The following is a 60,948-nucleotide window of genomic DNA, read 5'->3' on the forward strand; positions in this document are numbered from 1 at the left end:
TGGGATATTAAGCAACAACAAGACTCTTACAAGTTTAATTTTAGGGATACCTGGAAGATAATTTGCAGTGAATATCTTACAGGTCATCCTCAACTTAAAAACAGTTCATTTAGTGACCGTCCAAAGTTACAACAGCACTGAAAAAAGTGATTTGTGACCGTTTTTCACACAACCATTGTAGCATCCCGTGTCACATGATCAGAATTCAGACATTTTGCAACAGGCATGTATTTATGATGGTTTCAGTGTTCTGGGATCATGTGATCACATTCTGCCACCTTCTGATAAGCAGAGTCAATGGAGAACCCGGATTCACTTACCCATATTACTAACGTAACAACTGCAGTGATTCACTTAACAACTGTGGCAACAAAGGTCGAAAGATGGGGCAAAATTCACTTAACTGTATTGCTTAGCAACAAAAATTTTGGGCTCAATTATGGCCGTAAGTGGAGGACTACCTGTACAGTGGTTACTCACCCTAATCATACCTATATAGTTGCCACCTATCTCAACTATTAACAATAACGCCATTCTGTCTTATTTAGTGTGCTTTATGGCTCCAATGTGGATCATTATATGTTATATTCCCCGATACTGCCAAGAGTATATCATACAGAAAGAGGTAGTGCTCAGGTTACAACTACTTTTTTACGACCATTCAAAGTCATGATAGGGTTGAATGAGGGTGCTTAGGAGTGGTTCCTAGTGTTGTGACTATTGCAGCACCCCACATGAACTTGATTCTGGAACTTGACAACTGGCTCAAAATTACAGTGATTGCGGGTTTTACCATTTGCAATCTTCCCTGCTGTCAGTCAGTGAGGAAGTTGACTGGAAGTCAACATCATCTTACTCCAGCTGCTTTCTGGCATGTCCATCTGTACCCCATAGTACTTGCCCTATGAGGAGTGTCCTTTTGGCACCTGCCCACATTCCATAGCATCCACCTGTGGCTTCTGCCTGCCCATAGCGCTCGTCTACTGGCCTGCTTGCCTGGATTCCTGCCTCTTCCCTCCATTGCTCACCTAACCCATGGGCACTTGCATAGTGTCGGGGCCTGCCAGGATTGCCATCACTAAGTAATATAGTCATGTGACATTACACTAAGTGACATTCTGATTCAAATTGCTTTTGTAATCTGAGGACTGCTTGTAGTCCTTACTTACCAACCACTGTTGGCACCAGTAGCTAAACAACATGGTTATAAAGTGAAATGTAGTGTGACCGTGACTTCTGACTTCTTGCACACACACACACCGCCATTGACTGGTTGTCAGAAGCCGGCTGTGAAGATCACAAATGGCGATTAAGTGATTGCAGGACACTGTGACTGTTGTGAATGCATGCCAGTTCTCAAGCATCCAAATCATGATTATGTCATCATAGGGAGGCTACGGCGGCCACAGTTTGAGGACCAATTGCAAGTTTTCTTTTTCAGTGTTGTCGTAACTTCAGTCACTGAATGAGTGCTCGGTAAGCTACCTGTAGCACAAATACAGAGCACTGATCTAAAGCATTTACAAAAGAATAAGGGATAATATTCTATGATACAGTCTTCTTTCCTGCAAATGATGCGGCATGGTTTGCATCTATGAAATCCTAATAAAATTCATTCACAAGATAATATGAACGCTGGATAGATTGGACACCCTGCCACCTTTAAGAATCGTGGGAAAATTCAAAATAGATAGCTTTCTTAAACCTCCATACTTCTCCCAATGAAACTGATATTACCTCACAAACTGGGATATAAACTACGGTATGTTGGTCAGAGACCATCAAATTCATTTATTGTCACTTCAGCCAGCTGAGATCTCAGAGACCTTAGTCAGGTTCTACCTAAGCACAAACATTAGAGATTGAACCTTCGCTGTTTATATGTAAATAGTACTACGCAGAACCCGTGACCTCTTGGTTCATCCTTTCACATAATTTCCTTAACTGAGCAACTTGTAACTTTCCCTGCAAGGTTTCCCCAGTGACTTTCTCCCTGCTAGCTTCCCAGGAAGGAAGTTGCAAGTCCAAGCATGCTGCCACATTCCCGCCATCAGTCATGGTTATGTGATCCTTACTTTTCTCCTTGCAAGCTGCTCAGGCTTCCCTATCGACTTGTGGGAAGGTGTCAGGGAACATTGCGCAGCTGTGGCACCAAACAGCAGCAGTGTGGGACACTGAAATGGCAAGAATTTTCCAAAATTTCATTCCCACAAGAATAATTTGAATAATTTGAATTTGAATTTTATTGAATAATGGATCTCAGCATTCTGTAAGTTAGCCCAGAGGTCCCCAACCTTTTGGGCACCAGGGACTGGTTCCATGGAGAGAGGTTTTTCCGTGGACCGGAGGGTGCGTTGTTTTGTGTGCTGCTTGCATTCCATGGATGGGGCTTTGCTTGTTTGTGTGGACTGGTTGCTGGCATGCCATGGCCCGGTACTGGTCCACGGACTGGGGGTTGGGGACCCCTGAGTTAGCCTATTTGAAGTACCTTGGCCTTATGATGCTCAGTTAAAGGTTAAAGACATGAGAATTTTAGTAATATATAGATAGGAAAAGAATTATTTCTGGTAAGAAAGCCTCTACTATGGCCCTTGGCCCTCGGAGCCAGGCAGAATTCTGTTCATATCCAGAATTGCTGGGACCTGTAGTTTGGTAATATCTGCTGTGTCACAATAATGATAGAAATGCTTGATAATTCACATTTATCTTATATAGGACAAGCTTGCATTGGGCATGCAAGCGTAACCAAACTCATATAGTTAAGTACCTGCTAGACCATGGAGCCAATAAGGGGATTTTTACAAAGAACAGAGACCTGGCAGCCCATCTGACTTCAAAAAAAGAAATCAGAAAACTTCTTGAAGGTATGCTTATTTTTTAAAAAAAATATTCAATGGATTTGTTCTTAAGAGCATAACTCTTACATTCTGAGGTAACAATGAAGTTCCTAATGGAGTAAGATAAGGAGAAAGAATTTATTTTATTGTTTTATGTTCAAGTAAAAGAGTTTGCTGATGTTATTGTTAAACTTCATTAAGACCCCTGTGATTCTATGATTCTTTTTTTTCCCTATGACTATTCCTCTTTTCAGTAAGATAGAAAGGTTGTAGACTAAATTACCAGCCTGGCATGTTTGGCCATTATTATTCCACAGGTGCAACCAAGTACTCCAAACATGCTTTTGACATTTTGTGCAAACTTGGAACTTTAATCTAGATATTACTTTGGAAGTTAACCTACCTTGAAAAGTGCTTTCATTTTCCCATTTATTTTATTTATTTGTACATGGCTCCCTGTCTCACTTCTGTGACTCTGGGTGGAAAACGTTAATTAAAGCCATAATAATCAACCCTTTCCCCTGAAGATAAAAATAACCACAAGAATATTAATACAATGATCAGAGGTTTTCAATGTAACATGCTTCAGTTTTATAATTGGTTCATTTAAAGCCTCAGCACAATGCCAGAGGGAATAACCAAAATATTTCTAAACACCAGCAGAAAAGGGATGGTGTTCCATAGGCCAGGCATTGTGACAGTAAAGACCTGCTTCCTGGATTGCATTATATGACATTTTATGTACATTTTGTGCCACTGGACTATTGTATGGTATACATGAGCATATTTCTCTACTTTATCTTCTGCTTCCAAATAAAATATAACTGTGCAAGATTCCTATTCTTAACCATTAGCCACTGTAGTTTCATGTGTGGGTCTGTATTTCTCTTCTACTTAAAACTGTTTGCCTGTTAAATCTGTTTGCTGTTCCTTTGCAGTTAAAAAGTGATTCCCAAAGTTGAGGTATAGTTATTTCTGCTGATTCTGAAATGCATGGGAGTAACTATTCTCATAGGAGAGAATGGCTAAAATATTCTAATTTTTATTTCATTTTCTCCTAATAGCTCCTGAAGTGGAAGGCGGTGATAATCAAGAAGTAAATAACTTAAAGCTGCTGAGTGGTATAGCAAACTGTCTCACCAATGAATCATTTCCAGGGACTTACCATCAAAAAGGGGATGGTGCTGCTCTTATGGGTGCTCCACCCAAAGAAAGTAATTCTGCCACACCTCATTTATCTGCTGGTGAAACTAGCCTTTGTTTATCAACAGTTCAAGCAGAAAACAATGATGTAGCGATTTCTTTGCACAAAGAAACAGAACTCTCTGGGAAACACCTTTGGGTTGAAGAACTCATTTCATCCGTGGTTGCAGAAGCATCCAAAGATACACAGTCTAGCGTTCAAAGCTCTAGTCCCTCATTTTTTTCATCTGCACATCACAACAGAGATCACTTGACTTCCTGTCCATCTAGACAACATATGACTAACCAAACAAATGGTGCCACAGTGGATGCAGAGTTCGCGTTACAGCCACTGCTTTTCAATAGAACTTTTCCAGGCAATATTGATGGTACTGAAAACCCTTCAAATGATGTTTCTTTATTTTTCTTGACAGGTTGTTTAGGTTTGCTCTTCATCCAATGGGCAAGCACCCATGATAAAGCGGGGGTGGGGGGGGGTTGGATGGGCACTACCGATAGGAGAGGCAGCAATAAACTCTAGGAGCCCAGGAAGCCTTTGGAGTTAAAGGTAGTCTTTGACTTACAACCACTTATTTAATGACTGTTTGAAGTTACAACAGCACTGACAAAAGTAACTTATGACTATTTTCCACACTTATGACCGTTGCAACATCCCCACAGTTACATGATCAAAATTCAGATACTTGGCAAGTGGCATGTATTTATGATGGTTGCAATGTCGTGAAGTCATGTGGTCACCTTTTGTGACCCTCTGACAAGGAAAATCAATTGTGAAGCCAGATTCAGTTAACAGCCATTTTACTAACATAACTATAGTGATTCACTTAACAACTGTGGAAAGAAAGATCATAAAATGGGACAAAATTCACTCAACTGTCTTGCTTAGTATTTTTATAGAAATTTTGGACTCGATTATGGTTGTAATTCAAGGACTACCTGTATAGATGGTGAATGCCTTTTTCCTTTGTCCGCAAACTTATTATCCGTTTGCAATAACCACTAGCACTGCATTTTGGTCTTCATTTTCCCATTACATCCTAAGGTAAAGTCTGTCTTAAGTCAAGTTTGACCCCCAATGATAGATGTGACCACTTGGCAAGAATACAGCAGTGATTTGCCATTTCCCTGTTTTGGGATGCCACACCCCAGTACCTCCAAATTCCTAATTTAGTCTACAGTTAATTTCTTCTAATAATCTTAATTGTCTGGAGCCATGTCTCTCCTTCTGTTAATGAAGGACATAGTTTAAAGAAAATTGATTTGGGGATTCCAGAGAATGTATCATTTTTGTTTCTGTTCTTGCTAATGAGCATTTATTTCATGTGAATATATATGTTCCCCCCATATAAATATATAGAATTGGTGCTTAAAGTAAGAGTTCAGAATCCTAAAGAATATGACTTCATTGAAGTTGAACTGGACAGAAAACAACTGAATTACCAGGATCTGCTCAAAGTGTGTTGCTGTGAGCTGGGAATTAATTCTGAACAAGTGGAAAAGATTAGAAAGTTACCTAATACGTTACTGAGAAAGGTAAACACAAAGATTTTCTTTTAAACATACATTTGGTGACATGAGCTGTTAAAAATGGCTCACTATCCAAAATAGTACATAAGAGACATGAAACTAGTATTTATTATTGTAACATACAATTGATAGGTAAAGGTAAAGGTAAAGGTTCCCCCGCACGTGCGTGCTAGTCGTTTCCGACTCTAGGGGCCGGTGCTCATCTCCGTTTCAAAGCCGAAGAGCCAGCGCTTGTCCGAGGACGTCTCCGTGGTCATGTGGCCGGCATGACTAGACGCCAAAGGCGCACGGAACGCTGTTACCTTCCCACCGTAGTGGTCCCTATTTTTCTACTTGCATTTTTACGTGCTTTCGAACTGCTAGGTTGGCAGAAGCTGGGACGAGTAACAGGCGCTCACTCTGCTACGCGGCACTCGGGATTTGACCCGCCAAACTGCCGACCATCTGATCGACAAGCTCAGCGTCCTAACCCACTGAGCCACCGCGTCCCTTATACAATTGATATTTTTTATTAATTAGTACAGAAAGAATTAACATCTTACATTTTAATGTGTTGCTTTCTAAAAAGGCTTTAGGATCAGTTCAGAATTCCTCATGCATGCCAACAACTACTGTGCAAGAACATTCCTTCCCAAGATAATAATAATACAAGAAACTCTGCAAACAACATCTAGAGATAGAATCTTTTGCTATATGTGCATGAGCATGTTTGTGAATCAGTGAAAAATATTTTGAATGTTCCTTCAACCTCTGCTTTTCAGCATGAAAGCCTTCGAAGTTCTCAGCAGAGAATAATTTAGTTTCAGGAAGTGAGCATAAATTGTAGCTTAAAATTAGTGCAATTCACAGAATCATGTAGCACAATTCTGGCTGGAGTGTCAGTCCAGAGACAGGCCAGCTAAGAGTTCCATACCATGGAGAACCTGGATGGTACTTAATTGTGACAAAAGCAAGAGCTGACCATTTAAATGTTGGTTTATATGGGCTTTTAAGATTTAAGCACTTGTTGCAGTTTACTGCCCTGAATACTGTTAGAGCTTCCCCCCCTGCTATTATTGTATGTAAAGTTTCTATAGAGCAGGGGTGTCAAACTGCCAGCCCACGGGCCGGACGCTTCACAAAGAAACTGTGCCTACCCCATTGCTGGCAATGGGGAAAAAGTTCCAATACGTCGCGCGATGCCATGTGACATCGCGAGTTTGACATGTCTGCTATAGAGGATTGAAACATGTAATGAATCAAGTTTTTGATAAGCATTGTACCAAATGCTTCTTGCTGTTGGCCAGCATAATGAGGAGTACAGGTTTATCCCTAATGAGCACCTCAAGAGTGTTCCACCAGTAAGTTGCTAGGAGCATAATCAGCATTTATTTAAAGCAATTGGCTGATCTGTATTAGCAAGGGCCAGGAAAAAAAACATCATTTTTTCATGCCAAAAAAGGGGGGAGGGGGGAAAGGCCTGTGTGTCATCTGCTGTTCACAGACCTTCTATTTGGTATGTACAAGTAGTAGTTGAGGTAAGATTCAGTTAAGGATTCTTGCAAAAACAATCATTTCTGAACAATTGGTTCATTGTTTTTAACATTATGGGTTTAATTAGTAGTTTGAAATTCATGTTGGAAAATATTTTGGTCACAGAGTTCAAAAAGTGTAACTAGCCAAAGTTTGAATCATAGAGTTTAAGATGAGCAAATCCCGTTGGTCTCCGTCTTTGAGATTCTGCCAATGCTCTTCTAATTCTACTATCCCGTGCTCCATCTTCAGTCACACTTCAGCTCTCAGAAAGTGTTAAGAGTAGTACTTTGTAACTATGTAGAGCAGGGGTGTGAAACTGGCGGCCCGCGAAGCAGATGAGTCATGTGCAGGCCACGCCCACCCTGGCTCCGCAAAGGCAAAAAAAAAAAGTGGTGATACATCGTATGATGTGATCAAGTTTTGACACCCGTGATGTAGAGCTTTGTAACTATAGGGGATGGAAAATCAAACTGCCTAAACAGAAACTGCTAGGCTTGTTTCAGCAGAGTGAAATGTGGGGAGCTGGTCTGCCTCTCCCCCTACCCTTATTATATCTCTGATCAGGAAAAGGACCTTTGCACCAGGATAATGTAGATTATTTGTCTGATCTTACAATGCCCTTAGCCCTTTTTCCTGTTGAAGCACTGTGGCAAAGTTTGACCTCCTCCTTAATCTACTGACAGGTCTGCAACCTTCTTATATCTACAGGATTGCATCGGTTTATATATATAAGGATACCCAAAATAAAATTGGGTGGCTCACGTCTTATATAATATGTATACCTAAATATTTTTGGTTACTTTTTATACTTAACTTAGTTAACTCATGCCATAAGCCAAGGAGCTAAACTATCGTTTTGTAAGATTTTATCTCCTCTTCCAAGGATTTGCAGACTCAATAAAAGTAAGAGTTGTATGCAAGCAAACTTCTCAAATAGGATTTCTTAATTCCTTATTTAAATGATACTAATAATTGGCTATGTTTCTGCATTGAGCTGATTTGCTTAAGCAGCATTGACTCAATTATCTAGGTTCATCTAGTATTGCAGTTAATAACTTATGAGTTGCCTGCATATTACCCTTCCCAAACCTGAAACTTACTATGAAACAAATCCGTTGAGATTTTTATGTGAAAATGCTCAAATGCTATAAAGATTTGAGACTTTCACAAAATTTGCTACCAGAGAATAGAAAGGTTGCCAAAATCTACATTTTTGGTCTCTGAATCAGAACCAAGTTCCTAGATGCTAAACTCAAAACTGAGCAAACTGCATAATTTATCAGTGCAGTGTGTGAGTCTTCAGTACTTCAGTAGTTTATATAAAAGGTAGCACATATAACTCTAGCCTTTAATGTTCCACTTCTAACAAAAAACTTACATTGGTTGACAAGGTGTAAACAAGCAATGACAAGTCTAGACAGATCCAGTGCTCTCAGAATAGCTGTGGTAACTGGGATATTCCATTGAGCTTAAGTACATTCAGATGAGAGCATTTTGCATCCCTCTGTAGACCTCCACACTAAACATATAATGGTTCCAAGGACGTGATGGGAAGGGGCTTCATAAAAGCTCTTTGGGTTTAGTCTGCAGTATGGATTAGTATAATAAATATGGAATGCTTGAACAGTTCCTGAAGCTTAAAAGAATTTTCATTAACTAAAATTCTTAAGGTAGTATTAAAGTAATCCATCATCTTAATGCAGTCTCTATTACCTGTTTTATTATTAGGTTTCACAGTTTGAAACTGCTTTAATTATTTTAAAAATACCATTTCCTTTCTCCTCCAAGGATGAAGATGTGGCCAGGCTTCAGAATTTTCAAGAGCTGGAGTTAGTTTTAGCAAGAAGCATCACATCTTCTCAGAGAAATGCTGCAGTAACAACTCTGGTAGAAAAAGCTTGCTACAACATCAAAGCAGCCAACCTTATATATTGAAGTTTAGGATTTACAGGAAGGATAGTGAATATTCTATTTTAAGCTATTATTAAAGCTAATGTTTAAAGTTTCATATCTTTTCAGTTGATGCAATTCTTTGTGTTGTACTTAATATTGTTGGAGTTGCCACCAAATTCCTAATCAGTGTAAGCACACCAGAAGTCTTATGTGTAATCTGTCCTAACTACTTCCTCATGTACAAACAAAAAAATCCTGCTTTATAATTAAAATCAGTTATTTAGCAGGTTCTTGTTCCCTTAGTCCAGGGGTGTCAAACTCAATTTCATTGAGGGCCGCATCAGCATTGCGGTTGCCCTCAAGGGGCCGGGTGGGTATGGCCAGGGTGGCCGTGGCCAGCTCTACATCGTTCTCATCAAGGGTGCCTATGGGGGCCTGGGCAGGAGTGGGACAGATCTGAGGGTCTCTGGCAGAAGGAGGGTCTCTGGGCCAGGGCCAAGGCAGTGGGGGCTGTTCCCTCACTGTTTCCATGATGGCTTCGCGGGCCACATGAAACCACTTCGCGGGCCGGATCTGGCCCCCGGGTCTTGTGTTTGACATGTCTGTGTTAGTCAATTACTCTGATCCTGTTGACATAAGTTGAATCCATTATATAGTAGTACCCCAGTAGTCATCATTACTTGGTTCTGGGTGGTGCGACGAATACTAAAAACAAGTATCAAACAAATCATATGACTAACATGGCATCATTTGTTTCGGGTGGAAAGGGTAGAGAGTCGCAAGGCAGCCAACACCAACACGTTCTAGCTTGTGCATCCAAAACCAAACATACGAGTACTGGGGCAAAATTTTCACATCAAAATGTGTTGAGAACCAAATTCCATGAGTTTCAAAGCAGTCAAGTACCGAGGTATGAATATACCCAGGAAAAGATCCATAGAAAATATATGTGTTCTTGCCATTATTAATCCTTTTTAACAATAGTCTAGTGTTAAAAAATAATTCTAGCGCATCTTTCAACCAACTCTGGGTAAGTCCAAATCAAAAGTTAACTTATAAAAATGTAAAAATTATAAAACTGTTAAAACATGAGAAGAAAAACTGGCACCAGCCCATCATGCAGATCAGCACTGGCCCTTCATCATGGGCCTTCCTTGCAATAGTCCTTGCTTTATGGAATATCCTCCCCTTGGAGATTAGAATGGCCCCAGCCCTGTTAGCCTTTAGTAAAGCTCTAAAAACCTGGCAGTGTTCTTGAACCTAGGGTTCTGAATGTGTTAAGGTCCCTGTTTTCTGGCTTTATTGGCCAAATATTTTGGCTATTTTATTTTGGATGTTTATTGTTTTAAAATGTTTTAATTGTACTGTGTGTATATGTACACACACAAAAATATATTTGGACTAATGAGGCATCAAGCTAGAAAGTAGGCAGTCCCACTTTAGCCATGAAAGCCAGGTGGGTGACCTTGGCCAGTCACTCACTCTCAGCCCAACCCATCTCACAGGGTGGTGGTTGTAAAGGAAAAAGGAGGAAAATGTGTTGTATTTGCTGCCTTATTTGTAAAAATTGAGCAATTGAGATGGGTGGCTATAGAAATAGAATAAATCAATCATCTAATCTCCCAACCTGCCAAACCTCATGGGGCAAGGTGTTCCATAGGGCAGGAACTGCCATGGAAAAGTCATGCTTCCTATTCCTTCTCAGATGACAATGCTTGGGAAAAGGGATTAAGCGTGCCTACCCTATCTATCTGGTAACTCAAATGATTCCACAGGTAGCCTGGCCCTGGGCCATATAGGCTTTAAAGGTGATGACTAGCACCTTGAATTGCATCCAGAAAGAAGTTGGAAGCCAGTGCAGTTTGTACAATAGGCGTTACATTGACAAAACTCAGGGCCCCTATTACTCTATGCATTGCTGCATTCTGTTTCTGGGTGGTCTTGAAGGGTATAGAATGTAATCCAGATGGAAGGTGACCAAGGCAGAGTCAAAGATGAAGAATCATCTGGTCCAGGACGTGCCAAAAACCCAACCCCACCCAACTTGCCAGGGATGAGCCAAAGCCAGTTCCTCCAGACGCAGACCCTTACAGCCTTCAGGCACTCAGCCACCATCGCAACTGCATCACTTATTTGGCTAGGGGTGGAAATATGTAATTATCATCAGCATACCAATGGTACATAATACATACCAATAGATGAATACTAAAAAGGATCAAGAGGACCGAGCACTCAGGCACCTCACTGCAGGTGAGGAAGAAGAAACACTGTAAACCAGTGTGTCCTACTGCCAACCCCTCAAAGCCAGTCCAAATGAACATTATTGTCAATGGTACCAAAAGCCAGAAAGGTTACACTGCTACCTCCATTTCAAGCCCTCCAAAGGTCATCAACAAGTGTGACCAATATGGTTTCAGAGTTGTGCCCTGGTCCGAATCCAGACTGAAAAGGGTCCAGATAATCCACTTCATCCAGGGCCCTCTGTAGCTACCTGCTAATATCCTTCAGTAAACTTTTGTATAAAGGGAAGATTGGAAACTAGATGAAGGTTATCCAATACTGTGGGTTCCAAAGATGGCCACAAGGGGACCACTGCCTCCTTCAGGGCAGGCAGTACCATCCCCTCCTGCACAGGCATTAATCACTGCTTGGATCCAACTATGTTACTTTCTGGGAGGTCTTAACCAGCCAGGAGGGGCATGGATTGTGAACACAAATGGCCGGAATCACAGCTCCAAGGACCGTGTCCCCTTCCTCAAGAGCAATTAGCTCAAACTCTTCCCAGATAACAAGGCTCAAATATGTCTTTGTCACTTCCAAGGGGTTTTCTCAGCCAGAGTATGAGCAAACTCAAGTGACTTTATCTGATATAGATATTAAGATTATTCCTCACAATGACCCTGCAAGGGTTCCTCTGGTTACTCCTTACCCAGGAGGAACCTGGTTACCTGAAACAGGACTACCACCGGGGTCCCTGCAGATGCAATAAGGGTGGGGAAGTAATTTAACACTTAATTTTAATTTAAAATATTAATTTAATTAATTTGAATTTGAACTTAAATGACTGTAAGTGAATAACAAAAGAGAAAACGTAGCGGAGAAATCCTTAGTTTTGTTTAATTACTCTTCCTTAGAAATTCAGATATTACTTCTTTTCTTCCAATAGTTGCTGAAAAATTAAAATCTTTTCCATTTTCCATTCCATAATAAAGTTGACTATTTCAAATGTTAAACTTTCATTTTAATATTGGGCTGATTGTATGGAATTTATTTATAATTGCAGCCTTGGTTCCAAAGCAGCCAACTGCTGTTCACCTGTTGTGCCTTTGCTAACCAGCCAACTGGACACAGGGGCCAGAGGGAAGTGGGAAAGGAGGGATACACCCCTTAACTTTCCCTGTGTCATACAACCTACAGGTTTCTGGGAAATATAGTCTTAATGTACTGGCATGTATTCACAAAGCCCCTAACATTAGATTATGAATATTGCCTTCCTCCAACTTGGGTATTAAGATTAGTTAGAGAAACCCCTCATGGTCCACTAGTGGTTGTTCTGTTTAGTTAAGAAAAAGAACCTTTACAGTCAGGCATTTGTAAACTAAGGACTATTCTACAAATAAAGTGTGTATAATACTGAGGGATCCTTAGTGCTTGTTTTGTTGCAGTTTTTTCAATGGAACTGCATCTACATGGAGGGAAATGTGTAGTGGGATGCCCCAGGGCTCTGTTCTGGGTCCAGTGCTCTTCAACATCTTCATCAATGATTTGGATGAAGGGATAGATCATAATCATAATAGTAAAGTTCAAAGGGACCTTAGATGGGGAACTCATCAAATTTACAGATGACACCAAGCTGGCAGGAATAGCCAACACTCCAGAAGATAGGCTTAAGATACAGAAGGATCTTGACAGACTTGAACACTGGGCGCTATATAACAAAATGAAATTCAATGGTGAAAAAGGTAAGGTTCTACATTTAGGCAAGAAAAATCAAATGCACAGGTATAGTATAGGTGGTACCTTGGTCAATAGTAGCAACTGTGAGAGGAATCTTGGGAGTCCTAGTGGACAATCACTTAAATATGAGCCAGCAGTGTGCTGCAGCTGCCAAAAAAGCCAACACAGTGCTAGGCTGCATTAACAGAGTGATAAAATCAAGATCATGTGAAATGTTAATACAACTTTATAATGCCTTGGTAAGGCTACACTTGGAATACTGCATCCAGTTTTGGTCACCACAAAATAAAATAGATGTTGAGACTCTAGAAAGAGTAGAGAGAAGAGCAACAAAGATGATTAGGGGACTGGAGGCTAAAACTTACAAGGAACGGTTGCTGGAATTGGCTATGTCTAGTTTAATGAAAAGAAGGACTAGGGGTGCCATGATAGCTGTGTTCCAGTATCTCAGGGGTTGCCACAAAGAAGAGGGAGTCAAGCTATTCTCCAAAGCACCTGAAGGCAGGACAAGAAGCAACAGATGGAAACTAACCAAAGAGAGAAGCAATCTAGAACTAAGGAGAAATTCCCTGACAACCTGCCTCCAGAAGTTGTAAATGCTCCAACACTGGAAGTTTTTAAGAGGAGACTGGACAGACATTTGTCTGAGCAGGGGGCTGGACTAGAAGACCTCCAGGTCCCTTCCAATTCTACTATTATTATTATTATCATCATCATCATTATCGTCATCACTGATGATGTTACCTGGGTAATGAAATGTCTGCGAGGACCCCATATCTCAACCCTGAGCTACAAATATTCTTTATTGGTATATAATTTTACTTTTCTATTTTTTGCTGATAAAGAGGGATGGTTTTATGTAAGATCTTAAAAAAATATTCCACTGAATAATTCTAAGAAAATTCCTAAATTCTCCTAATCAGAGGATAGGGAATAGAGAAGAATGAGCTAGAACACACTTATATGGAAAGAAGTCTATTTAATATTAAACACTCAATGACAATCAAATGTGTAACAGAAATTCAGATACTTTATTTCCATTAGAATATATCAAGAAGCTAATATATAGCTTGCCTGTAAAAATGGGATTTGTTTTAATCTCAGTCACACGAATACTAAACATTTACTTTTGTATTTCGTAGTTCAAGAATGAAAACTTGCAATTAAACACTGAGCAAGCCTCGTGTTCAGGTTGTGTTGTTTATCATCTTAAAAGTCTTATAGGAAAAAAATGATAAAAAGACTTAAATTTTCAGTAGCTTGCTTATTAACTTCTTTGTATTTTGAGATGTCATAACAGTCCTGAATTATTATTTTTTTAATTAAAAAAATCTAACAGAACTTTAATTTTTTCTATGCCACTACAGCTTTCTTTCACCTCATTTTAAAGGAGATCTTCATATTAAGCAGTCTTCAGGATTCTTCGCAGGCTTGTCACATGGTTGTCCTATAATGCAAAAATGTTGGGAAGAAAGAGTCAGATCATGTGAACAGAGGTGACTTTTGTTGTGTCACTCCTACTGCCTGCTTGCTGCCCGCTCTACCTTCAAAAATCTCGTAAGTAATACACTTAAAGCCCCTATGTGGCGATAAGGACAAAATGATAGCATAGTTCACCAATCAGTGCTGTTGGGAAGCTTCATGTAATTCCATGGAGGTTCAGGTGCAAGAATGATTAGAGACTGAACATCAGTGGTTGGAGGACTGTACCTCTTTAAGTTTACAGACCTATGCACAACTTATCTAGGAGTAAGGCCCATAAAAACACACTGGAATTTACTTCTGTGTAAACATGCACAGGACTGCTTTGTAACTGATTAGCAGTTCTGAGATGTGTTGAAGCTATGTTGTAAGGGAAGTGAATGCTTGACTGCTTCTTTTATTTGGGTCTATTCTTTAAAAGGAATGACCCTGAAAAATCCTTCCTAAGTCAAAAATAGGTGATTTATATTTAAATTGAGTTCCATTTAACAAAGCAATGTGAATATTCTTGGCAATTATATATACCTACTGAGTGTTCCTAACATTGGCCTTTATTTCATTTGCCTCCCAAGTCTGGTATCAGCCAATAATATATTGTTGTGTGCCATGGCTGCCTGGCAATTCTCCTACGCAGTAGGAAATTATAAACACATACCTCTTAAAGACTTGAAATGCATTGAATGTAACAAGGCGGTTATTAGGTAGTATTTATTGCATTTAATACTCTTTAAAGATATCTAATTCTGGGCAGCACTGCATCCCTACACACAGTTGAAAGAAAATGCCAATCAAGTTAATATCAGGTTAACAATTTTCACAAAATATTCACAAAGATTCCTTTTCACTTTTTGTAAATAAAACACACAACAGTAAGCGTAAAGATTACAGGCAACAGCATTCAAACATGGATGTGGGTAGAGAAAGGAGTACCTGGCATGAGTACCTGCTTAGTTTGACTGAATCCTTGATTTTTAATTTGGCTTTTCATGGGCCGCTCACAACACCAACGCTGTGTGAGGTATGGTAGTCAGCTGCAATTATTCATAAACCCTACACTTCCATCAATCCAATGCTACTGGCTCTCGAGTTACAGAACAAACTGCATTAGAATGCAAGGCAAAGCAAAAAAACTAGAAACATCCTTGACAAAGAAATACTAGCAGTTTATATAAAAACAAAATAGTCCAATATGTGCCTCAAATATTAAGTATTAAAATAAATGTTTCTGATGCACGAACACAATATGGACTTAATTACAAAATCAGATCAAGTGTTAAAAAAGATAACAAATCCCCTAAAAATAAAAATAGGATAATTAAATTCTATGGTGACTATAATTACAAATAGGTTCCCAAGAGGCACACTAAAGGGGATATGAATCTGCTACAAAATAGCCGATACAAAACAATGTACCTCAAAAGATTTTGCAGGACTACACTGTGTTTTCCTTCAGAGGTTGCTTTAGTATCTCTTCTTACTTGTCTTAGATCCATCTTCATCTGTACATACTTACGCTGCACTGTTAAACAGTAACAAAAAGCCCTAATCAAAGTTTGAAATAATGCACTTACCTCTGTCTGATCTGAGGTCATATCAGATCAGTTTTAATTGGACTGAGTGTCACCTTCAGATTTAATGTCTTCACTGGTCCCATTGACCTCATTCTTAGCATCGCCTTCCTTGGAGTCCATGCTTGTGTCTTCACTCTGTTTTTCTCGACTACTGGACTTCACACTACTTTTTTTATCATCAGATCCCCTCTTTTCTGCCATGAAAGAAGACATCGACTATGGACTTCACAGTAATCACACACATTTCTTTTGGTGTGAAGTATATGCTGAGATATCAACTATAGTTGCAAAAGTACATGCTGAGATATCAGCTAGCTGTAAAATTTAGTGCAAATGTTAAAAGAGTCATTCCTTCAGAAAGAGCAAATGCTGAGCTCAGGAAAAGTGGACAGGATAACAAGGAGGCGAGATAGTACTGTTTCAATTACACTGCAGGAAGCAGTGATTTGTTTGTATCAAAGTCATGGGCTATGTATATGCTATCAAATCCAAACAGTCGACTTTCAAGATAGCTAGCATAAAAATATATGTGAACCAAGTCTTACACTTAATCACTTAGATTTAGTTCAGAACAAAGTATTACCTGAGATTTGCTTCTAAGAAACAACACCAATAATCTGTGAACAGAATGACAATTTTTCTAAAAAGTTTAGAAATTCTAAAATGTTAAGAAATGCCAAAAACAGTTTGGCACAGCTTAACATGTAGGTAAATCTTAGGAACGTATGGATGTTAAGTTTTCAATCTGGCTATTTAAATCAGCCATGCATATTACTGTCTTAGGTAGGGGTCTTCAAACTTTTGACCCTTTTGTGGAACTCCCAGAATTCCTGTCAGGCATAAAAGGGCAAAGTTTGAAGACCCCTGGTCTTAGGCTTAACATTATTTTTACAGAGCAATAACAAGTAGATTGCTAATTGTTTTAATAATCAGTAATTTTGGTGACAAGCTTTCCCAGAAGTAGCCCTAGGTTCATGTATAGCCCCCAAATGTTAATGACTGCTTCCTCTTCACTATCTTCCATAGCCCAGCCCACATCTGTTTTACCTTTATTTGCCTGCTATGCCCCATCACCTCACCAACAGCTGAGGAGTATCTCCCTATGTGCACCATTGCCAGGAAGAGAGAAAGTAGTCTGTGTAGATGCACCATCAGGCTGATATTTTAATAATCCATGACTGTGGGGAGCAAAAAAAGTAACCTTCAAAGCAGCAATATGTTTGCTATTTTCATCTTATTTGCAAATTTGTCCCTAATTTTCACATGCAAAACATGTACAAGTTATGGCTCAGCACATATTTGAACCGAAATTTGAACTCAAATAGGGTCCTTAAAAACAATTTCAAGCAGTTGTCAAAATGTTAGGAAGTAATAGGAGACACTCTTGCAATGGAGTGTTGTTAAATCATCAGTAAATTAGTAAAGCCAGAAGCAAGCATGTACTCTGGCTAAACAATGGCAATAAAATTTAGCTGTTTCTTATTATAAAGTGCATTCTTATTAGGCTCAGTACACAGACCCGCAAGAAAATTTTCATATGAGAAATTATTATTAGATTGTTATCCCTTTAAATAAATATTTCTGTAAGAATGCATGTGATATATCTGGACTACACTGTAATTTTTTAGATCACCTTTTTCTACAAGCATGGCACTCATAAGTGTTGAAATGGCCAAATGGAATATGCAGTTGCTTGAGATCTGGAGGCAAAAGCTATTCTTTGAGTAAAGCTTCAAAAAAAATTAAACATTTTGGTTTCACAAAGGAACAAAAAAAAATCTTAAGAAAGCTTCAATTCCTGTTGCTAAAAAAAAACTTAAAGCAACTTTATTACATAGGTAACTTTCAAAAAATCTCAAGAGAAAGGAGGAATAACAGAAACCTCAAGGAAAAACAGCCTCAGAAGTCCAATTATCATTGAAACTCGTTTGCTTTGTAGTGATAATTGTATGAGGTAGGTTGTATTAATGGATCCATTTTTGCTTTAATAGCAGTCAAATATAGATCCAGTGCAGAAAAGCAGCCTTGTCCAGCCAGTTCAATGATCCTATCTTTTATCATATGTAGATTAAATAGTGTTTAACAGCCCTTCAAAAATAGATAGAACAAGTCTCCTGGAGCTGTTTTAGGGTTGCTTTGAGCTTGGACACGTGGAAAAGGATCCTTTGTTCAGTATATGAATTAATAACCTCAGGGCTGAAGATAAATCTAGAATAAGAAAACTGTGTATCTATAGTAGCTAGTTTAGAATTGCAGACTACTAACTGCATTACTTTTCTCAAATAACATCTACATTATTTTACATTATTCCTTGAAGATAAATGTATGCTTATGAGAACTTATATGTGTCAAAACTATCTGATGGAAGTAAGAGAAATGCCAGTACCATATTTCTTTGGAGGTGTTCAAATTGAGAGACAGGAATGCAAATCCTAGTATCAAATTAATCAAACTTTAAAAAAATGCATATTCATACAGTGGGACAAAAAAGTATTTAGTCAGCAACCAATTGTGCAAGTTCTCCCACTTAAAAAGGTGAGAGAGGCCTGTAATTTTCATCATAGGTATACCTCAACTATGAGAGACAAAATGGGGGGAAAGAATCCAGGAAATCACATTGTAGGATTTCTAACGAATTTATTTGCAAATTCTGGTGGAAAATAAACATTCGGTCAATAACAAAAGTTCATCTCAATACTTTGTTATATACCCTTTGTTGGCAATGACAGACGTCAAATGTTTTCTGTAAGTCTTCGCAAGGTTTGCACACACTGTTGCTGGTATTTTGGCCCATTCCTCCATGCAGATCTCCTCTAGAGAAGTGATGTTTTGGGGCTGTCGCTGGGCAACACGGACTTTAAACTCCCTCCAAAGGTTTTCTATGGGGTTGAGATCTGGAGACTGGCTAGGCCACTCCAGGACCTTGAAATGCTTCTTACGAAGCCACTCCTTCGTTGCCCGGGTGGTGTGTTTGGGATCATTGTCATGCTGAAAGACCCAGCCACGTTTCATCTTCAATGCCCTTGCTGATGAAAGGAGGTTTTCACTCAAAATCTCACGATACATGGCCCCATTCATTCTTTCCTTTACACGGATCAGTCGTCCTGGTCCCTTTGCAGAAAAACAGCCCCAAAGCATGATGTTTCCACCCCCATGCTTCACAGTAGGTATGGTGTTCTTTGGATGCAACTCAGCATTCTTTCTCCTCCAAACACGACGAGTTTTTACCAAAAAGTTCTACTTTGGTTTCATCTGACCATATGACATTCTCCCAATCCTGTTCTGGATCATCCAAATGCTCTCTAGCAAACTTCAGACGGGCCCGGACATGTACTGGCTTAAGCAGGGGGACACGTCTTGCACAGCAGGATTTGAGTCCCTGGCGGCGTAGTGTGTTACTGATGGTAGCCTTTGTTACTTTGGTCCCAGCTCTCTGCAGGTCATTCACTAGGTCCCCCTGTGTGGTTCTGGGATTTTTGCTCACTGTTCTTGTGATCATTTTGACCCCACGGGGTGAGATCTTGCGTGGAGCCCCAGAACGAGGGAGATTATCAGTGGTCTTGTATGTCTTCCATTTTCTAATTATTGCTCCCACAGTTGATTTCTTCACACCAAGTTGCTTGCCTATTGCAAATTCAGTCTTCCCAGCATGGTGCAGGTCTACAATTTTGTTTCTGGTGTCCTTCGACAGCCCTTTGGTCTTGGCCATAGTGGAGTTTGGAGTGTGACTGTTTGAGGTTGTGGACTGGTGTCTTTTATACTGATAACAAGTTCAACCAGGTGCCATTCATACAGGTAACAAGTGGAGGACAGAGGAGCCTCTTAAAGAAGAAGTTACAGGTCTGTGAGAGCCAGAAATCTTGCTTGTTTGTAGGTGACCAAATACTTATTTTACCGAGGAATGTACAAATTAATTCATTAGAAATCCTACAATGTGATTTCCTGGATTCTTTCCCCCCATTTTGTCTCTCATAGTTGAGGTATACCTATGATGAAAATTACAGGCCTCTCTCATCTTTTTAAGTGGGAGAACTTGCACAATTGGTGGCTGACTAAATACTTTTTTGTCCCACTGTATATACATACTAGACAATGCATGATCCCTTTGTGCCATCATTTCAGAGATATTTCCTTACCAGATTCTTCAATGCCTTCAACAATGGCAGAGCTTCTAAAGTACTTGAAAAGTTCTTAAAAATTCAGGGACATATTCAGAGATGTATCTGTCATGAAAGTAGCCCATGTTGAACTGTATAGCACAGTTAAACATCAGGAGTTGACCACAGGAAATGTTTTGTGACATTTTGTATTTCATTAATGCTTTATAATCATTTTTATGTCATAAAATGTTTTATAAAATTTGCCAAATTTCAATTCCACAGGAGTCATGGGTCCCAGATTTTGGACACTTTCTCTAGGTTCACCCATTTGAGATTATTTTGGTTCAGAAGGTTTTGTCCTATAATGCACAGTTTTTCCCAGTTAAAGTTTAGACATCAATTTTAGTAGTAGATAAATATGCCCATTCATCAACATGTGACTTTATTTTTCATTAGCTGTTCTGATAAAGTGGGATTTCAAATTGCAGGAATAGTGGTGGTGGGGTTACATTTTTAGGTAAGCCAATGAAGAGAATTCTGCTTAATGTTTCAGTTCTCCTATTCAAAACTAAGGGAATATTTCTGTGTTCTTTTTTCTTCATTAAAATGTTCCACAGAAAGCTGCATTCAATGACATTTACTAAAATCTACTGCTAGACGTACATAAAGTTATGTGCAATAAGGACATAAACTCAAACAACTTAGCATAGCAATGACTAACAAGCGCTTGAACAAAATCATGGAAGGAAATCAAGTAGGAAATGTCCCCACAACAGTAAGCTGGTGTGGAAAAACAGAAGTGAGAAGTCACACATATGCAGAAGGGTTGGTCACCCTATTCATATTTAAGAGTAGCCAATTAGTTATAGTAACTCAAGTAAAAGAAACTAATTGAAACACTTAACCCCCTTTATTAGCTTATTTAGATACCTAATGTTTTGTTCAATTAATACTGTGAACTGCTTTATTAAGTGTGAAATAGTTCAAATTCAAGTAGTTGAGAATGCTTCCAAAGTCTGAACAAAAATTCACTTACAGGGAATGAAGCTGTAAAAAATGCAATCAGGATTACTATTTCTACAGTAAATAATACTAGTAGAACTTTCTCATAAGCCTCATTTATTGTTTCAACTCAGCAGTATCTTTACTAAGGGAATCAACTGCTAAACATTTTACCAATTGTGTTGGTATCATGTTGCAAAGTCTTCTAGTACAAGCTCCACATGCAGACAAGGCTCTATTACCAATTGAACATGTGGCTGTTGCTTTGGTTCATTATAGATTTGAGAATGTTGCTATTGATTTCTTTGCAAGATAGAGATTAATACAAAGGAATAGGCAACTCCAATTTCAAACACAGTGATTCCGGAGACCAATAGCAGACAATTCTATCAAATTATAGCCATTATTAAAATATTATTACAATAATTAATTTTTTGGCTTAATCAGAAGGCAATGCAAAGACAGAATTATATCCAATGAAGTAACCTGCTACGTTTCTGTTAACTATTACCCAAACTGAAGAAAAAAACTTAAGATGAAAATTCCACATGACAGGAAAATAACCAAAATTTGTATACGTTTAATGTAACAATTACAAAGCAATTTACACAATGAGTAAATGAAACTGCTCACAATTAAAGGCTGCAATCTATAGAGTTGAAGTCTACCCAATTTTATTTAGTGGGGTCTATTTACAAGTAATGTACAGAATTGCATTGCAAATGACCAAAATATCAAGACAGAACCTAATGAAAAAAAGAAGCTCAGGGCTAACAGTGAATATATAATCAAGACTTAGCAAAGCAGGAGGCTATTTCTAAATTATTTTGAAAAAAATAAAAACTTGCAAATTGTAAGCATACCTAACCTCAAGACTAAGAGAACTACCTTGGGGAAGAAACATTAAAAAGTTCATTGGTGGAGGAAAGTACCTCTTTTTAAAAAAGCAGTTATACTTGTATTCTTTTAAATTATACTATATGCTGACAACTCAAAAGTTAATGGTTTTTTGTTTGGAAAAAGTATGAACAGCACACCTTCAAGAAATGAATGAAATGTAGTCTTCACCATAAGGAAAGCTACTAGCTTTGTTAATTTTTATAAAGATTTAACAAGAGAATCTTCAGTCTATTGTAATTTTTTTTTAGAATGCCACAGACAAGGATGGAAAAAGTGATGTGCTGGGAAGAAAAGTGAAACTGCATGAAAAGATAAATAGCTGTAGGTGGTTGCCAATAAACAAAAAAAAAACATAAATCCCCACACCTCAATAGATTTCAGTACTATGAAATTTGTATAGAGGACAAATAGCAACACAATGTTCAACTGAGTAAATATACATACTGATGAATATAAAAGTTGAGAGGCGTTGTAAAAGCTAGCTGTTGGCTAACTAAGAGGCTATAACATATGACACCGTTACTTAAACCTATCTGCTTGCAATCTAAGTCTTGTGCAATATGTGGCAGTGCTTAGGAATAAGGTTAAAATTGTTTCAAGTTTGCTACAACAGTTCAGAAAGTTATCAGAAAATGAGCACCTGTGTCCACCTAGAGGTGGCATAGTTCTGCAGCCAATTTTAATAGCACTGAGATGAACTAACCTTTTTCCTTGGATTTCCTTTCTTGTTCTCGGTCTCTGCTTTTGCTTCTGTGCTTGTATGATTTCCGATCCCGGCTTTTTGACCGTCTTCTATCTCTGCTGCGTGATCTGTGTTTTCTATCTGACCTATCATGGCTTCTGCTTCTGCGTCGATCCCGACTTCTATTAATAAAAATGTAATTGTATTTAAATATCTACCACAAGAATTTAAAAACTTGTCATCTAAAGAGGGTTTAGAAAGTCCTCAGAAAACTGGATTCTATTTCTTAGGCCAGTTTTCATCCAAACATTTAGCATTAAACTTCAGTATTTTCCTCATTTTCTATCACTGTAATGTTTTTAGCCGCTTCCTAGATACTTACCTGCTTCGTCTTCTGTCCTTGCTTCTTGACCGTTTATGATCCCTTGACCGACTACCTCTCCTGTCAGAAGTTCTGCTTGAATGTCTGCTTCGTGATCTACTTCTTTTTCGTCTTTCTCTGTCACGAGCCCTCTCTTTTTCCTTTTCTTCTTCCTCACGTCGTCGCTTTCTTTCTTTTTCTTCCCTTTCACGTTCCCTCTCTCTCTCTTCTCGTTCTAATTTCTCTTTTTTTAATCGATCATCGCGTTCAGGCTCTTCAGTTCTTTTTCTTAATTTTTCCTTGAAAAAGAAATTTCCCCAAAATATTACTAGAACAAAATTTGACTACCGTACAGAATTTGACTACAGTATATTAAAGATGTCTTTATCTTTAATTTTAAAGAAGTTAAAAAGGGCAAGAGATTAAGAAGAGGTGGCAAAATTACACAGAACTATACAAGAATGAGCTTAACGTTCCTGATAATCACAATGAGGTGGTCACTGACCTCGAGCTAGACATCCTAGAATGTGAAGTGAAGTGGGCCTTAGAAAAGCTGAGCAACAACACAGCTAGTGGAGGTGACAGTATTCCAGCTGAGCTATTCAAAATCTTAAAAGACGATGCAGTAAAAGTGCTACACTCAATTTGCCAGCAAATTTGGAAAACTCAACAGTGGCCACAGGATTGGAAAAGATCAGTTTACATTCCAATTCCAAAGAAAGGCAGTGCCAAAGAGTGTTCAAACTATCGCACCATTGCACTCATTTCTCATGCTAGTAAAGTTATGCTTAAAATCCTACAAGCTAGACTCCAGCAGTATGTGGATCGAGAACTACCAGAAGTACAGGCAGGATTTCGAAGAGGCAGAGGAACTAGAGATCAAATTGCCAACATACGCTGGATCATGGAGAAAGCTAGAGAGTTCCAGAAAAACATCTACTTCTGCTTCATTGACTATGCTAAAGCCTTTGTGTGGATCATAACAAACTGTGGCAAGTTCTTAAAGAAATGGGCGTACCAGACCATCTTATTTGTCTCTTGAGAAACCTATATGTGGGCCAAGAAGCAACAGTGAGAACTGGACACGGAACCACTGATTGGTTCAAAATTGGGAAAGGAGTCCGGCAAGGCTGTATATTGTCGCCCTGCCTATTTAACTTATATGCAGAGCACATCATGAGAAAGGCAGGGCTAGATGAATCAAAAGTTGGAATTAAGATTGCAGGGAGAAATATCAACAACCTAAGATATGCAGATGATACCACACTAATGGCAGAAAGTGAAGAAGAACTAAAGAGCCTCTTGTTGCGGGTGAAGAAGGAGAGTGCAAAACCTGGATTGAAACTTAACATTAAGAAAACCAAGATCATGGCATCCGGCCCTCTCAATTCCTGGCAAATAGATGGGGAAGAAATGGAGGTAGTGACAGATTTTATTTTCCTGGGCTCCAAGATCACTGCAGATGGGGACTGTAGCCAAGAAATTAAAAGACGCTTGCTCCTTGGGAGGAAAACCATGGCAAATCTAGACAGCACACTAAAAAGCAGAGACATCACTGTTAGAGATTAAACTTGATTTGGGTGACAATATTATATAATGGAGTAAAAGCACCTTTAAGGAGTGAAACGGTCTAAGGGTGTGGTTGTAATTATTCCACATAAAAGAGAGTTAGATGTTACACGTAGTTGCTCTTGTATATGTGTTTGATGTTAGTGTTTGGATACCTCTTGTTCTCTTGTTTGCTAACTTGATATTTATTCTCTCAAGAATCAACTGCTTGCTACAGTGTATATTGTTTTTGATATTGGTAAGCAGCTTTTGTATTTTGATACTATGTTTTTTATGGACTGACTTTTATGTGCATGATACTGGATTGATACTTGGACTATTTCTTACTGTGTTTCTTTTTGTTGTCTGAGTAAAAATAAGTTATAAAACTCGTGTTAGTGCATTACTGTTTGCCTAAAAGTCCCAGTACAACTTCCACTGTGTATTAATAATACTCTGTTAAACAAACCATTTTTTCAACAACATATTCTAACAATGGTTATGGGCCCAGATCCAGTGTGGTGCTGAGGACAGGCACAGTATTGTATTTATATTTCCTAACTGAGTTTTCAAATTCAGACAATGGCACAAGGACTATTCAATCCATTCTGCATTACCCGGCTTAATGGGTCAAACTACGTATCCTGGTCTACACAATGTAGTTTGCTATTACAAAATCAAGGTCTTTGGAAAATAGTCCATAATTCTCCTGATGTAACTGCCTGGGATCCAACTAATGAAGAAGATAACAAGAAGATTGTAGACTTCAATAAAGACAATGATAAGGCTTTATCTATCATTGGGCTAACATTAGGAGACCAACAGCTAGTCCATGTGCGTGGAGAAGAGTCTGCTGCTAAATGTTGGGCTAAGTTGAAAAAGATTTTTGTTCGGGACAGTGTTGGTGCTCATATAAATCTTACCAGAAAGCTATTTAGAGCTAGACTGGAAAAGAATGGCGATATGTTAGCTCACCTTAACTTTATAAAAGCAACTTTGTTGGAACTGCAAGAAAAAGAACTTATTTTCTCAGAGCTTCACCAGGTTTACATCATTTTATCATCATTGGATGAGAGCTACGATGCCTTTGTATCGTCCTTGGAGGTTTTGTCCAAAGAAGACCTAACTGTTTCTTCAATAACTGGAAGGTTGTTGGAAGAATCAAGATGTCGTATGGAGAGAAAACAGTTGAGAGAGCCATTGCAACAAGAAATAAAGAAGACTGAATCTGCTTATATTTTAAAGAAATGCTTTAATTGTGGGTTAAAGGGACATATTGCTAAGTTTTGTCAGAATAGTAATTGTCAGAGAAAGGAAAGCCATAGAAAGAATAAAAAGCTGATTAATGTAGCTGTAGCTAATAGAACTACTAATAACCACAATTGGTGGGTGGTAGATAGTGGAGCTACACACTGTATTTCAAAAATAAAAAGGGATTTTGAGAATATAAGGTCTAGTAAAAAATATATTTCTATGGCTAATGGCTGGAGAGTCAAGGTCTCTGGAGAGGGTAAGGTTTACTGTTCATTTTTAAAACAAAATTTGGAAATGCTATATGTTCCCAGATGTGATTATAATCTATTATCAGTTAAGGCATTATTGGAAGCAGGTTTTAAAGTTACTTTCCAAGGGGAGGAATGTCTTATTCAAAAGAATGAAGTGAACTTAATAGCTAATATGAAAGACGGTTTGTTTGTAATTAGCAATGATCCTATTATAATGGCTACTACTTGTACAAATCAAAAACCACATGATGAATGTATTCATTTATTACATAGAAGATTGGGTCATGTGAATTTTAATACACTAAAAAGAACTGTAGCTTTGTCTAATGGGTTTAAGTTAAAGGCTTGTAAGAAATATCTGCAGTGTAACGTATGTGGTAGAGAAAAGAGCAGGGCAGCACCAGCTAATAGGTTAGATGGATTTAAAACCACAACTCCATTAGAACTGGTATTTATGGATTTGATAGGTCCTATGAAACCCAGTTTAGGGGGTGCTTGCTACATATTAAATATTCTAGACCATTATAGCAGATATGGGTTCTGTTATCTCCTTACGTCAAAAACTGAAACTATACAAACAATATCTAATTGGCTCAAGTTTGTACAAAGGAAAACTCAGTTAAATGTAAAAACCATAATAACAGACAATGGAACTGAGTTTGTTAATAAACAGTTCAATGAGCTGTTAGTTTCAGAGGGAATAGAGCATAGACGTACAGCTCCTTATAGACCTCAGCATAATGCATTTGTTGAACGGAGGGGCCAAACATTGCAAGCTATGATTAGATCTATGATTGAAGATTCTGGTTTACCTGATAGCTTATGGGGAGAAGCAGCAAAATGTGCTAATCATATTTTAAACAATGTGGTTAGTTCAGCTACAGGTAAAATTCCTTATACCTTATGGTATAAGAGAAAACCAAATCTTAGTTATATTCACACATTTGGGACACCTGCTTGGGTACATATTCCAAGTTCAATAAGAAATAAAGGAGAACATAGAGCTAAACAATTATTTTTTGTTGGCTATGAGTTAAACCATAAGTCTTATCGGTTCTGGGAGAAAGGTACTAAAAACATTTATTGTAGTTCTAGCGCTGTTTTTCAAGAACAGTCAGGCTGGGAAAGGATAGAAGATATTGTATATATTCCTCAACAAGATTTAACTAACTCCTCAAATGAAAGTGATAAAGAAGAGGAGGAACCTGCTAGAGAGATCAAACAAGAACCACTGATAGTGGAGACAGGAGAGGAAGAAGATAATAATGTAAATGTACCTATAAGTCCAATAATTCTCAGAAGGTCTAACAGGGAAAGACGACAGCCTGATCGTTTCGAGGCAGGTTTAATTTGTCAAATAGACATTGAACCTTCTAATGTTGAAGAAATAAAAATGTATCCTGAGAATGAAAGAAAGAATTGGAAAGTAGCTATGGATAAAGAAATAAAGTCTTTGCAAGATCTTAATGTTTATCAAGAGGTTAAAATACCTAAAACAGAAAAGTTAATTGGATGTAAATGGGTTTTTAAACTGAAAGAAAGTGTTACAGGAGAGGTAATACATAAAGCAAGATTAGTTGCTCAAGGATTTGCACAGAATAATAGTGACTATGATGAAGTATTTTCCCCAACGTTAAGAGCTTCCACTCTTAGGGCTGCTTTAGTTTGGGCAGCAAATAAGAATTATAGTATAAAACATGTAGATATTGAAACTGCTTATTTGCATGCAACATTAAACCATGATATATATATGAAAGTTCCATCAGGAATAGAAAGTAAGGTAGGGTACTGTTGGAAACTGAATAAGAGTTTGTATGGTTTAAAACAGTCAGGTTATGAGTGGAATAGATGTTTAGTAAAAGAGTTAAATAGTTTGGGATTTAAAGCTAGTATTGCAGATCCTTGTTTATTTATAAAACAGCAAAATAGTGAATTATCATTGTTATTATTATTCACTGATGATATTGCTATTATAGCAAAAGATGAAACAGAAACTGAAAGAATAATTTCAGGGTTAAAAAGAAAATTTAGAGTAAAAGATCTAGGAGCTATTAGTCATTATCTAGGGCTGGATATTGTCAGGACTAGTAAAGGATTTAAATTGTCTCAAGCTAAGAAAATTAATGGTTTGCTGAAACGTTATAATATGGAAAACTGTAAACCAGTAAAAACACCTATGGTTCAAGGTTTTGAGAGTTCAGCAGATAACAGCAATGTCTTTGATAAAAAGATATATCAATCATTAATAGGCAGCTTGATGTATTTATGTAACTGGTCAAGACCTGATATAGCATTTACAGTTAATCATTTAGCTAGATATTGTGAGAATCCTACAACCAGATGTTGGCAAGGTGCGAAAAGAGTTTTAAGATATTTGAAGCACACCATACATTATTCTCTACAGGGAGTGCAGAATTATTAGGCAATTGTATTTTTGAGGATTAATTTTATTATTGAACAACAACCATGTTCTCAATGAACCCAAAAAACTCATTAATATCAAAGCTGAATATTTTTGGAAGTAGTTTTTAGTTTGTTTTTAGTTATAGCTATTTTAGGGGGATATCTGTGTGTGCAGGTGACTATTACTGTGCATAATTATTAGGCAACTTAACAAAAAACAAATATATACCCATTTCAATTATTTATTTTTACCAGTGAAACCAATATAACATCTCAACATTCACAAATATACATTTCTGACATTCAAAAACATAACAAAAACAAATCAGTGACCAATATAGCCACCTTTCTTTGCAAGGACACTCAAAAGCCTGCCATCCATGGATTCTGTCAGTGTTTTGATCTGTTCACCATCAACATTGCGTGCAGCAGCAACCACAGCCTCCCAGACACTGTTCAGAGAGGTGTACTGTTTTCCCTCCTTGTAAATCTCACATTTGATGATGGACCACAGGTTCTCAATGGGGTTCAGATCAGGTGAACAAGGAGGCCATGTCATTAGATTTCCTTCTTTTATACCCTTTCTTGCCAGCCACGCTGTGGAGTACTTGGACGCGTGTGATGGAGCATTGTCCTGCATGAAAATCATGTTTTTCTTGAAGGATGCAGACTTCTTCCTGTACCACTGCTTGAAGAAGGTGTCTTCCAGAAACTGGCAGTAGGACTGGGAGTTGAGCTTGACTCCATCCTCAACCCGAAAAGGCCCCACAAGCTCATCTTTGATGATACCAGCCCAAACCAGTACTCCACCTCCACCTTGCTGGCGTCTGAGTCGGACTGGAGCTCTCTGCCCTTTACCAATCCAGCCACGGGCCCATCCATCTGGCCCATCAAGACTCACTCTCATTTCATCAGTCCATAAAACCTTAGAAAAATCAGTCTTGAGATATTTCTTGGCCCAGTCTTGACGTTTCAGCTTGTGTGTCTTGTTCAGTGGTGGTCGTCTTTCAGCCTTTCTTACCTTGGCCATGTCTCTGAGTATTGCACACCTTGTGCTTTTGGGCACTCCAGTGATGTTGCAGCTCTGAAATATGGCCAAACTGGTGGCAAGTGGCATCTTGGCAGCTGCACGCTTGACTTTTCTCAGTTCATGGGCAGTTATTTTGCGCCTTGGTTTCTCCACACGCTTCTTGCGACCCTGTTGACTATTTTGAATGAAACGCTTGATTGTTCGATGATCACGCTTCAGAAGCTTTGCAATTTTAAGAGTGCTGCATCCCTCTGCAAGATATCTCACTATTTTTGACTTTTCTGAGCCTGTCAAGTCCTTCTTTTGACCCATTTTGCCAAAGGAAAGGAAGTTGCCTAATAATTATGCACACCTGATACAGGGTGTTGATGTCATTAGACCACACCCCTTCTCATTACAGAGATGCACATCACCTAATATGCTTAATTGGTAGTAGGCTTTCGAGCCTATACAGCTTGGAGTAAGACAACATGCATAAAGAGGATGATGTGGTCAAAATACTCATTTGCCTAATAATTCTGCACTCCCTGTATATCTAGAGCCAACAAAGGAATTGGAACTAAAAGCATTTGCAGATGCTAGTTTTGCATCTGATACTGTAACCAGGAAATCCACTTCAGGATTGGTTGTATTATTGGGAAACGCTTTAGTAGGATGGAGGTCTAACAGACAGAAGCATATAAGCTTATCAACAACTGAATCCGAATTTTCTTGTTTATCTTTATTATGTACTGAGCTATTGGTATGGAAACAATTATTGTTTGATATGGGTTTAAATTGTAATGAACCAATAAAAGTGTATGAAGACAATCAAGCAGCTATAAAATTAGCAACTAATGCTGCAGTGAAAACTAGATCAAAACATACGGATCTACGGTATCTAAATGTCAGACAATGTGTTAAAGATAATTTGATTAAACTGGAATATTGTGCAACTGAAGATAATATTGCTGACCAGTTTACTAAGGCTCAGGGTGCTATAAAGCATAAATCTGTTTGTGATATGTGTAATTTGAGATTGTAAAAATATATGTATAATATGCCACCCAAAAGGGGAGATTGTTAGAGATTAAACTTGATTTGGGTGACAATATTATATAATGGAGTAAAAGCACCTTTAAGGAGTGAAACGGTCTAAGGGTGTGGTTGTAATTATTCCACATAAAAGAGAGTTAGATGTTACACGTAGTTGCTCTTGTATATGTGTTTGATGTTAGTGTTTGGATACCTCTTGTTCTCTTGTTTGCTAACTTGATATTTATTCTCTCAAGAATCAACTGCTTGCTACAGTGTATATTGTTTTTGATATTGGTAAGCAGCTTTTGTATTTTGATACTATGTTTTTTATGGACTGACTTTTATGTGCATGATACTGGATTGATACTTGGACTATTTCTTACTGTGTTTCTTTTTGTTGTCTGAGTAAAAATAAGTTATAAAACTCGTGTTAGTGCATTACTGTTTGCCTAAAAGTCCCAGTACAACTTCCACTGTGTATTAATAATACTCTGTTAAACAAACCATTTTTTCAACAACATATTCTAACAATCACCCTGTCAACAAAAGTGCGTACAGTCAAGGCTATGGTCTTCCCAGTTGCAATGTATGGCAGTGAAAGTTGGACCATAAAAAAGGCTGAGCGCCAAAGAATGGAGGCCTTTGAACTATGGTGCTGGAGAAGACTCCCGCGAGTCCCTTGGACTGCAAGGCGATCAAACCGGTCAGTCCTAGAGGAGATCAACCCTGTCTGTTCTTTAGAAGGCCAGATCCTGAAGCTAAATACTTTGGCCACCTAATGAGAAGGAAGGACTCACTGGAGAAGAGCCTAATGCTGGGAAAGATTGAGGGCAATAGAAGAAAGGGACGACAGAGAACGAGGTGGCTGGATGGAGTCACTGAAGCACTAGGCGTGAGCTTAAATGGACTCCAGAAGATGGTAGAGGACAGGCAAGCCTGGAGGAACATTGTCCATAGGGCCGCGATGGGTCAGACACGACTTCGCAGCTAACAACAACAACATTCCTTACAAAGCTAAAATTTTTGAATTTAAATTTAACAAGGAAAATCTTTCTAGTTTTCAGAGACACACCTTCATAATTCTGCCATTGTGCAAAATTGTATATGAAATACAAACCCAGCATATTCCATTATCAGATTTGCAACTCTAATAATAATACAAAGATAAAATTTGTATTAGATTTCATAATCAAAGTCTTAAGAAATAAGAATTATTTAATTCCTGCTTGTGTTATATTCACAAACTCTGCATACAGCAGTCAGTCAACCAAATAAGATGTTGGAATCCTGTTAATTAATCACACAATCCTTTTGTCAAAAAGTCATAATGTGGATCTTATGCAAGATGTCCAAAATCTCTCTCTCTCACACTCACGCTCTCTCTCATACCCAAAATCTTGAGATAAAAGATAATTGCATATGGGGTAGTCTGGATTGAATAGGTTCAAATTCATACAGTAGTGCGAACTTTTGTTGTTACTTTAGTAAACAGTTATTCCTGAAGAATCAATCAATCAATCAATGTGTGTGTGTGTGTGTGTGTATATATATATATATATATATATATATATATATATATATATATATATATATATACCCAATTATTTCTATTGGACTATTCTTCACAACTTATGCAGCGTACAAATTATTTTTATGTTCAAAATACTGAATATTTCAGCTTTTCTGGAATATGATTAAAATAGAATAACAAATTTTCTATGTATAGCACAGTATATAGAATTCACCTATATACAAGGGCCCGAGGTTCAATATTCAAAGTAGCGTATGCGAAAACAATTTTCCTAATGGCATTCCCCCCACAGGTAGTCCTCGACCTATACCCATTCAGACCATGACTGAGGTATTGAATGAATGGTGATTACAACCAGTCCTCAGCTATCTTTACACCCTGAAGCCAATCTGATTTGTGACCTGGGTACTTGGCAATCCATTTGGACTTATGACTGGTTGCCAAGCATGATCATCATTTACAAACTTCCCCGCTGAATTCCCAAGAAAATCAATAGGGATGCTAGCAGGGAAGGTTGCAGGGTTATGTCTCCCACACCCATGCATCCTACTTCAACCCTTCTGCACTCATGTTGTGCTGGCCATCTTCACACCCCTTTACATCTTCCCTGGCCCTCCCCTGCATCCCCATGCTCTCCCCCCCCCACCCCCATCCAACTGAAGCCAATTACCCGCTTGTGGGACTGGAACTTGCAGCTTCCTACTGCCTTCTCCACTGACTTTGGTTGTGGGAAGCTGGCAGGAAGTTCCTTGCCTAACAGTGACTTCCAATTAACAAAGGCAACAAAGGCCTGCAGATTAGCATCACTAAGTGATGCACTTTACAAATGCATTATTTAGTAACAGAAATTCTAGTCCCAACTGGTATTGAGGATTACCTTTATATACTGGAAATATTAGATATTAGCAATAATCACTAGTCCAAACAGAATTTTCAATGAGCAACACATTCTGTTTCATACATACACACATTCTGATGTGTGTGTGTGTGTGTGTGTGTGTGTGCGTGTGTTAAATGCTTGTTAACTATTTAGATTACCTTGCTAGGCCCCAAACATGGGACAAATCTTTATATATATATGAAAAAATAGCACAACGTACTTTTAATTCTTCTACTGTAGCTTTAATTTTAGCATAGCCCATATGCTGTTTCCCCATCAAGTGATCATCGACTCTGGACTGTGCATCTCCTACAATTAAAAAGGCTCCGCAGACTTCACAAACTTCCATTTGCTTTTCCTGGGCTGCAAAACTTTCAATGGTCTGGAAAATAAATATATTAAATTCTCCTAAGCATTGAATTCAGTTTTTTCATTTCTGTGCTCTAAAATTCTCAATTTGCTCTAGAATTACAACAAAAGAGATGTCCTATTTATGAATTGATATTTGAATTGAAAAATTAAAATTTTACATTAAAAATGTAAGTTATTCAAAATAATTTCCCTAAGAACACAACTAGCATATTATTGGGGCTTGCTGGCCCCAAACATAAGAACTTTCATTACATGATAATTCTCCCTTACAATAGATATTTAACTATGAAGAAGTTATCTTTATGTTCAATTCTACTGTGTGAGCCAATTTGAAAGCATTTTTGAAGATATATTATAGACCATTTGAAGATGTCCAGAAGAACAAAGGACATGGAAATTTTGCTCATAAGCATTTTCAGCAGTTCCTGACACAATATAGAACATACATTTCTTTTAGTTTCATGAAATCAGAAACTCGCAGGCATTAATTTGAAGAGCCACACAACAGCAGTTAAGCATTTGACTCTTCATTCAAGAGTCAATCTCCATAACATAAGTATATACCAATTCAAGTATTTTAAAATTCAGGGATTCCAAAATATGGTAACCAAAAGCTAGACATTAGTATCTCCATATGCTTAAAATTTCAAAAAAAAAGCGGGGGGGGGGAACTATACCAGCTAAGTTCAAGATCAGCAATAATGAGGGCAAACAATTTTAGCAGACTGTCGGGAGATTTGGAAAGAAGAATACACAGCAATAGCAGCATCGAAAGAGATGGGAACAAGAGATCCCATCTCTTTTGGTGCTATTATTGCTGTTTTCAGGATTTTTGTGAAAAGCACTATGGTTTGAAACAATCCAAGTTCAATCATAGCAAATAGGGCTAGGTTCCTAAAAAGATGCCACAGAAAACCCACTTATGAGACAATAATTGAAGGAAAGATACACTTTGTATGCTAGTGTTGTGAAAAACCTGACATGCTGTACCTGCAATTTGCATGAATTCTACTTCATTGGCCTTATTCCAATTTTGAGAATTTAATACTTAATTAATTAGAACAACCAAATGGAAAAATCTCAAAAATGCATTTTTATTATTACAATTAGAAATAAGAGATCCACACCATGGTTTAAAGGAATCATGGAATTCTGATCATAGTAAATCCTTTCAGAAGACAAATTGTTTGGAATTATGGAAATCAGGTAAATTTACTTCAGCTTCAAGAACTGCAGTGAAAGTTTATACATTGCCGGCATTTGACTCCAGTTAGATTAGCACATACATACATACATATACGGTCTTTTCATCTCATGCCCATCCATTACAGAATACCTACCAGATTATTTTGCTGGAGCTTATATAAAAACTGTCTGATTTGTGAAGAATAAAAATATTTATATGAAACACACACATAAACATTTTACATAAACTTAGGAAAAAACGTTTTTACTAAATAGCTAAGATTTGATTTCATTTGATAACGGTTTTTAATCTTAAAGTAAAATAGTTCTTTGTGACGCTTACTTACTGAAGTTGTAGATCTGAGCAGTTCTCTCTCCTCTTTTAACTGTTCAACAAGTTTCATCATGCCTTGAGCCTCCTCTACTTTTCCTTCAGAACCTAGTTCTTCAATCTATTAGAAAGGAAAAAAGCTTTTAAGCTTTAATTTAGGTTCTATATAATTTTTATTTAAAAATATAGTTAAGATAATTCTACCTGTTGCAGAAGTACATCAATTTTATCAGTTAAGACTTGAATCTTTTCTTCATTTTTGCCAGTAGGTCCTGCTGCCTGCTAAATATAAAAAGGTAATTATTATCCAAATAAAAGTCCTTTGCTTTACTAATCGTTATTATGTCTATCACACTACTCATTTTAAATACAAAGCTGGCATAAACTGGAAAAATAGTTCTATTTGTATCTATTCAGAAATGAGAGGTGCTGGGGACAATGATTCTAGGTGAGCATTTGAAAAATTCATATTAATCTGTTTCCCATAAATTCAACACAATTAGAAGGAAGTCATGTGCAATGCAGTAAATCTGAGGTACTACTCTATTACCCATGTAATAAGTAAAATGGAGTTTTCTAAATAAATTAAATGGTTTTTCATAATTATGCTACAGCCCCAGGCAAGTCTATACTGTACTGTATAGTATGTGACATCATGCTACTTTAAACTTGTGAAAAAATGTGAATTCAAAAATGCAAAATGGTTAGTTATCATTTTTATACTTACACCAGAGGACTGCTGGGTTTGAGATAATGCTAAACGGGCATGGCCTCTTCTAATTCGACGTTCAACTTCAGCAAGCAAGCTCTGTAAATAGCGAAGGAACTCTCTTTCATAGCCTACTTTCATGAATCGAGAACTCTTCTCATACCTATCAATGTCCAAAATGTATCTGAAGGTTAATAATAAAGACAGTGTATGTTTAACCAAAATACATGGCAAATACATAAAGAAACTATGAGCGATTCAATTTCAATTAATATTAGGTGGGGATTTTGTACTGAGATTATTCTTTTTAGCTATACCTATTAGAAACTTTTAAAGCAAAATTACACATATACTTACTGTTTTCTTAGGTTTTCATCATGAATCTTTTCACATGGACCTGAAAAAATATTATTATTAATATAATTAATAATACTGTGCAAAACAAAGACCACAAAATTTCAAAAACTTTTTCCTTAAGCAAGTTAATTTTTTGGCAACACAATGTTTAAACAATACAGCTAATCCTCAACTTATGATCACAATTGAGCCCAAAATCTTTGTTGCTAAGCAAGACAGTTAAGTGAATTTGCTTCATTTTACAACCTGCCACAGTTAAGTGAATCACTACAGTTTTTAAGCAAATCTGGTTTCCCACTGACTTTGTCAGGTCACAAAAGATCATATGACCTGGGACACTGCAACTGTTGTAAATATGAGTCAGTTGCCAAGAGTCTGAATTTTGATCATGCGACCATGGGGATGCTGTAAAAGTCCTAAGAGTGAAAAATGATCTTACGTCACTTTTTTCAGTGCCTCTGTAATTTCAAACAGTCATTAAATGAACTGTTGCAGGGCGAGGACTACCTATAATAGTCTCTTGCTACACTATGAGAATGATATAAAGCTATAGTTATGAATAGATATACACAAATATATTTTTCAGTGTCTTGATTCTAATATTATACTGAGACATTTATTACATTTTATAGTTAATATTTTATTGTTATACAAAAGCTTAAATACATTTATTAATCAACCAATTTATTAATAAAACAGCTGTGTGCAATAGTATTTAGTGCAATCTCCGTATCATGAATTAGTATACTGATGAATCAAACCTTAAGTCTGGGATATAATTTTGTGGCTATTAGATCTAAAGCACGATTCAAAGAATAGGACAATCCATCAGAACATAGTGTACATGGAGAAAGGTTGTGAAAGATAGATTGAAAAGCTAATGCTAAATGGTATTTCCAAAACAAAACAAAAACTACATTTTGTTGCTTTAAACCTAATATGCATATTAAAAATAAACTGCATATTAAAAATAAACAAACTTCTAAAATGTTCTTAGAATGTAATCTATTAAGAACATTTGCATAATTAGATTTTAATCAATTTTAAAATAATTTAAAGACATAGAGAAGTTATACCTATCATTAAATTTTAAATCAATTACTGCATAAAGAGAAAACACACACTCACCTAAGTCAGAACGAGTATTTGTGAATAATTCAGCTGGACAAAATCCACAGAGGTAATATTTACAAACCTGAAATGTAAGAACAAGATTATAATTACTTTTTTTTGCCAATATTAGATTAACTCAAATAAAATCACCAATGTACCACTGCCATCCCTGCCCCCTTTGCACTGACAGTTGGTCTCATTTCTAAGACACTATTCTATAGAGTAGCTCATGTTACTGAATAGCAGCATCTACTGGGCTCTGCATCTACTGGAAATGGAAGGTATTATTCACTTGTAACCCACTGGTTTTATCTTTATCAATTTTACCCTTGACCTTTTGTAGAAATTAATGCTTTTCCTTGCCTACATTCTATTTGTGATTTTATTACATAACTCTCGATATTCATGTTTGTGTTCTGTACATTCAGTAAGTTCTAATTTTTAACTTGCATTGGTGCTTGTTCTTGGCTGTCTTTATCAGCCAATTCATACTTTTCTTCTTTAACAGTTTGTATGACTTAAAGTAAACCTCTGCATCTATTTCTGAGGTGCAAATATAATCCATCAATACAATTATGGGGATGTAATGCATAATCACAGATTATCTTGCTTTTCAATCCAAATTGTCCATTTTAGCTTACGGTATGTCCAGTTAATAATTCCAGCAGTGTATTGTGTCACAGGTATGATTCATTTATTGATGGGCTTTGATGGTATTTCCATAGTTTAATTTCATCTCTAGTAATTTTCCCATTCTTTGGATATATTCTTTACTACACACATTTTTAATTCGTCCATACTTGATGTTATCCAACTGTAAAATGCCCAGATATTTGTAAACTTCATCCTGATGGCTCCTGATGATTTGGCCATTCAGCATTTCAATTTTATTACTATCTGTGATTTTACTCTGGTTTATTGCAACTTTACTGCATTTCTCTAGGCCAACTTCCATTACTATACCTGTGCTAATAATTCTTCTACTGTTTGACACGGAGTGAATTTTGCCGCATATTCAGCTGGATAGATGTTTAGACTAGATTTGACATTTTTCCCACTTACTGAATCCTTCCCAAGGATGTTGTTGTTTGATGGTGTTATCCCACTTACTGAATCCTTCCCAAGGATGTTGTTGTTTGATGGTGTTAAAGTATCATTGCAGGGTGCAAGCAGTTCCGAGTAAAGCTACCTTTTGCAACGGTGATTTTATCAATGCCAATGGAGTTCAAGCAGTGTTCCACTTGTTTTGAAACTGCACCCAAGACACCTGTCACTATTAGCACTATCTTTGCTTTCTTTTGCCAAAGCTGTTTTACTTCTATTCACAGGTCTTTTATTTTGTGATTTTCCCCATTTTTTTCTCTTTTCTTCTTGGTACTGCCATGTTTACTAAGATTTTTGTCTTTTTTTATCAACAATTGTCACGTCAGGGGTATTATGTGAGCAATGCTTGTCTGTTTGAATTTTAAAGTCCCAGAGCACTTTAGTGTCTTTATTTTCTATTACTTTGTCTATTTTATGCTCCCACCAGTTCCTGCTTGTAAGCAAATGGTATCTCTTTCAGATATTCCAATTGCTACTTTGTCATGTTCTTTGTAGTCAGTCTGTGCAATATTCCTGCAACAGCTAACTAGGTGGGGTCCACTGTTTCTTTAGCTTTTTTTTTTTTGCAGAGGCAGCATTTGCTATCTATTGCTGTCTTCTCAATTCTGGATTGTATGTATTTTTTTTATTTATTCAGCCAGATGTTTAGACTGAACTTGACATTTTTATCCACCTACTAAGCCCTTACAAAAGACTAGGGATAGGCAGATGTTGTTTGATGGTGTTAAATGAGTTATCACACTATGTATTGGGGAAAAATCAGTTTTCCCCCAAAGCCATTCCCCCCCCCCCGGAAAAATTGGAAAAAAAGGAATGTGGAATATGTTCTTTTCCAATGATAAATAATATATCTATTATGACATGGTATTCAAACTATATAACATGAAGACCTTAATGAAGATTTCTGAGACATTTTGTAAAGTCTTAAACTATTGCAAGTTCTCAGCTGAAGACAAGCAAATCCTGAAATACAATTCAAGTAACACTCTACTTCTCTATGCAGTTCTCAAACAAGAGAAATATGCATTTGTGCCACTAGAGGGCACTGCAGGGGAAAGGCTCCAGTTTGGTTTCCATGTTCATGATTTCTTGCTTTTTTTGTTGCTTTTGAAGGAAAGGGGGGTGGTTATCTGTTCTTTTGCAAGCATATTTTTATATACACTGCATTTCAGGCAATTTGTAAAACTACTCCACACTGAACTTTCCAATTTTTCCAAAATTTCTATTTTTTCCAGAAAAAAACAGGGAAAATGGTTTTTTCTCATGGGCTTCAAAATTTCTGGAAATTTTACATCTCTAAGTATGACTAATGTTATAAAAGCCAATTAATCATGTTAAATAAATAGGTAGACCAACAAAAATGTAGATAAATCAGTGAAGTTTCACATGGGCTAAATCAGTAAGATGAAATTTGACAGGGAGAAATATAAGGCCTAAGTATTGAATAAGGAAAGATGTAAAGCCTTAATATTGGATAAGGGAGATCTGGCTTAGATGTAGCAGCTGAGAAAGGAATCTGGGTGTGTTTATCAACCACAAGTTTAACATGAACACACAGTGCAGTACAGCTGCTCAAAAAAGCCACTGCACTGAGAACAGAATCTCCAGGCGGTGGCACTGGGGCTAAAGAAAAGGCTCAGGGACAGTGGATGGCTGAAACTATTGAAGGCCCAGGCCTCTACTTCAGCCCCAGTGCTGTCAAAGAGTGCTGCTGTGCAAGGCACCAAATGGAGAGAAGTGGTGGTGGTGGGGAGCTGAAGTCCATCTGCAGTCATAAGAGTGGGCGGGCTGCCCAGTGCCTGAATTTTGTTCATATTGGTGTTGCAACTGCTGTAACTTCAATTACTATTCAGTACTATCACACAGGTAGTCCTTGATTAACAAGCATTCATTTAGTAACTGTTCAAAATCGCAACAGTGCTGAATGGACTTACAACCCATGCCTGAACTTGTGACTATTGCAGCACCCCTGCAGTCATGTGATTGCGATCTGGGCACTTGGCAACCCATATGCATTTATCTATGTCCCTCCTGCCCAACCTAATGGGATAGGTACAAATGATGGAAGTGAGGCAGTCTTTCAAATACCCTGGTACCATGCCATTGGGGCTTTAGAGGTAACAGCCAGCACCTTAAATTGCACCAGAAGCAAACTGGAAGCCAGTGCAGCTTGAGAAGCAAAGGTGTAATGTGAAAAAAAGTGAAGACATATTTACAATTGCTTATGCTACAGCATTCTGAACTAATTCAAGCTTTTAGATGTTCTTTGGGGGCAGTCCCATGTAGAATGAATTACCTGAACTCACTCAGGAGGTGACCAAAGCATGACTGAGCACAGTGCCTCCTGATCCAGGAAAAGGGCAAAACTGGTACACCACATGAAGGTATAGTATGCACTTTGATGAGGAGCCATCAGTCCAAGCAAGAACCAAAGTAACTTCATCTTGGTACAGTTGAATTGAAGTTCGCTGAACCTTATCTAGATTCCCAGAGTTGACCTAAAGTACCCTCCAATTATATAATTCTGTGAAGAAGCTGTAATATTTCCATATTTTTAGAGTTTATTATTTGTTGATGTAGTGATAAACTTGAATAGCATAGTTTTAAAGTCAAAGCCTTATAAAATGACACCTTCAACAAGCATTTAAGATTTAAAATAAACATGCACATTCCCTCTTACTTGATGGACAAAAAGATGATGAGATAGGTAGTACAGTAAAGCAGTTACAAGCAATGTGACTTTTTTTATTCACTGTGCAAATAGTAGAACTAATTCCAGGTACTGATTTATTTATTTATTTTTTTAAAAACCCATTTATCTAGTCTAATGTTTTAAGTCTAAAATGGGGACTTAAAACCATGTAAATTTCTTTTAAAACTACTAGGGTTAGATAATTTTTTTAAAAATCCCATTTATATCCCGCCCTTCTCCACAATCTAAGAAGCACAAATCAATGTGCTTAGCAATAGCCTTCAATCTATGTATATGCCTGCTTATTAGGGCTTTCAGGGGCCCCCATTTAAATTTAATTAGTCTAATTTAATCAACACTCTGAATCAGAGAAGTGCTACAAGAGTTTATGCAAGTATTTCACTGACTATTAAGATTTCTACCTCCTTGAACAACAAATAAAGGCAAATGCTGTCATACTTCAAATTGGGTTCATTTGTTTGAGACAATGAAGGTTAGGATTCCATACACTTGCTTGGAAAAAATTCTCAATGAATTCAATATAATTTATCTTCCAGTGTTTAGTACTATAAATCACTCCAAGGCATGGTATCTCATTTTTTCAATATATACTGAAATAAATGCATGGGTTATTATTTCATAAGTGAAACATGTTATCTTTTTTTCTATTATCTTAAAGACTTCAATACACTTATTCTATGGTAGGTTAGAACCTAGTTGTACAAACATCTCAAATTCAGAAACATTTTCCCTAATTCAAGGGAGTCATCTGAGAATTTTCTGAGGTAACCCTCACAGTGGCATAATGGATAGGAGAAAATGTTCCTTGATGTAAAATTCTGGTATCTGTTTGATTATTGACTTATTTTATCTTTCATATTTTTACACGCAGAACGATAAAGATTTACGATTGTGAAATAACCTTCCCTCCCCAACAGAAGAAAAGGGTTGCGGTTGAAACTGACTCGCACGCTTCAAAACCTTCACTCTCCTTTTTTTCGCGCGCACCTACTTCTCCACCCCGCGTTCTTAGGCGCCACATTTCCAAAGTACAAATAATTCAATGTACAGTGTCTCAATATACGGCGATTCAATATATGGTGCGCGATGGGCCTCGTTGCCTGGCTCGTCCTCCATCTTCAGGGCCGCTCGCTAGAAGACAGCCCTTCCGAGTTTCTCCCCCCCCCCCATTACTTCTTTCTCCCCTCGAGAGGCCTAACGCCCTCCAACCCGCGCAATCGCCTTCTGCCACGCTATACTTCTCAGTTAAAACGGGTGCGGGTTCTCTTTCCTCCTACCTTAGGCTCGCCCAGGCAAATTTAGGTCTATGCCGCGTTTCCTTCTTCCTACCCCAACATCCGAAAACGACTGAGAGCAAGGAGGCCTAAAAGGGCAGCGAAGGCCCAAGCTCGGCAACACTCACGCTTTCATGGTCCCACCGCACGTTACTGCGCTTTTCATCAGGGGCGAGGTTTCTGTCTCGGCCCATAAGCTCGTCCAAAAGCTGGGCTGCCGAAATCATGGTGCCTCTCCGCCACCGACCCAATTATTACCGCCTCGACTATTTCCACTCGCCGACAAAACGCTGCAGCCGCGCCACTCCGAGAGTGACAGAGACAAAATGGCGGCAACGTCGAGCCCGGGCGTTTCCCACAGTGCACTGCGCTTCCCTCGCATAATCGCCCCCGGGGCTTGTTGTCAAGGGCTCGCGAGGCGTCTGTACAGCTGTCCGCGTCGCTATGGAACGGGCGCGGCTGATCTATTACTTTCCCTTCTCATCTGCGGGACAAGACGAAACCGGCAGCTATTTACCATATCACAGATTTGCCCAAACACGTTCCCTGCAGAGTTTTGTAACACAGATTGCCCAACAAGAAGTTTGAACATTGCAGACAAGGTTTTAATGCAGAATACTCATACCCTTCTTTACGACTCGCCTTTATTTGTCGATTTGGGATTATTTAGAAAAATCAAAATCTTGCATTTCAAAACTTCACCAGGATCTTGAAAAATACACAGTGTAGCTTTCGTTCTTTGCATCGCACGTTCTTCAGACCTTTATAGAAAAATCCTACATTGCTTCACATAAAACTTAAATAATTTGCTCCCTACGGACACCAAGGTTCAATCCAGAAGAGTTCAAAATAATAGAGGCACCACCCCATAAATATTAAAGAAAAAGTTTGAAAAGAAACAACTGTAAGTCAGAATCTGAACACATTTATTAACTATTAACTTTAATTCAGCTTTTTAAATAATAAAACTAATGATCCTCACTTCTAAAGTGTGTGATTGCCCTGTCTTGTTCATGATTCTTTACAGTGGTACAGATTTCACTGCCTACCATTTTCGAGGCTTTTGTCTTGTGTTTTCCCTTATTAAGAAGGAAATAATAAAATTTGCAATTTGTTTTTGGTTTGGAACTGCTAGAAATTGTCTCAAGAGAAGTACATTTTAGATGCAGCTGTAAGTTCTAAATACCATGATGCTAGTGTCACTGAATTCCATAGAATTTACTTTTGAGTAAATATGGCAGTAAGTACACTTAATTTTCCATAATAGGGAAAATACTTTTCAAAAACAGAAGATTTTAATGGCCATCCCTCTACTTTGTCAAGAAAATGCTTCTTGTCCTGTCCCTGTATTGCTTGGGAATGCTATGAAAACTGCATCTTCACTATACAGTAAATGTTAGCTTAATGCTTCTCAAACTTTCCTTCATTACTCAAAACTTGTTATCATAAAGTCATTATTTAAATACCTATGTTGTGACTGGGTAATTGGTTTGTGTGTTATAATCCAAAGAAAAACTTATTTTTTGCAATTTTGGGTAATTTACCCAGGTTTGGGAAGCACTGTGTTAAATGTTGTACCAAAAGACTAAAATCTATCATTACACCTCAGTCACTTGTACTCCTTGTACTTCTTTCACATAATTTCTTGAAAAGGTTATTAAGAACTAAAATTATTCTGCTCTGAAGTTGCAATGGCAATAAAATTGGGAGATCCTTTTCTGAAAAACCGAATGTGCAAAATGCTAATTGTGGAGATACATATTTAAAATTAGATTGGAGTATCTACAATTAACAGTTAACAAAAACATTAAGAGATCTATATAAAGAGGGGAATTACGGTAGACATTGTGCTGCTTGCAAAAGTCCAAAGAAACACGGTAGCACCCTTTTAGACTAACGATAAACTTTTGTGAGCTGCAGCATCCTTCTTTCTATTGATTGCAATAAGAAGCACCAAAATGAAACAATCCTGGAAAGACTCACTACAGTACAATACGTTGGTGGAAACGTATTTTTAAGCTTACCACACTGTTTCAAAACAGGCGGCTTTCTGTTAATTTACTCAGTCTATTTTACATTTCAGACTGCTGGAAGCAGTTTGAGGCAGATCAAATGGAAGCTGCCGAGCAATTTACTGTCTCAGTAAAAGCCCAAATGCAGATTGCAAAAGCTCCTTTGCCAATAGTATAGAGAATTGATTGTGGTAAAGTAGATATATTTTAAACAGCCATTCGGTTTATCAAACGGAGAATGAAACTATTTTTTTCCCTTTTTTCCCCCTTTTGCTGTGCGTCGACGGTCTATGCGTCGGACGACTGGTGGGAACGAAATGTGCAGGTCGCTGTTGTCTCATTTAATAGAGTCCCCCAGAGAAAACGGAAGCAGAAACGACCGAGATTTACTCTAACTATGCAATTAGGGAAAATGGCCTTCAGAAGTGTCAGACTGATTTATGAGCAGTAGATAGAAAAGAATTGCCGACGCGCTTATGATTAAAAGAAGAAAACGTGGATCTTCTTTTTTAGGGGACTGATAGATTCTGTCGGCCTCTGACTAGCGTGATAAAATGATCCATCATCTACAGTAGGTAGGCAGGCAGGCATTTGATAACCCTAAAGTTGACTGTGGAGAGAATTTCATAACATGACTTCTGCAATAGAGGAAAAAGAGCTACAAGAGAGACTGAGAGAAGCTGCTGCTTTGGGGGATATTGAGGAAGTTCAGCGATTGGTGGATTTTGGAGTGAATGTGAACTCTCAGAATGAAATCAACGGCTGGTAAGTATTTGGCAAGTAAATTACTTCACAAGTTTCCGGTTCATCTTATGGTAATCTTGCTTTAGAAAACGCATTTCGGCAGTATTTTTGTTCAATTAGTTTCGGTTGTTAAAAATAAATTAATTATTTTTTATTATTTCTCAGCTTTGCCATGTTAAATATACATAACTTGGAAAAAAATGATTAAGCCCTTTGCTGGTTTATAAACTTGGCATATTATATTTAAGTATTTTTTAAATCTATTTAAGTTGGTTTCTTACATTTGGTTGTAATCCTATATTACAATAGGCAAGAATAATATGGTATTATTAATAATAATACCAAATAAGAGTAATACCAAAGATCTAATCATTTATATATTTTCATAGTTAAGGAAAATATGCAGTAATTATTGGAAATTTTAAAATATATTTTCTGGTTTATTTCTTTTAAAATTATTTTCAAACTTTTTAGAAGTGCCTGATATGTTTCAGAAGATCTACAATTACAAAACAAATCTAAACTTTAAAAGATAAATCTGTCAGGATTTCTGTTGTTAGGTTTTATGGGTGAATCTGATATTCTGGTGATTTTAATAATATCTTGATGCTAGAAAATGTAAAGATAATATCTATTTTTGCTGTATATATTCAGTCAGTGTGTCCTTTATATAATTAATACATTGCAAAAGTTGTGACAGTTTTGTAATGTTATATGGAGAGCTAATTTCAGAATATTCTCTGTTAGTAATGTATTGCCAAATAGTTGTAGAAATGGAAGGAATAAATAAAAAGATTTGTACATGTTATAAAACATTCTGAGATAATTTTGATCACATCAAACGTTTTGGAAAAATTTATGAGAGATTAAGTAATTGTTTATAAATTGATTATGTGCTATCAAATCAACTTTAAGCAACTGTATCAATAGTCTTCCGGGATGATCTGTTCCCGATTTGGCCCTTTAGATGTTCCAACAGTATACCCATGGCCACTGCAATCAAGTTCATCCATTTTGCTGCTAATCATTTTCTTCCCTTATACTGTTCTGTTATTAGCTAGTGAGATCCTTGCACAATAATTCTGATATGAAATTGTTAATAATTTATAGGATAACACTACACAATCCTTACAAAACACAGAATTGGTTAGACATTTATGGTTTTATCTAGTGTTTTAAGAAAGTTGATGTAAATTTTTGGTAGTCTCAGAGGAAACCCTATTGCTATTAAACAATAACAACAGTAATAACAGTAGCTTTATATTTGTAACTTTTTATATACAGTGTTAGTTAAATTTTACCATTTTCTTGCTGAAGAGGAAAAAACCTTTCTAGATATAGTAATTGTAAACAAGAAAAAGGATTCAGTTTTAAGCAGAAATAATTACATTCAAATACCTGTTTGTTTAGCAAGTTCACTACCTGGCTGACATTTAGCACTATCTATTAATTTTGTTGAATTGAATATATGTGGCATAGCTTTCAGAGGAGAGGAAGGGTGCAAATAGTACAGAAAGAAATAATTTTTCAGGATAGCAGGGTGATAACATTAGAGAAGATCATTCTGTTGTGTCTCAGCTCAGTGGTTCCATTTCACCATCTACATCAGCCAGCTCTAGCATAATTATTTGTGCTGTCTGAGCTTGGTTGTATGCTTGCAGACGTTTCATAAACCAACTGGATAACATCATCTGTGCAACAGAATGTGGGTTTGCTCTCTGTTTATACACAGTAAACTTGCTCTGCCAGTTTTGGCAGGGGTGTGATTTTCTGTTTGGTAGTTCTTTGATTAGAGTATTATTTTCTGTTTGCTTGTTTGTCTTGTGTTAATTTCTGCTTATGTAGGATCTGTCCTTCTGCTCTTTTGTGGACACACAAAAAGACTGATACGCCTCTTTGCCCAGTTGTATTGTTACCAGGCTCCCCAACATACACCATAGCCAAGGAACTTACTAAAGAGCTTAGACATCCCATAGAGGGGAACAGATATTCTATTACAGCGGTGTCAAACTTGCAATGTCACATTACGTGTTGTGATGTATCATGACTTTTTCCCCATTGCCAGCAATGGGGTGGGCATGGTTTCAGTGTGATGGATCCAATCCGCGGGCTGGCAGTTTAACACCCCTGTTCTATTAACTCCTCATTAAAGTGCCACTAGAAAATCAAAGACCTAAAAATAGAAGTTGAAGTTACGTTTTTTATGTCACAGCACTCTTTACACTCAGATCCATAATTAGAGAAAATATTCATGGCAGCACTACTACACAACACACCTGACCTAGACAAATACAGTAAGAGTTAAATACCTAGAATCATGGACCTCACTAATTTAATTTCAATTTGATAGAAAAATATACCAACAAATCAGAAGAACACCCTTGGAATCACCACTCTCAGGACTTATAGCGAAGACTGCAATGCCACATCTAGAAATTCTAGCACTCCCACGGATACAACCAAAAGTATGGCTCAGGTGTGTAAATAACACCTTTGTCATATAATGAAGGAACAACTAGAGAAGACACATGAAAAAACATCTTCAGAGGAATAATATTCAGAAGAAAAAAAACAATAACACTCTACCTATCTGGGTATTGTCATCAGCAGAGGAAATAATGGCAAATTAGAAATGCAAGGCTATAAAAAAAACCAACCCACACTAACCAAATGCTCCCTTGCCAAAGTAACAGCCAAATTTCACACAGGAGCTGTGTAAAGAACATTATTTAAATTAGTACAAATGCACTGCAGCACCCCATAACAACAACAACAACAAAAAGGAAACAGACTGCAAGCAAATCTTCCAACCAAATGGATATCCAAACAAAAAGTGCCTGACCACCCAACCTGCTATAGTGCAATTAACACCAATTATGAAAAGGATGCGGTGGCTCAGTGGGTTAGGACGCTGAGCTTGTCGATCAGAAGGTCGACAGTTTGGCGGGTCGAATCCCGAGTGCCGCGTAACAGAGTGAGCGCCTGTTACTTGTCCCAGCTTCTGCCCACCTAGCAGTTCGAAAGCATGTAAAAAATGCAAGTAGAAAAATAGGGACCACTCCGGTGGGAAGGTAACAGCGTTCCATGCGCCTTTGGCGTCCAGTCATGCCGGCCACATGACCACGGAGATGTCCTCGGACAAGCGCTGGCTCTTCGGCTTTGAAACGGAGATGAGCACCGGCCCCTAGAGTCAGAAACGACTAGCACGCATGTGCGGGGGAACCTTTACCTTTACCTTTACCTATGAAAAGGATAACACTACCGTACATCAAGAGCAGATCAGAAACAACCAAAATAGTATTAGAACCCCAAGGCTATATGTACTATATGTGCTGCACATAAACAGGGTGCAAACCTCACAGATGCCAGCACTGATGATGTTACCTGGTTGGGTAATGAAATGTCTGCAAGCAAACAACTAAGCTCAGAGAGCACCAAGGATCCCACAATCCAGTCCTGAGCTACAGATATTTTCTTCTGTTAGAATTATTTGTATTTGGTGGAGGCTGATTGAAAGGGAACAAAGTTGCTGGAGGGATTGTTGCATTAGGCTGACAGAAATTGTAATTTCTTCAGTCCTTTTGTTTCCAAACTGTTGTCTAGCTCAGGGGTAGGGAACCTTGGCTCTTTTATGACTTGTGGATTTCCAGAATTGCTGAGTGAGCATGGCTGCTTCAGGAATTCTGGGTATTGAAGTCCGCAAGTCATAAAAGAGCCAAGGTTCCCTACCTGTGGTCTAGCTAAAGTAGACTCTGTGTCCACCAGTAAGGTACTGGTTTTCATGGAAGAACCTCTAAATCCAAATACTATTAGAAAAAAGATTAAGGAAAGAGAATGCCGAAAGAAAGTCATTTTACTTCAAAACATTTTGATATAAGACTAACATATGTATTAGCAGTTAGCTCAAACATTGAGGATTTAAATTGGGAAAGGGAATTTCCCCCAGCAGTATAACATTTTGCTATCCAACATAATTTGAGATTGTTGAACTGAGAATGATTGATTTGTGGTGAGGAAAATATCTATTCTGGAAAAAAATGCATCTTGATCAATTAAAGAGTTTTATTGGCAAAATATAACTTTACATGTGAAAGTTTCACATTCTGAACCGAACTGTTTGATAAAAACAAACCTTCTGGGGTGAAGTGTGCTTTTAATTTTCATTTGGGATGGAATGAAAATGAGGAGTGCGTGCCTCAGATATGGGAAAACTTAAAATACATTATTCTTGCTGCTTGAAGAGCTAAGATGAAAGCATGACATTTCTAGCACCATCTTTTTTGTTTTCTGAGAGTTGTCCAGTAGGTGTCACCATAAGGATATCTAAATTATGACACAATGGCTTAGTAGTGGAAGGGAAGGGGTCATCCTTCCCTTTTCCCTTAATAAAACTCAATAAGTCTGTATCTTTTTCTTGTACAGGACTTGCTTGCACTGGGCCTGTAAACGAAACCATGCCCTGGTGGTGGCATACCTTCTAGAGGCTGGCGCAGATAAAGACATCCTCACTGTTAAAGAAGAAAAAGCACTCCAGTTAACATCCAAAAGGGAAATTAGGAAGATGCTGGGAGGTAAAATACTGTATAATTTGACAGTTCAAATATATCATAGAAAATCAGAATGCCAAGGAGATGGTTTGAATCTCTACCGAGATTCTCTATGGGTTCTCTTGTGGACTTTTTATTTTGTGGCCTTGAATTAGAATTATTAGTAATGTGACTACAGGTAGACCTCAACTTGCAACCATTCATTTAGTGACTGTTCAAAGTTATAACAGCACTGGAAAAAGTAACTTATGATTGTTTTCAAACGACCATTGTAGCCTCCCCACTATCATATGATTATGGCAGGAATCTTCAAACCTGGCCCTTTTATGACATGTGGACTTCAATTCCCAGAATTCCTCAGCCAGGCACACTGGCTGAGGAATTCTGGGAGTTGAAGTCCACAAGTCATAAAAGGGCCAAGTTTGAAGATCTCTGATGTATGGCAACTGATAGGTATTCACAATGAGGTGATATGATCACCTTTTGTGACCTTCTGACAAAGTCAATGGGGAAGTCACATTACCTTAACAACTTAACTGCAGTGATTCACTTAACTGTGGCAAGAAAGGTTATAAAATAAGGCAAAATTCACTTAACAACTATCTTGCTTAGCAACGGAAATTTTGGGCTCAATTGTGATCATAAGTCAAGGACTTCCTGTATGTGAACCTCTCACAGTTTTATTAAAAAAATCAGATATGGACTGCTGAATTTTAATTTGCTAAAACTAGTAGTAGATACACATATAAGCAGGCATATACATAGAATGAAGGCTATTGCTAAGCACATTGATTTGTGCTTTAGATTGTAAGCCGCCCTGAGTCTTCGGAGAAGGGCGGGATATAAATGGGATTAAAATAAAATAAATAAAAATAAATATATTATATGTGCTGTATATTTAATACCTATTTTCTCCAAAGGATTTTATTGTAGCATAACCTTTGTGGTTAAACATAAATAACATCTATTTTTATGTACATATTGTAACCAACCCCCCCCCCTCTTTTTTTTTCTTCTGTAGTGGAAGATGTTGATGAGCTTTTGGATGTGAAGAAAGACTTGCCAATTATCCCAAATTATTTATCTAACCCGCCTTTTCCTTATGTGTACAACTCCATGAATAACAGCACTAGCAGCACCTCAGCTTCCTCTTTGAATGGAAGACTTTCTCCTTTAGAAAAACACAACATGGACCCTCCAGTTTCTTTGCCTCCAGCACAGACATCTGCCACAGCAGTATTGCAGCATGGAAAAGCTTCTGTAGGATGTGATGGAGACGTGACAAAAGCAATCGCTGTAGAATGCCTGGAGCCCGTTGTTCAGAATGGTCATGCTCATCAGCTCTCTGTTCCTCCAAGCAGGACACACTGTTCCCCAGCTGGATCTACACAGCCAGAAACCCAGAAACCCAGTGGCCCTTACACAGGAGCTGTCCCAACATTTCAGCCCTTCTTCTTTACCGGAGCAATTCCCTTTAATAATATGCAAGGTAACCTCATGTAGAGAAATTGTGCGGTTTCCAGACAACTTAAGTACATGCATCATTACCACCATTTCACAAAACTCTACAAAAAAATTATTTCTTCACTTGGAACTTTTGCCACTTTTTGCCTGCTGTTGTAGTCGGGATAAGATTTTTTAGGTAACTGTAAGTAAAATCCAGTAGAGTTTCTGGTTCCTTTTTTTTTTGTGATATGCTGAGAGAACAGTCACTTCAAAATTATTCATACATTCCTACATAGATCTGAATGTGCAGGCAAAAGGATTGTGATATGCACAACTTCTATTTCTCATTTCTGTGTATATTCAGTTTGATGCTTGAAAGAGTTTAGGAAGTAAAAAAGTTAAAAAAAAGGTTTATGTATGTGAGGTCTGAGGCATGATTGGGAACCCGCTGAACAGGCAAACGTGAGCAGAATCTGTCATTCAGATTTTTTACAGGGGTTATATTAAATGTACATGGGAATTGATCACAGGCTCTCCCTCAGAAGATCTAGCTACTAACATCTGATACTACTAGCTCAAGTGTGTGTATGTGTGTCCACAGAGAGCGATATGGCTACTTTAGAGTTGCGGAACTTGTATCTTTTGTTAGATAAGCAGCTCTATATAAGAGGGCTGTGGGAAACCTTCAAAAGAAATGCTTTATAACACATATAAGTATTAATAAGCATTTCTTTTCAAAGAGGATCTATATATTTTTTTGCAAACCTAGCCAGGTTGCTTTGAGAGGTGTACTTGGTTGGTGCACAGGAAACCAGCTGCTTAGTGTTGTGAAATATTTTTTTTCAGACACTTTGGCATTTTAATGTAATCTTTTAGCATGAGAAGTTACTCTTCAGCTACTAATCAGAATTGGTCCTGGACCTCCCAAATTAATCAGTGTATTTATGGGGTGTTATTTTCTGTATTTTATTGCTTTTGTCATTTCAATGAATGCCACTGGTTTTTGATAAAAAAAAGAACCATGCTTTTCTTTAAAACAAAATGGCAGCAGTGATTTTTGCTGGAAGCATTCCTGATAGAAGGTAGAAATATATTTGGTTATATTTATTTAAAGTTTATTTTTTCATTTACCTCCTACAAAAGGTCATAGCAGCTACTGTGGGGAGCTCCCTGCATTTTATTCCTATAATAGCAATTTTGGGAGGCAGTTTGGACTGAGAGGGAGTGATTAACCCCAAGTCATCGATTGAATATATAATCACTAAGGGTAATTTGAACCTGGGTCTTCCCAGTCACAATGAAATTCTTTAATTGCTGCACTACAGGTTATCTATGAATCCCATAGCAGAAAGGAAACAAGGAATCCACCTCACTGCTTTTAAATATCCTTAATCTAAAATCTTCTCCTGACAGGTAGCCAGGGACAAAGGGGGGAAATTGAATCTAGTCTATAAAATATTTCAGCTTGCTTTTTTTGTGTGTGTGCTTCAAGGTTTACGGTAATTAAAATATTTAAAAATCTAAGATTAAAATCCAGGGTTTCTTTAAAAAAGAAAAATAACACAAGCAATACAACATTGTAAAAAGCCGGTACTGGAAAAAGTTTTAGCTAAAATTAAACCTCTTTGAGAAGCCCATTCTAAAATCTGAGCACAAACGTGACATGATTTTTGTTATCGTTGATAATTACTTATACTATTGTGTATTTGAGGGACGCGGTGGCTCAGTGGGTTAGGACGCTGAGCTTGTCGATCAAAAGGTCGGCAGTTTGGTGGGTCGAATCCCGAGTGCTGCGTAACAGAGTGAGCGCCTGTTACTCGTCCCAGCTTCTGCCAACCTAGCAGTTCGAAAGCACGTAAAAATGCAAGTAGAAAAATAGGGACCACTACGGTGGGAAGGTAACAGCGTTCCTTGCGCCTTTGGTGTCTAGTCATGCTGGCCACATGACCACGGAGACGTCCTCGGACAAGCGCTGGCTCTTCAGCTTAGAAACGGAGATGAGCACCGGCCCCTAGAGTCAGAAACAACTAGCACGCATGTGCGGGGGAACCTTTACCTTTACCTTTATTGTGTATTTGATAGATAAGATGTTGATATTAAATGCTGTACATTTAAGATAGATATCATCTTTTGTGGGAACTGAATTTTCAGGGCTTTTAATAAAGCATTTATGGCCAACTTCTAAACTGAAGGCTGTCAGTGTGCCAGTGATTCATTGCAATAAATTTCCATTTCTCCAAAGAGCAAAGCTCATAAGTCTTTATTACTGTTGTTTAAATTTGGGTCTCGTTGCTGACATGCAGCCTTTTTCCTACTAAGAAGAGAGTTAGTCTAACAAAGGAATGATTCACCCCCATTCCTACCCCACAGGAATTAGGGTCCTATGCTTGTCAGGCACTACCTTGTAAGTCTTAAGACCTACATTTCCTTCTGTGAGTTGTGGGCTCCCATTGCCCCCATGATAAGCCATCAAACATTAATCCATGAACTGGGCCAACTGAAAGAATCAGATTTATTTTTACAACATGATCAATGCTTGCTTTTTCACCATGGATATTATTACAGGTAGTCCTCGACTTATGACCACAACTAAGCCCAAAATTTATGTTGTTAAATGAGACATTTGTTAAGTGAGTTTTGCCCCATTTTACAACTTTTACAGCCACAGTTATTAAGTGAATCATTGCAATTGTTAAGTTAATAACACGGTTGTTAAGTGAATCTGGCTTCCCCATTGACTTTGCCTGTCAGGAGGTCGCAAAAGCTGTTCACATGATCTCAGGACACTGCATCCGTCCTAAATATTTAGCCAGTTGCCACGTATCCAAATTTTGATCACATGACCACGGGGATGCTGCAACTGTTGTAAGTGTGAAAAGTGGTCATAAGTTGCTTTTTTCAGTGCCCTTGTAACTGAACACTCACTAAATGAACTGTTGTAAGTCGAGGATTATCTGTACTACAAATATAACCTCTGCCCCCTCCAAGGTGGGGAAACTGATTTTTTCCCAGATTCGCTGATCCACAACGTAACCCAGAGTGCGGGATGGCGGGGTCCTTAGAGTGTCACAAATTTCCTCTGCCTGCTTTCTATGGTGTAGGATTGTTTTGGGAATCTCACTGGCATGTCCTTGTCAGAATAAATAGGGCAAATTGTTAAAATGGAATTAAGATTGAAAAAACTGGTATACATGTCTACTAATGACTTGTCTTTTTATTTGGGTTTATTTTAATTAGAACTGGTACTTAAGGTCAGAATTCAAAACCGTGCCCTGAAGGAGAATGACTTCATTGAAATTGAATTGGATCGACAAGAATTGACGTACAAAGAACTGCTTCGGGTGAGCTGCTGTGAATTGGGAGTTAACCCCGAACATGTGGAGAAAATCAGGAAGCTTCCAAATACTGTATTAAGAAAGGTACGTTTTTATTTCAAGTTAGTTATGAGTGGCTTGGGAATTTATGACTTTCTAAGTCAAATGCAGTCCAGTCCAGCAGGTATGCGTTGTGGTCTGTTTAGTGTTTCACGACTCTGTGGATTTTGAAATCTCAAGAGGATTGCACAGACCTAGAAGCATTTGGCCAGGCCAGCCAAAATGTCCAGCTGGAGGGCTGCATTTCACTTAGTGAATCCCGTTTGGCAGTCTTCGTTATCTATTTAAGGGCTACAATGAATATATATGTGGGTCTGAATGTCCATATGGTATTTTGATCCCTCCTTTATGTGAGGGGAAACCCCTCTAAATAATTTATGACGATCTTTCCAGTAATCACGTACAAGTAGTCCTCTACTTACGACCACAGTTGGGCCCAGAATTTGACTGTTGAGTAGGATGCTATACGATCACTTCGTTCAGCGAACACAATCCTGACTCTCCCAGTTGCGGTCATTAAGTGACCATGCAGGTTGTTAAGCAGAGTGCCCAGGAGAGAGCCTCCCTGGCATTCATGCCTGGGCTCTCTTCCTGCTCCACAGGGGGAATGGCCATGAGAAATTCATAAGGGTGAAGATGGTGGCATTTGCTAAGATGCTAGCAAATGTTAGCCTTCTGAGCTTTTCAAACAAAGGCGTTTGCTAATGTTTTCCCCTCTGCTAGAGAAAAGACTGGTGAATGCCAGCATTCCGAGCCTTCGGAGGGAAACACATTCACTAGCATTTTTGTCAGATTTAAGGTCCATTCTTTCATTGGAATGAAGGGCTTCCCCTCCCCTCCCTGAGGAAATCTCAGTCTGCTGGAGGAATGGACCTCAAATCTGGCAAAAATGCTGGTGACCGCCATTGTTAGGGAAGGCTCAGAATGCTGGCATTTACTAGTGCTTTGGTGAATGGTCTTCTCACCCCTCCAGAAGGGAAAATGGTAGTGAACCCCAGCATTCTGAGTCTTCCAGAATAATGGCATTAGCTAGCATTTTCACCAGATTTGAGCTCTGTTCCTCCAGTGCCTGAGAAGAACCTTCCCCCCTGCACCGAAGGGTGTGTTAATCATTTGGCGTGCTGGGGAAATGAACCCCAAATCCACTCTCCCCTCTGCTCGCAATCTTTCCCGCTGGCTTCCCCATTGTTTTTCTGGCAGAGAAGATTGCAAATGACAATCACGATTGCAGGTCATTTGGCAACTGGTTGTAAATGTGAATAGGTTGTGGAGAACCAAAAATGTGGTTATGTAATGGAGATGAGGGGCTGGCATGACATTTTACAATGACTAGAAGTATTACGAGCTGTGAAGGACCCATTCTGAATGCTTTTATGGACGGCAAAACACCTGTCCTGAAGCTGGTATGACTGAATCATCATTAAACAACTGATCATGAGCCAATAACTATTGTATGGGACTGCTCTATTGGTCTTTTTGTCAGTCTTAATAATAGATAATATTGTACTTTGTCATTACAAGGAACCTAAGGTTAATTTTATATATAGTTGTTGCCATGGGAAACAAATCAGTATGTCAAAGATTGCATAATTAATTGCATATAGTGAGGCATTTCCTGCACAAAAATGGATTAATTAAATACCAATGTAATGGATTACTCATAAACCTCATTTCTTCTTTAGTGATTACTGGTCATTTTGGAGTTCATAATATTTGGTGATAATACCAAATATCAGTGTCCAAAATACTGTGATATACGTAGCACCTCAGTTTATAAAGTCTGGAACTGGAATTCTGCCATAAAAGTGACTAAAAGATGAAAGATTTGGATGCAGTCTCAGTAAACATTCCTTTTTTATGAGTGGATTTGTTATGCATAAACATTACATTATTTTGCTCAAGCTCTGTTTTATTTTCAGTGAACTCTATAAGGGATTTGTGGATATGCTAAATCAGACATGTCAAACACAAGGCCCGGGGGCCAGATCCGGCCCACGAAGTGGTTTCATGTGGCCCGCGAAGCCATCCTGGAAACAGGGAGGGAACGGCCCCCACTGCCTTGGCCCTGGCCCAGAGACCCTCCTTCTGCCAGAGACCCTCAGATCTGTCCCACTCCTGCCCAGGCCCCCATAGGCACCCTTGATGCGAACGATGTAGAGCTGGCCACGCCCACCCAGTAGGCCATACACACTCTAGCCACGCCCACCCAGTAGGCCACACCCACCCTGGCCACACCCACCCGTCCCCCTGAGGGCAACCGCAATGCTGATGCGGCCCTCAATGAAATTGAGTTTTGACACCCCTGCGCTAAATGATGCAACCTATATGCAGGAAAATTTTGAGCAATTATTTCCAGAGAAATAGACTGACACGTGCAAATGCTACAAAAATTAGCAGACATGGGAGAAGTATTGTCATGTGAATAATAACCCACCTTTTAAAGAAATTTTGTCCTTCAGTAGTTATTTTACATGGTGATACTTACAGGGCTGTTTTTAGATTTTGCAAGCATCCGCTTCTAGATAAAGCTCATAACTTGTAAGAACAACATATCAAAGAGTTCAAACTGAGCCCCAAGGCATTCACGATAACTAGTGCATATCTGCATAACTATCCTTTTTTTGTTACATTCCAATGCTTTACCACCAAAATCTTGCTTCAATTATTTCTTTCCAACTCATAGATTAAGTTTGCCATTTGTTTGACTCCAAATTAAGTTTGGTGAAAACGTCCCAGAAATTCATTCAATCACAACTAACATTTTCAGATTGATTTCAGGAGGATCTAAGTGCAAATACCTAACAACCTAATCTTTGTATTTATAAAGAATCTAAAACGTATTACAAACTGGAAAAATTGGAAAAACCTAGTTCACAGACTTGCAGAAGGAGAAGGGGACAGAAAGAAGAAAGTAACAGGCAATGTTTTTCTAATTATTTTATTTCATATTCTTCTAGATCAGTGGTTCTCAACCTGTGGTCCGTGGCTCCCTGGGGGCCCACAATCTTGTCACAGAGAGTCCACGAAGGCCTGAAGAAATGTTATGATTTCAATCTTAAGTCTTTGGGATCCGTGGTATTTAAAGGGGGTCCATGGTGAAGAAAAGATTGAGAACTACTGCTCTAGATTGCTGCACCAGAGATTTATAATTTTCCAATTAAATTTAATCCTCTTCAATACACAGAAGTATATTTAAAAATATAACTAGGAACAACTGTGGAATTAAAAGAGTTTAAAGAGGGGCAAAATGTCTGTTCCAGCCAAGCAGATCGTGAAAAAAATGGTCAAATGTTTTGGTACTGTGTTCCTTGTGCTGACTCTAAGCATTGCTTCTAATTTTCAATGTTAATTTCTTTAAGGACAAAGACATCTCAAGACTTCAAGATTTCCAAGAACTGGAGCTTGTTCTAATGATGAGTAATAATGACTTTATGTTTAAAAATGCAGCACCAACACTGACTGAAAGGCCTTGTTATAACAAGAAGGCATCAAAACTAACTTACTAAATATTGAATTAAAGGTTTCATTCTATCCTTTAACTATTAAACCTAGAATTCTTTAAGGGCTATATTATTAACTTCTACTCTACCTTGGAAACTATAATTAATCAACTGAGCGTATATCTTTGAAAACAAGCTCAGTTAAAACAGTTGGACTTGTTTTTAATTTAAAATGCTAAAGGTGATGATATCATACATGCATTTCATAAACTGACAAGTGGAATATCCTAACCCATGAAATTGTTTCTTCTTGGAGTACAACAAAATAAAAGTTCTCAGGGAAATAAATTAATTGTTCTAATAATTGCTAACTAGTAAAAAGGAGGCACAGTACATTGAAAGACTAAATATGTAATGCATTTAATGTTGGTAAAAGGATGTTTCAAATGCAGTTGTCTCAGTAGATCTGAATTTGCAACTTGAGAAACTGGGATACTTTTACAGGAAGGAGAGATGTGAACTTTGGGACACTGGCCTAGTGAATCAAGATAATTTTTACGGTAATCACACTAATGCACATTTACACACTTTTGGCAGCAGAGCCTTGCAAATATGTGAGTGGGATGTGTTCTGCCATTGCTGATTGCAAGAGGAGCAGCTAATTTTGTGATCCCAGAGTTTGTGAAATTTTGCTACCTTTACTGTTCCTGCCTGGGATAAAGCATCAAAGAGCTTCTGTAAGAGACAGAGGCTGTACAATCTGGAAATTAAAGAAGTGGTTCCTTCCATTTGTTGATGTACTGCAACAAGGGATGCTGCCAATGTTCTTAGGAAAATTTGTATTTCAGAAAGAAGCACATTGACTGGTTTAAAAATCTAGCCAAGGAGCTAAATCAGCTGTGATTTCTTTGAAATGGTGCTCAGATAAAATGTTAGAAAATATACTTTACTGTATTAATCCAGACTTTAAAGATAGTGCTAACCAAAACCCTGTGTGTGTGAGTCTAACCAAGAATTGCTTAGCAGTAAATAATGCAGAATGTTTGGTACTGTTTGGACTGATTTCCCTTCTTTGCTCTTCTTTTGTCTATTTAACCTTGAGAGTTTTCCTGTGGAGCAATCAGGATGTCTACTTAGTAGCCAGATTCCAGAGAATCTGACATTAGCACAAGTTTCTTCTGCTTCTAATTTTTATCCTGTTTATCCTCAGGTTCTTTAGAACTGTTATTTATTTAAAGGAAAGCTTGTAGCATCTTAGATAGCAGAAGTATTTTAATATCAAGATAAATAATATTACATCTTGGAATTTCTATGCATTTTTCAGTGTTGCTTGCATTTTATATAGGCATGTCTAAACTTTTCACCATCTTGCTGTTTCAAGCTCTGTAACAATATTCTGATGCCAAATCCCAGAATAAACAGTATGAAAAAGCATGGGATACAGTACTACAATTAAGAATAAGTTATTAACCTAGTTTTAGGATTCTGTGTAGCTAGTGGATTGATATCAATTCATTTATTTGTAGTCCAACAACTACATGCTATAATATAGAAGGACTATATAGCTGCCTGGGCAGTTAGATTTAACCAGTGTATGTAGTTGCTAATTTCATTTACCAGATGTCAGTGTTCCTTGTTTACAGATTCAGGAATGTATGTACAAGTGCCGTGAACCTAAATTTGAGCCCTTCCTTTCTGGAAAAAAAAAGGCTGACCTAGTACTAGAGAATTAAGACAGACCTGAAAGAAGTAACATGTACAGGCTTTTAGAATACCCAAGTGGGGAAAAAAAACAACAAATGCCAGACTTGCCAATCCAAGTCTTGAGTTGTGATTATATTTACCAGGCTTTAAATAATGAAGTTGGAAACTTGATTCCATCCGTGTCTTCATAGTAAGAAGAGTTAGACTGTATGGTCTGCAGGATTAAATTTGGTTGTCTGCTTGTGCTCAGTTTTCCAGTTTCTATCCTCTCCATGCTACCTTAAAGAGGAGCGGGGAGAAAGAGTGCCTTGGATGGGAGAAGGTAGAGATTCTTATGTCTCGTCTATCCCCCTCCCCATTGCTTTTGGGAAGTGGAGCCAGAAAGAACTTTGAGGCTGTACGTTTCTTCCATTAAGTGGAGAGCTGGATGGTCTATAGCAGGGGTCTTCAAACTTGGCCCTTTTATGACTTGTGGACTTCAACTCCCAGAATTCCTCAGCCAGTTGAAGTTGAAGTTGAAGTCCATAAGTCACAAAAGGGCCAAGTTTGAAGACCTCTGGTCTATAGGAACCACAGCCCTCCGTTCTGTGGTCATTGCTTTCGTTTACCTCTGCGTGAATTTAACCTGCTAGTAAAACTGATTGAACATATTTTATGGAATCAGTTCTTGGAACCTGCAGGGTCAAAATGTATTCAGTGTATTCAGTTTTTCCCCCTTTTGGATCCTATAAGGAACAGTCTGGAAAGAAGAGCTCTTCTGTGTACTTAGGTACAATGTTTTCTCAAGCAGCTAATTTATATATGGGTGCTCCATCACTGGAGGTTTCCAAAATTAGACAGGACAACCATTTGACCAGGATGGTATAAGGCAGGGGTAGGCAACCTTGCCTCTTTTACAACTCGTGGACGTCAACTCCCAGAATTCCTAAGCCAGCCATGCTGGCTCAGGAATTCTGGGAGCTGAAGTCCACGAGTCATAAAAGAGCCAAGGTTGCCTACCCCTGGTATAAGGTCTCCTGTTTGAACAGGAGCTTGGACTTGAAGGACCTCTGAAGTTCCTTCCAGCCCTATGATTCTGTGCTCTGTGTTTAATGTCTGCTATTTCATTATGAAGGGGTTCTTTGTTATTCAGCTTGTCCAGCAGTAGCTTAAGACTTTTCCCTATCATGGGCAGGGATTTTAGAGAAGTTGAATCCCGTTCTTGATTTCTGCACTTACATTGCTTCCTCTCATGCTTTGACAAACATATGGATGAAAAACTATCATTTACCTCAACGATCCATGTTGGTCACATGATCTGTTTAAGATTGGGTTTTAAAAGGTAGGAAATCCATAGGCAGAATGTTGCTTTCTCCCTCAGTGAAATCACATGGCCTTTTTAGCAAACTGATTGCACTTCAGTGACAAAGTTTTTTCTTCCTTCATATTCTGCAGGATGAGATAAGGAAGCCCATTTTCATCCTTAAGACTGCCCCAAACCCTTAAGAAGCTGGATAAAATTATAAGTAGGAGATGCAGAATTTTCAGTTTTTCCAATTATTGCCCATCTCAAAATGGAACTTCAAAATGGCATGAATCA

The 60,948-nt window shown here is 38.0% G+C and overlaps 3 protein-coding genes across 22 annotated transcripts in view; 2 read left to right on the plus strand and 1 right to left on the minus strand.

The window, feature by feature from the left end:
- ANKRD40CL (ANKRD40 C-terminal like) overlaps positions 1 to 9,242 on the plus strand; it is a gene marked incomplete at its 5' end in the record, with an annotated part of 10,108 nt that extends 866 nt beyond the window's left edge. Inside the window, 3 exons of the mRNA XM_081318999.1 lie at positions 2,716 to 2,864; positions 5,398 to 5,573; positions 8,871 to 9,242. Coding sequence (XP_081175125.1) covers positions 2,716 to 2,864; positions 5,398 to 5,573; positions 8,871 to 9,017 — 472 coding nt within the window. The 3' untranslated portion in view covers positions 9,018 to 9,242. The remainder of the gene's footprint in view (positions 1 to 2,715; positions 2,865 to 5,397; positions 5,574 to 8,870) is intronic.
- A 4,700-nt stretch (positions 9,243 to 13,942) lies between these two features.
- Positions 13,943 to 42,461, minus strand: LUC7L3 (LUC7 like 3 pre-mRNA splicing factor). 19 transcript variants are annotated; one of them, XR_014025521.1, is made up of 14 exons: positions 42,231 to 42,461; positions 37,027 to 37,093; positions 35,899 to 35,938; positions 35,560 to 35,725; positions 35,037 to 35,114; positions 34,849 to 34,953; positions 33,165 to 33,326; positions 31,606 to 31,680; positions 23,052 to 23,329; positions 22,691 to 22,851; positions 16,039 to 16,179; positions 15,828 to 15,933; positions 15,358 to 15,513; positions 13,943 to 14,379 (listed from the first exon to the last, which is right to left on the minus strand). XR_014025521.1 is itself a non-coding variant. In XM_081320674.1 (13 exons), the coding sequence occupies exons 1-13, from the start codon at positions 42,327 to 42,329 to the stop codon at positions 15,465 to 15,467; spliced, it is 1,527 nt and encodes a 508-aa protein (XP_081176800.1). In that variant the 5' UTR covers positions 42,330 to 42,461; the 3' UTR covers positions 13,943 to 15,464. The 19 variants fall into 19 exon arrangements, 16 of the variants coding, with proteins under 16 accessions (XP_081176800.1, XP_081176801.1, XP_081176799.1 ...); XM_081320674.1 differs by having other exon boundaries at positions 13,943 to 15,513; XM_081320675.1 differs by lacking the exon at positions 15,358 to 15,513 and having other exon boundaries at positions 42,231 to 42,460.
- Positions 42,462 to 44,518: 2,057 nt separating this feature from the next.
- ANKRD40 (ankyrin repeat domain 40) lies at positions 44,519 to 59,820 on the plus strand. 2 transcript variants are annotated; one of them, XM_081320945.1, is made up of 5 exons: positions 44,519 to 44,879; positions 49,281 to 49,429; positions 50,427 to 50,894; positions 54,089 to 54,270; positions 57,053 to 59,820. In XM_081320945.1, the coding sequence occupies exons 1-5, from the start codon at positions 44,746 to 44,748 to the stop codon at positions 57,257 to 57,259; spliced, it is 1,140 nt and encodes a 379-aa protein (XP_081177071.1). In that variant the 5' UTR covers positions 44,519 to 44,745; the 3' UTR covers positions 57,260 to 59,820. The 2 variants fall into 2 exon arrangements, with proteins under 2 accessions (XP_081177071.1, XP_081177072.1); XM_081320946.1 differs by having other exon boundaries at positions 57,585 to 59,820.
- The last annotated feature ends 1,128 nt before the right edge of the window (positions 59,821 to 60,948 follow it).

Source organism: Vipera berus, assembly GCF_964194415.1.
Source record: "Vipera berus genome assembly, chromosome: 2".
In the NCBI taxonomy this organism is placed as follows: Eukaryota; Metazoa; Chordata; class Lepidosauria; order Squamata; family Viperidae; genus Vipera; species Vipera berus.

Coding starts and splice junctions, on each gene's coding strand:
- LUC7L3 (XM_081320662.1), bottom strand. CDS start 42,329: ATGATTTCGGCAGCCCAGCTTTTGGACGAGCTTATGGGCCGAGACAGA. Junction 35,115..35,559: donor AAACCCAGCAGTCCTCTGGT/GTAAGTATAAAA, acceptor TTTTATATTTAG/CAGGCAGCAGGACCTACTGG. Junction 23,330..31,605: donor ACAATGGCAGAATTATGAAG/GTGTGTCTCTGA, acceptor TTCTTTTTCAAG/GAAAAATTAAGAAAAAGAAC.
- ANKRD40 (XM_081320945.1), top strand. CDS start 44,746: ATGACTTCTGCAATAGAGGAAAAAGAGCTACAAGAGAGACTGAGAGAA. Junction 49,430..50,426: donor AATTAGGAAGATGCTGGGAG/GTAAAATACTGT, acceptor TTTCTTCTGTAG/TGGAAGATGTTGATGAGCTT. Junction 54,271..57,052: donor CAAATACTGTATTAAGAAAG/GTACGTTTTTAT, acceptor GTATTTATAAAG/AATCTAAAACGTATTACAAA.